This window comes from Medicago truncatula, chromosome 1 (genome assembly GCF_003473485.1).
Source record: "Medicago truncatula cultivar Jemalong A17 chromosome 1, MtrunA17r5.0-ANR, whole genome shotgun sequence".
In the NCBI taxonomy this organism is placed as follows: Eukaryota; Viridiplantae; Streptophyta; class Magnoliopsida; order Fabales; family Fabaceae; genus Medicago; species Medicago truncatula.
In genome coordinates, this window is record NC_053042.1 from 17,412,213 (window position 1) to 17,483,900 (window position 71,688).

At 34.6% G+C, this 71,688-nt stretch overlaps 7 protein-coding genes across 7 annotated transcripts; 5 read left to right on the top strand and 2 right to left on the bottom strand.

Annotated features, from left to right (window-relative positions):
* The first annotated feature begins 1,422 nt into the window (after positions 1 to 1,422).
* On the top strand, positions 1,423 to 4,124 carry LOC11425489 (60S ribosomal protein L4). Its single transcript, XM_003590120.4, has 2 exons — positions 1,423 to 2,571; positions 3,771 to 4,124. Exons 1-2 carry the CDS (start codon positions 1,465 to 1,467, stop codon positions 3,882 to 3,884), a joined length of 1,221 nt encoding a protein of 406 aa, XP_003590168.1. The 5' UTR covers positions 1,423 to 1,464; the 3' UTR covers positions 3,885 to 4,124.
* Positions 4,125 to 31,097: 26,973 nt separating this feature from the next.
* On the bottom strand, positions 31,098 to 32,967 carry LOC11421210 (NAC domain-containing protein 30). The gene is made up of 4 exons (XM_003590124.1): positions 32,530 to 32,967; positions 32,313 to 32,438; positions 31,741 to 31,890; positions 31,098 to 31,361 (listed from the first exon to the last, which is right to left on the bottom strand). The coding sequence occupies exons 1-4, from the start codon at positions 32,965 to 32,967 to the stop codon at positions 31,098 to 31,100; spliced, it is 978 nt and encodes a 325-aa protein (XP_003590172.1).
* A 6,456-nt stretch (positions 32,968 to 39,423) lies between these two features.
* Positions 39,424 to 42,513, top strand: LOC11434980 (uncharacterized TPR repeat-containing protein At1g05150). Its single transcript, XM_003590125.4, has one exon. It carries the CDS (start codon positions 39,918 to 39,920, stop codon positions 42,318 to 42,320), a length of 2,403 nt encoding a protein of 800 aa, XP_003590173.2. The 5' UTR covers positions 39,424 to 39,917; the 3' UTR covers positions 42,321 to 42,513.
* Positions 42,514 to 44,631: 2,118 nt separating this feature from the next.
* LOC25483031 (mitochondrial import receptor subunit TOM9-2) lies at positions 44,632 to 45,163 on the top strand. The gene has a single exon (XM_013611673.3). It carries the CDS (start codon positions 44,736 to 44,738, stop codon positions 44,994 to 44,996), a length of 261 nt encoding a protein of 86 aa, XP_013467127.1. The 5' UTR covers positions 44,632 to 44,735; the 3' UTR covers positions 44,997 to 45,163.
* A 2,192-nt stretch (positions 45,164 to 47,355) lies between these two features.
* On the top strand, positions 47,356 to 50,162 carry LOC11434981 (28 kDa ribonucleoprotein, chloroplastic). The gene is made up of 4 exons (XM_003590126.4): positions 47,356 to 47,853; positions 48,952 to 49,053; positions 49,138 to 49,410; positions 49,828 to 50,162. Exons 1-4 carry the CDS (start codon positions 47,425 to 47,427, stop codon positions 49,879 to 49,881), a joined length of 858 nt encoding a protein of 285 aa, XP_003590174.2. The 5' UTR covers positions 47,356 to 47,424; the 3' UTR covers positions 49,882 to 50,162.
* A 2,724-nt stretch (positions 50,163 to 52,886) lies between these two features.
* On the top strand, positions 52,887 to 56,647 carry LOC11424294 (uncharacterized). Its single transcript, XM_003590127.4, has 2 exons — positions 52,887 to 53,277; positions 55,800 to 56,647. The coding sequence occupies exons 1-2, from the start codon at positions 52,903 to 52,905 to the stop codon at positions 56,313 to 56,315; spliced, it is 891 nt and encodes a 296-aa protein (XP_003590175.2). The 5' UTR covers positions 52,887 to 52,902; the 3' UTR covers positions 56,316 to 56,647.
* Positions 56,648 to 64,242: 7,595 nt separating this feature from the next.
* LOC11425490 (ammonium transporter 1 member 1) lies at positions 64,243 to 66,344 on the bottom strand. Its single transcript, XM_003590129.4, has 2 exons — positions 65,392 to 66,344; positions 64,243 to 65,280 (listed from the first exon to the last, which is right to left on the bottom strand). Exons 1-2 carry the CDS (start codon positions 66,221 to 66,223, stop codon positions 64,601 to 64,603), a joined length of 1,512 nt encoding a protein of 503 aa, XP_003590177.1. The 5' UTR covers positions 66,224 to 66,344; the 3' UTR covers positions 64,243 to 64,600.
* Positions 66,345 to 71,688: the final 5,344 nt, after the last annotated feature.

Sequence of the window (71,688 nt, forward strand, 5' to 3'; positions counted from 1 at the left end):
TTTTCTAAAGTCTTAAAGAGTCTATATCTGATTTGTATTGTGAACACCATTGATTGTATATCAAGTGTTCAACCTCAAACATTTTTCCTTGTAATTCTGTTTGAATAGAAGTCTCTTGCTTGTGTGCTTGAGCATAGGAAGTCTCTTGATTTAGTTCTTGAGCATAGGAAATCTCTTGCAGTTGTGCTTGAGTAGTTTGAAGTCTCTTGCTAAGTTTAGAAGTGAGCAGTTGTAATCAAATATTACATTTTTTAGTAAACTCTCCTTGGAAGTGCAAGGGGGACAGAACTACTTCTAATTTGTCACATGTATTATTGCTTGGTGTCTTTCTTCTCTCTCTCTCTCTCTCTCTCTCTCTCTCTCTCTCTCTCTCTCTCTCTCTATATATATATTTTTATCCGCTGCATTTAGAATATGAACATCACTTTAGAAATTGAACTCTATCTGCTTCTGATCAGTGACTTAAGTAGGAGAAAACAAAGAAAAATCTAACACAATTCAACCCCCCTTCTTGTGTTTTTCTCACTTTCAACCAATTCTCAAATGCATACATAAACAATTTGGTGTTTTTAGTAATAATGTTATCTGGAAATAGTAACGAAATTCTAAAAACGGATCTCTCAAGGAGATGAGTTTTGAAAAATGTTTTCAATGAAAAAGTTTTTGAAAATCAATTGCTCAAACATGGTCCCACTAGGCGTGCCAATTTGTTTACGGGTGTTTTCGACAAACTACGGCCTAGTGAGTCGATACAGTTTAGATAACAATGAATCGATTCACTAGTGCAGAAAATAAATTTTTATAGTGAATGAAGAAAATTTTGACAAAAGGGTATAATGAACATCATGCCGCAGATTACTAAGGTGCTTTAACATATTATAAGTCTAAGCTACAAAGATTAGCCAAAACAAGCTCGCAATTAAAACATCACCAAAATAACGGTTGGCAAACAAGCTTCAAAATTTAAGAAGGAAATGTGCAACAACTTTTTTGACTCCAAAAAGTTGTCTAAGAGACTTAAAAACTTTTATAAATAAGATAAGATAACATACACTATCATTTTCTTAAAAAAAATAGAGAAACGGCAAAAAAGTAGAAAGGAAATATGCAACAACTTATTTGCCTCGAAAAAGTTGTCTAAGAGATTTAAGAACTGTTATAAATAAGATGTTCTATAAAAACCAAGAAACGGAAAAAAATAGGAAGGAAATGTGCAAGAACTCTTTTTACTCCAAAAAGTTGTCTAAAAGACTTAACTTTTGTGAATAAGATAAGTGGATAAAATGAATAGTTTTCATCTAATGTCAGGGTTAAGAAATAAATGTAGGGATGTGGGGTAAAATTTTCTCATCAAAACTTAAGTATCAAAATTTTAGCCCAAAGCCCAATTCAAATAAAACCCTAACATATATAAACCCATTTCTCAGACACAAACATTTCGCACACACCATAGAAACCCTAACAATGGCTTCCGCCGCCGCAAGACCCCTCGTCACCGTCCAAACACTCGATTCCGACATGGCCACCGATTCACAAACTACCCTCCCAATTCCCGATGTAATGCGAGCTTCAATCCGTCCCGATATCGTTAACTTTGTCCACTCCAACATTTCCAAAAACTCCCGGCAACCCTACGCCGTGAGCCGTAAAGCCGGTCACCAAACCTCCGCCGAGTCATGGGGAACTGGCCGTGCCGTTTCTCGTATTCCTCGTGTTGCCGGAGGTGGTACCCACCGTGCTGGTCAAGCTGCTTTCGGTAACATGTGTCGTGGTGGTCGTATGTTTGCTCCGACAAGAATCTGGCGTAAATGGCACCGGAAAATCAATGTGAATCAGAAGCGTTACGCCGTTGTTTCCGCTATCGCTGCTTCCGCGATTCCATCGCTGGTTCTAGCTCGTGGTCATAGGATTGAAACTGTTCCTGAGTTTCCTCTTGTTGTTGGTGATTCAGCTGAAGGAGTTGAGAAAACTAAGGAAGCTATTAGTGTTTTGAAGAAGATTGGAGCTTTTGCTGATGCTGAGAAAGCGAAAGCGAGTCTTGGGATTCGACCGGGGAAAGGTAAGATGCGTAACCGTAGGTACATTTCTCGAAAGGGACCGTTGATTGTTTATGGTACCGAAGGCGCGAAATTGGTGAAAGCTTTTAGGAATATACCTGGTGTTGAGATTACTAATGTTGAGAGATTGAATCTTTTGAAACTTGCACCTGGTGGGCATTTGGGTAGGTTTGTTGTTTGGACTAAATCGGCTTTTGAGAAACTTGATTCGATTTACGGGACTTTTGATAAGGGTAGTGAGAAGAAAAAAGGGTATGTTTTACCTAGGGCTAAGATGGTTAATTCTGATTTGACTAGGATTATTAACAGTGATGAGGTGCAGAGTGTTGTGAGGCCGATTAAGAAGGATGTTAAACGCGCTACACTTAAGAAGAATCCTCTTAAGAATCTTAATGTTATGCTTAGACTTAATCCTTATGCTAAGACTGCTAAGAGGATGGCTTTGCTCGCTGAGGCTGAAAGGGTTAAGGCTAAGAAGGAGAAGCTTGACAAGAAGAGGAAGACTGTTTCTAAGGTGATACTTTTACTTCCATCAATTAAATATTTTGCTCAAATGGTGTTTTTTATATTTATATTTTGTTACTTGTATGCATATTTTTGATTTTGATGTTTCATTTTGTGGGCATGTTCGTTTCATTATTTTGACGAATATTGTTTCGAGTATTATACTGAAATCTGAATGTTGAATTATGTGCTAAGCCTAATTGCACTTTGATTTGAATTGTACTATAGTTTGATTTATTCTCTGCTAGTTTCTATGTACCTTAGAAATTATGTGCTAATTGCACTTTGATTTGAATTGTACATGCTTGCACAGCCAGTTGGACACTCTATTTTGGTACACATACATAATTGAGAAAAGGCATGGAGAAAATATTTAAATAAATGTCTACTTAGAATATAATGTATTTGTTTGCGTGCACCTAACTGATGTGCACAAAAGCTTGTGTCCAAGCAAGACTTCCTCTAGTGTAATGTATCACAGTGGAATTTTGTTATATTGAATTATGTTATATTGAATTATGTTCTAATTGCATTTTGATCTCAATAGCACTTTATTTGTATTGTGCTTTGAACTGAATTTCTATCATTGACATGTGTTCATGTCTGATCATGCAATGTAAAATTTATGATAGTTAGTGTTGTCAAGTAGATGGTGGCTATATAATAGGCTGCTGTTACACTATGATTTAGTTCCAAGTATTGCCAACTAGCGGTGCTACAACGCCGTATCATAGTGGAATTCGAACTAATTTTTATTTTCTGTAATTTGCGATTTACAACATACAGTCTGATTACCCTGGTTTCATTTCAATGCCTATGTGCTTCGTTTTGTTGTGTTTTCTTCAAATGATGTAATTAAGGATCAATCATTGTTTCATATTGTTTCAAATATAACTTTTTCTTTCATATCATATATCATAGTCCATTTTCGAAAGGTCTACGTATTAGTAAGTTAGATAGAAATATGGTATTTGATAGAACATTATAAATTTTCGAAAGGTCTACGTATTAATAATTTGAGAGCCGATCCCACTTAGTGGCATAAGGATTGGTTGTTGGGGTTGAATGATTTTTTGTATGACAATTTTGTGTTCTCTATGATGCCTTTGCTCTATTGCCCACATTATAAATTCATGTTTTATTGTTAGGCATTTGTCTCAATATTGTTCATTGTTTAAAATTGACATTATTTTCCCTTGTTCGTTTCAGGAGGAAGCTTCTGCCATTAAGGCAGCAGGAAAAGCTTGGTACAACACTATGGTCTCGGATTCGGATTATACAGAATTTGACAACTTCTCCAAGTGGTTGGGTGTTTCACAGTGATATCCATCTTGATGTTCATGATGATTGTATTCGCTGGATGTAGCATCACTCTTTTCGTATTAGTGTTTTGTTTTGTATGGTTAACTGAACGGAATATTTTTGCGGTTTTATTGTTTTGCGGGTTGAGGTCATCACACATTTTACAGACAGCAGTGAAATTTTGTTCGTCTTATTTAAGTGAAAACATTTTTGTCCTTTTATTGCAGCTTAATAATCTTATTATATTTGTTTCTTTTTAAATAGAAATTATTTGTATGTTTTTTTGTTGTTGTTATAATCATCTTTGTTTTCTCCAAAATCATAATTTTTTGGACTTTGCATCACCCACTAGGGCAACCTTTTAGTGGCACAATCTTTCACAAATCAAATAATTCATTATCACCCACATCGTCAAATTATTCATTAATAAACATCATCAAATAGTTCATCATTAGACATCGTCAAATAATTCCTCATTACACATCGTCAAATAGTTCTTCATTACACATCATCAAATAATTCATCTTTGATCATCATTTAATATCACATCAATTTAAATCATCGTCTAAAACATGTCAAGTTTCGACACTCATTCTAACTTAACTAACATTGGAAGTTAATCCACTAAACTCATCATCCTATTAACTTTAACCATACTATTATTCAAGTACATCTCATAATTAATCCTCAACTAACATTATATTTGATAACTGAAAATTAAAGTTTTATAACCACATTAGAATTTTCTTAGATGGACACACTTAGAAGAATTTATTTTAACAAGACAAAATGAATATATTACCAAAATAAAAAGGTATACTCCCTAGCACAAGATGTGCAGAGAAGAACGAAACAAAGTCGCAACAATAGCATCCACAAGCAAAAAAGAAAAATTACACTCAACCGATACCCAAAGAGACTAAGGGTTGCTGCCACCACATATGAAAACATAAAGTAACACTAGCATTTTTAGCTTTCTACCACCAAAATAATAATATTTTAACTGTATCCATCAGTTGCGCAATAGATTTGCTGACAATTATTTGTTTGGTCAGAAGAGTCCTCCAAATATTTTAATCTTGTATTGGTAATCATTTTCAAGATTTCAAGATTTTTAGAAATAGAGAAAAGAGGATAGGCTCATGTCGATAATATCTTTATTATTAAAAATCCTATTATTTCTTTCCTTCACAACACCAAGACACAACAGAGTCAAATTAACTGCAAAAAAGATCTTTGGATTTAAAGCCTCCCGAAGAATAATCAAACAGATGAAAATGATCCAAAATATGATGAGGATCCACTAAATAGACTTTGAGCCTTTCCTTGACAAATTGCCAAAGAGTGCTGAAAACAGGACAATGGAGGAGAAGATGATCCGCCGATTCATTATAGCCACATCCAAACACACACAATTGAGAGTCATTAGAAATAATGTCGCGTCTAACAAAGTTATCCTTTGTCAACCACCTATTTCGGAGTAGTCGCCACGCACATATAGAGACCTTCAAAAGAACACTTTTATGCCATGTACTTGCTGACACTGAATCGTAACTGTGCATCTCCTGCCTTGTGAGCATTTGATACATACCACAAACTGTATATCCATTTCCCACATTCAGACATCACTGCCATTCATCTGTGATAGTAACCTGCAAAGAAACATCATAAAGCAAGGTCCTACACTCCCTAACTAACTCCTCCTCGCAAGACAACAATTTGCGCCTCCACAACCACGCCTCCCCTCCTTCGCCCCACCCTAAAGAAAACATTTTCGTCACTGTCAACTCCTTATGAACAGATAAATCAAAAAGTCTCGTAAACATGTCCCATAGAGAAATTGACGCTACCCAAGTATAGGACCAAAAATAAGCATTAACACCATTAGATTATTTTTTTTTGACAAGGACACACTTAGAAGATTAACTTTTGAAATTTTTTACAGATGTAATTTTGATTTTTTGAAGAAAGATGTATAATTTATTATAAGAAGACTACCTTCGTTTTTAGATATAAGACTCTTTTTTGTAAACGATAAAAATTAACAAAGCTGATTATAGTGTTAATCTTGACATGTTGGTGTTTGATTTTTTGCCGACCTGCTAGCTTAAAAATGTGTTTCAACCATGGAGGAACGGAAGAAATATGTGATGCCGTAATTCGACCCTATTAATATACGTAATATTCTTTAAAAAAAAATACAAAATATTGTTTTGACTAAATTAGCATACAAAATATCTGATCGCGTAATTTTGTTGATTCAAGACTGAAAAAGTTATTAAAAATGATTTTTTTTTTTTGAAGAATATTAAAAATGATATTTTGAATTAATTAAGAATGATTTTTTATTTATTTCATTATTAAATTATTTCAACATAAAATTAATATTTTAGACCCTTGAGGAAACTTTTTAAAACGAAATATAAATTTTCTGATTTGACATAATTAATTAAAAATTAAAGTAGATCCAAGGGCCCAAGCTGGCGATTTTACCCTCAAAATTCAAGGTAACAGAAAGGATAAAAAAAAAAATTCCTTAACAAAAAAAAGGGCTCACAAAAAAAATGTTATAGTCATTTTTTTCAGCTTAGTTAGCAACTACTGTAAAAAAAAAAAAATATTTTTTTTTGGTGGTGGTCGGGATTTGAACCCTAAACCTTGCATATTAAGGAGTGACATTGCTCTCTCTAACTCAAATCTTCTGCCTTCTCTCTAAACCACACCACCCCCTTCCTTTCCCCAAATCCAACCAAACTCCCTCTAAATGTAGATCTTAATGGTGGTGGTGCGACGAGGAGCAGCCTCCGCACCACCTCACCTCTGGCTCTTCGGCGTCAGTGGCTTTAGGAGGTTTAATTGTTTTTAGTGGTGTCTCACGGTGGTCCGTGGCAAGTCACGGCGGTTTCGTGGGCTGTTGTTTTTGCGTTTTTGTGGTGGTTTTCAGGTGGTTTTCGTGGGTGTTGGAGAAGGTGGATCTCGTGGCGGTGTTGGTGGTGGTTTGTGGCGGTAGTTTTTGAATCCGAATCTGGATTCGAATCTTCGGCAACTGGTTGTTTCTTGCTTCTGGTGCGGTTTGCGCATTGTTGTAGGCAACAACAGTGGGTTATGAAGGGTGTGTCTTGTCATGTTACATGGTTGCAATGGTTTTGTGGGTTATGAAGGGTGTTTCTTGCATCCGATTGCAATGGTCTTGCGCATTGTTGCATGTCTTGTCGTGAAGGGTGCGTATTTTTGTAGCTTATGAAGCATTGCTTTTGTGGTAATCCGCTACCTCAGTTGGCAATATGGTGTATGTTCCATGTGGCATGCTCCTTTGGTGACGGTTCTAGCCTTGCTTTGCTGTCCCCAAAATCTCTTGTCCACACCTCCCACATCACATTAGGAACCATATGTTGCTACTTTCATAATACAATGGCGCAATACTATTGGGTTAAATGTTCTCCACCTATCTTGATTTATGTAATGTAAGGGCAAGAAAACGGGATATGAGGAACAACCACCTGTCTCTATTGCGTTCGGAACTGGTTTTGGTTGTGTTGTTGCTGAGATTGGCGTCGATTCAGTCAGTTTTGCAGGTTCATGGACTTGGTTTTTGTTTACTCCGACGACGGAAGTCTCCTCCTTGTCACCGGCGGCCACATTTTTTTGATCAGGGTTGTGATTCTGCTTCACACCGGGGTCACTACCTGTGTTTTTGTTGTTGGATTTCGTCTTCCTCTAGATATGTGATATTATGTTGCTGCTTGTTTTCTTGGTGAGACGGTTTGGCAGTGTAGTTTTTGTCTCTATCGCTGATTTGTGGGTTTATTCAACGTGGCTGCTTCTTCGGAATGCTATGGCGATGTGGCTGCTTTCCTTAGAGACCTTCAACTTTGTTGTCTTGTTCTTGCTGGTCGTGATGCGGTGGAGTTGGTGGTGTTGGTGATGATGCGTTGTGGCGCTGTAAGTGGTGGTCGTGGTGGTGATGTGTGGTGGTGGTCGTGGTGATGATGTGTGGTGACGGTGGTGGTGTTAATATGTGGTCGTGGGGGGTGATTCGGTTGTTATGGTTGTTGTGGGTGATTTCTTTTGGAGGCGGCCTATGTTATTTGGGTCCATTTTCGTCGTCGTTGGCTATTGTTTGAGTTTTGGGTTATTGAGGTGTTATATGGTGTTTTGAGGGTGTATGTCCTTCGAGCTGAGCATTTTTTCCTTTTTGATTGATGTTTGCACCACCACAAATCTTGTCGTTTGTCTTACTTATTGTGTGCTGGATTCTGGTGGGCCGGTTACTTTTGTTTCGAGATCGAGAATTGGCGTCTAGTTGCAATCTTGTTTGGCTGACTACGGTGATTCTATGGTGAACCGAGAGTAGGGGGTGCCCTTCTGATTTGGTCCTATAGTCTGGTGGGCCGATCACTTTTGAATCGAGATCGGGAGTCAGTTCTTTGGTTCAAGTTTTGGTTTTGGGCTTTTTTTTGTGTTCTTTCGGCGATCCTGAGGTTATGAGGTGATGCAAGCTGATTGATCTTTAGAATAATGGCTCAACTTTGGTGATGAGGACATGGTGTTTCATTCAGAGGGGTGTTATTTTGGGATTAGTAGTGGTGATGCTGGTTATGTATACCGTTTTTAAGTGGTCGTTTCGTGAAAGAGTATGTTTTAGGTGGTAATGTTTATTTTCGTGGATGTTGTCCCCAGGGGTGTTGAAGGTAGGGTTTGACTAGTTGTTGTGTGTAGGGGTTATTTTCGGGTGTTCCGCTTATATACGACGCCTTTTGTTTGTATTATCTGAATCACCGGTCTATGTTCATCTTGAGCATAGATTTGGTTTTTACTAAAATTTGTTGATTCAACAAAAAAAAAAACTGAACTAAGCTCACAAGGACAAAAAAAAAAACTTAGTTAGACAAGATGATCACTTCATATTTTCCTTGATCAATGTTTGAAAATTGAACTCGAAAATATTTGATTTATTTTATTTTATAATGATCAATGTTCGAAAATTGAACTCGAAAATATTTGATTTATTTTATTTTTATAATGATCAATGTTCGAAAATTGAACTCGAAAATATTTGATTTATTTTATTTTTATAAATGATCATTGTTCGAAAATGGAACTCGAAAATATTTGATTTATTTTATTTTTATAAATCTTGTGTTACTTTTTTATTTAATATGATCTATTAAATTGATTTAGCCTCTAAATATTTTGGGTCGTCTTTGTAAAATACTAAACATAAATTATTACCATATAAAGGGTTTAAATTTAGAGAATTCACAAAAGGGAGAAATGAGAGACTGAGAAAGAAGAAAAAGAGACCGAAAGTTGAAGAAGTTGTTTTGAGCAAGAAAAAGTCGAAGAAGTTGGTACGTAGTTTTTTCTAAAAATTTCTTACTGTTTTGTACAAAATTTTGCTACCTTGGTGTATTTGTGTGCTGCTTTTTTATTCAATTGCTCTTTGTATATATTCATTTTATTATGTGTATCTAAATATGAATAAATCAGTTATTATTGTTCTTATTTTGTCAAAATTCTTAATTGTTTTTTCTTCTTTCAATTAAACTAAGTCAAATCCTTCTGAGCTTAACTCAGTTGATAAAGATAATGTATAATATAAACAACGTTTGGGGTTCGAACTCCAAACACTAACAAAAAACAAATTAAACTAGGCCAAAAATCACACAAAAATAGAAATCACGCACATGAATCATCCTCTAGGTTGTGTGGTCGAATTTGTTAAAAAAACATGAAAATTATTCTATGTGCTCCGTTTATTGTTTTATCTACGAAATAAGCCGATTTAAAGTTACACCGATCTAAAATATAATGATTGGTTTGTAATTATTATAGATTTTGTATGTTAGAAAGTTAAAATCCGATAAATATGAAGGACTTTTGAGCAAACCGGAAGGCTAAGACTAGGAGAACAATTCTCTTACAAACATAAAACCAAAGAAAGAAAAACCATTGAAAAAACAAACTTCAGCCCATTGCAAACAGTAGAACAAGGGTTTACCGGGATAGACCTAAAAGTTTAGGATAAGTCTAATTTTTATATTAAATTAGTCATTCAAGTACAAATAATCAAGTCATAGTCATTCTTAATTAATTCAAATCTTATTAATTATTTATTTTATTTTAGTTTAATTTAATTTTTTGATTAATTTTTTTTAGGTAAGAGTAGTGCAAATCTTATTAATTATTTGTTTTATTTTAATTTAATTTTTTAATTATTTCAATTATTATAATTTTTTATATTAAAGTAATAATTCAATTACAAATAATCAAGTCAAATGTTCATAATTAGTTCAAAATCTCATTAATTATTTTCATTTTGTTTTTTGTAATTCTTCTTGTTATAATTTTTTATTAAATAATAAAAAAGTTTGATATTTTTTTATAAATATGCCTCACATTTTTCAAAGTAAAGAACCTAACCCTAAGTAAAAGAGACGACTCTACCTGTGTTTGAAAATAATAACTTGGGTGTTTCTCTTGCTCTGTCTGAATTCCTCTTGAATTTTTCTTAGGATTTACTTTTTGTTCATTTTTCTTTGCTTGTGTTTTTTTTTTTTTTTTTTTGTCACTTTGAAGTTATGGTGTCCCCCTCTTTCTCCATCGACGCTCCATCATCGCCGCCGCCATTTGCTGAAAACCATCCCACCGGGAATGTGTTTTTTGCTGGTGACTCGTCAAAGAGCTCGTCCTCACTCGGAACACCAGATGATAGCGACATTGAAAATGATGATGTTTCTCTGAAGAGAAAGCGTGATGAAGATGGTGAAGAGGTTGAGAGCAAGTTTAAGGGTTTGAACTCTCTTGATTCCTTAGAAGACTCTCTTCCCATCAAGAAGGGATTGTCGAATCATTATACTGGAAAATCAAGATCATTTTTGGATATGTCTCAAGTGACAACTGTGGAGGAACTAAAGAAGCAAGAGCACCCTTTCAACAAAAGGAGAAGGCTTTTGATTGCATCCAAGTTATCAAGAAAGTCTATTCATTCTTGTTTCAACCCAAAACCAATGCCACCTTTTACGGTGGATGAAGATGATGAAAATCAAGGAGTAGACAAAGAAGTCACAACAAAAGGATCACCCTCGTCTTCATCTTCAATTGAGGAAAAGAAGAATCCACAAGAACCCTAAATATTTGGGAGCTTCAAGTTTAGGAGCTTTACTCTTGCAGACCTACAAGAACATGATGAGATAACAATAAAAAAACGTTTGTGTTTGTGTAGCTTAGTGAACTTTTAATCTCATTTATTGAGTAGATGGAACTTTTAACTTTTTTAGTTTTTGTTATCATTAAAACGAGAATTTTACTTTTTAAGGATATAAAGTAGGTCAGTTCTATGTGATCCTTTTAGCCGAAAAAGAAGATAGCTTTGGTGGAAAATAAGAATAATTCTTGGATAGATACAAAGATTTAGACACTCTATTTGATCATAAAAAAAGTTAGGTACATCATATAATTATTTAAAATATATATTATTTATTGTTTTGGATTCTAAAATCTATTTTGAATAAAAAAAATCGAAGTTATTATTGGGTTGACTCGCAATCATGCCCCTATCTTTAAAACTTTTTGTCACAGTTAGAGGTGTGCAAATCCAGTTAACCAATCCAAAAAGTCAAACCCAATATTTACAAAAATTGACACAGCTTCAAAATTTAAAAACAGTCTGGTTCCCTGTTTTCAAAAACCACTGTACCCGTTGAAAGAAAAAGGGAACATTTTAGAGAGAGAAGCTCTCACTTCTCTCTAACTCTCCTCCCGAGCTCTGATCAGGGTTTCCTATTCATCTAAGTGGTGGTTGTTCCCCAACACTTCCTGGTCCGCCCTCCCTACTTGGGAGTACACTCCTAGGTACTCATAGTTTCCCTTTCCTTTTTCCTTTGATCCTTGATTCTGATGTGTTCTTCCACGGAGGGTTGGAAGAGTGTCCAAACCACACAACAACCCATCAAGCTTCCATCCATTGCTGTTAAAGATCTCTCTCAAGGAGAGAGACCCCCACCAAAGCCTCCCCCTCCAAACCACTTCTCTGTAATTGCTCCAATTTCAACAGATCTGACTTCGATCCGGCCACCGTTAAAACCACTGTGGTTTTATTGTCGGTTGGTGTCTTCTACTGGTTCTGACTTTAGCTTCATTGTTGTTATGTTTGATTGTATCTTTCTTTGTTTTTCTTGTGTTATGTTTTTCTATTTCTGTTCATGTCTCTGTTTTGTTATGGTTGCACAAAAGTTGTTTGTTAAAATGCCTCAATGGTGCTGGACTTTTTGGACTAGAGTTATGTGTGCATATTTGAAAGTGGCTGCCAACAATCTCTATCTCTTCTCAACCAAACAAATGGATTCCAAATTTGTGGTGAGTTTGACTAATTTCGAGACCACATATAGTCGATATGTGCTTGCAAAAGTCAAAGAAATGATCCTTAATTGGATAGATAAAAAGACCGTGGATCTTCTCTTCTCCTTTGTCAATGATCACTTGAGGAAGAAATTGGTTTGGGTGATAGGTTTTAGATATTTTCAATGAGCACGTTTGATTTGTCCCTCTTCTTCTGAAATTCTCCTTTTGATTCTTAAAAGGAAAATAGATCTTTGATAATCAGATCTTTGATTTCAAACTTCTCTTCTTCTGAAAACAAGATTTGATTCTTAAAACGCGATTTTGATTTGTATAGCACCAATTTTGTTTTGACAAAACATGATTTGTAGAGATTAAGAGAAAGAGGGTTCCATGGAAGAAGAAATACAAAATTAATGCCATGGAAGAAAAAGAAGTAGAAAGAGGATTTAATTATGATATTATTGCACAAATCAGTATAGGAGTGAGATTCGATTCTAATATCAGTTTTTTAATAATGTTTTTTGAAATTCTGGCTGGCTAGCAACAGAATGTTCTACGAGATGTTCCAACATGCGGCACAGATTACGGATGTTGAATGAGATGTTTGGAACATCGTGCTAGCAGCAAACATAAATAATACATCAAAATAAAAGACAAGAAAGTAAAAAACACAGGAAGTTTGTTAACCCAGTTCGGTGCAACGTCACCTACTCTGGGGGCTACCAAGCCAGGAGGAAATCCACTAGTGTAGTCCTTATTCTCTAGCTCTCAGCAAACTCCTCGTTTACACTAAAGACATAGGACCTACCCATCTTGACTTCAACCTAGGAACTCCTAGATCTGAGATCCCATCTCTCTCCCTACAACCAATCACAGCCCCAGTGATTATCAGGTTACAAACACAAACAAATCATATGAAGTTACCTTCAAACAAATTACCTAACACCGTGCTTCACAGCTTTGGTGTAGTACACAAACTACCTATCTCCGTGCTTCACAGCTTTGGAGTAGTGAACAAATTACAACTCAGTGTAACGCAGGAAAGGCTCGCACTTAACAATGACTCAAAACCCTAAAAAGGCATTAATCTTCAATGACGGCTTCAGTTCCTCTCTAGGTCTTCCTGTCTTGTTTAAATACTGAAGCAATACAGGTCAAATCATTTTTCGGGCTTCAGGTAAAATCGGTGATCCATTACTCAGTCAATAGGACCAGATAAGGAAACTCCTAAAAATTAGGCACATCTTTAGGAACATTATGATCACCTTCAAAGACTTTCCTAATTCGTTGGCACTTCCTCAGGAAATCACATATGTTATGATCTTCTCATAAAGACACGCAGGTTGACCAACACTAATGAAGGCGTGGATTCCTTAAATAAACGAACGCGTGCGTAAAATAAGGCAAGGTACAGAACACACAAACCATGCCTGGATGTTGGCACATCGTGTTCAACATCTCACATGAATATTTGTTTTAGGCAAAAGTGAAGCCAATATACAAATATCCAACAGTTTTCAATGAAAAAAATGATGTTTTTTTTATAGTGAAAACCGGTTTTGGGCAGTAAACCGGTTCAGGTAACATGAACCAGTTCTGAATTGGTTTCAAACCGAACCAGACCAATTTTATGTGTAAACACGGTTTTTTGTAAAAGCAATTTTCTGAACTGAATCAAACCATAAAATCTAGTTCGGTTCAGTTTGGTTAATGGACTTGCACACCCCTAGTGGCAGTGCCCAAAAATTGTGCAAACAGACTATCATCAACCATGTCGTCCAAAGGATAAAACAACTCAGCTATATTTGTGTCAGGGTCCTACTACATTGTAACATCAGTTCTAGGAATACACCTTCAATATGATGATAAGCCCAATCAAATTTAACACCGAAAACACTCAAATGTAGTACCATGACCAATCTACTATGGTACTATGACCACTCAAATACAATGTTACCACCATTCTTATCCTTAACTTCTCCAAAGGCAGAAAATATTGAATGTGACTATACTTTAGAGATCATTCATAATTTAGAAGGGACATTATACCTCAAAATGAGGGACTATGATGTTAAAAATACTCTTTATTTCGAATGGGCATGAATTATCGAAGGGTCTATGCTCTTAAGAATATTATTAGTTGTCAAAGAGATGTTTTTGCTTCTCGGTATATATTGGTTTGGGAGATGATTGAGATACACAAGCGGAAATATCATTGTTTACCACTTTATTCGTCGTAAGCTAAGTACCAACCATCACCTTGCCTTTCTGGTCACCGATCATCATGAATCCATTCCTAATACATTAGAAATTCCTTGATTCAACTACGCAAACACCCAAAAATGGAAACGAACGCTTTTGACAAACAATTTTTTATATTTCGATGTCGCAACACAAGCCTGCATCAAAGGGAATAGGCTTGCTATAGCAATACCAGACAATGAATATCTAGATGGATTAGAAGAATGCAAGTGTAACGCCCACTTTCGTTTAATTATTTATTTAATCGAGTTTAAGCGATTATATTATATTTTTATAATATATGTGTGAGTTTTGTTGAATTAAGATGATTTAGGTTGATTTGGATGATTTGATGTGTTTTGATGATTTGATGAGATTATGAGACTTATTTTATTGTTAAATAAAATAAGATTTGATAAGAAAATAAAAATATTTAGTTGAGGGCTGTTTTGAGATTTTAGATAGTTTTGGGGGAGAAAGTGAGATAGGATAAGATATTAGGAAGATGTATATAAGAGATAGACCTAGTTTTAGAAGAAAAAAAAACATTGTTGTACGTACATTTTTGGAGAAAAGGGAGAAAAACCAAAGAAGAGCAAGAGAGACCTTGGAGGGCTGCGATTTCTTCATATAAGGTAAGGGTGAGACTAATAATTCAGTAATGTTAATTGTTGTAGTCCTGATGATTAATTGACAAGGTTAGGATTGATTTAGAAGAGTTTTGGAATTAGGTCAAAACCCTAAAAATTGATGATCAAACGGTAAAATTGTGTTAGATTGATGTAGAAACCGTCCTATAACCTTAGAATATGTTTAGGATGAATTCTGGATTTGAAACTAGGCTTAGAACTATGTTAGATGATGATTTTTGTGTAGAAACTGCATTCTGTCCGAGCCAAAATTCATCGCTCGCCATAGCGAGCTATGATCCTCGCCTTGCGAGTGATGATGTTCATCGCTCGCCACGCGAGCCTTAACCCTTCGCCTCGCGAGTTACTTGGTGTAGCTCGCCACGGCGAGCAACCTTACTCGCCATAGCGAGCTTGACCAGAGAGCAAGTTGTTTTCTGAGTTTTTGACTTTTGAGTTGAACCTTTATGACAATTATGTTATTTTTGATGTTGAATAGCTGTTGAAACATTTTAATGGGGCCTACGTGCCAAAAACGATTTATGGTTTATGAAACAATTTTCCGCTGCAACGTTTAAGTTATTTGGTTAAATTGTTATTTAACTATTATTGGATTATGTTAAATGTGATATCCCGTTTGTTTATGTTGTTTACTCTGATAAATGTTTAAGAAATTTTCATATTGGGAAAACGGGGTGTTACAATTGGTATCAGAGCATGTCGGTCCGTCCGGTCAATTAGAAGAGTCTTGTCGAGTCTTAGTAATATTTGTATTACTATCTTATGTTGTTGTTGCTACTTGTTGTAGAATATCAGAAATGGCGGGAAGAAACGATGTTGCGTTAGCTGCTGCTCTACAAGCTGTTACCCAAGCTGTGGGACAACAACCTAATGTAAATGCCGGTGTGACTGATGAGACTAGGATGTTGGAGACCTTCATGAGAAATCACCCTCTAACTTTCAAAGGAAGATATGACCCTGATGGAGCCCAGACGTGGCTTAAGGAGATTGAGAGGATATTCCGTGTTATGCAGTGCACTGAGGTCCAGAAGGTACGATTTGGTACTCATCAGCTAGCTGAGGAAGCTGATGATTGGTGGGTTAGTCTTCAACCTACCCTTGAGCAAGAAGGAGCTGTGGTGACTTGGGCTGTGTTCAGGAGAGAGTTCCTGAGAAGATACTTTCCGGAAGATGTTCGCGGGAAGAAGGAGATCGAATTCCTTGAGCTGAAGCAAGGAAACATGTCTGTGACAGAGTATGCTGCCAAGTTCGTGGAGTTGGCAAAGTTCTACCCACACTATACTGCTGAGAATGCTGAGTTCTCGAAATGCATCAAGTTCGAGAATGGTTTGAGGCCCGACATCAAGAGGGCGATCGGATACCAACAACTCCGAGTTTTCCCTGATTTGGTGAACAGCTGTAGGATCTACGAAGAGGATACCAGAGCTCATTACAAGGTTGTTAATGAGAGGAAGACTAAGGGCCAGCAGAGTCGCCCTAAGCCTTATAGTGCCCCTGCTGATAAGGGCAAGCAGAGAATGGTCGATGATAGGCGGCCTAAGAAGAAGGATGCTCCTTCGGAGATTTTTGTTTCAACTGTGGCGGGAAAGGCCACAAGAGTAATGTTTATCCTGAAGAGATCAAGAAATGTGTCCGGTGTGGCAAGAAGGGTCATATTGTAGCTGATTGCAAGAGAAATGATATTGTGTGCTTCAATTGTAATGAAGAGGGTCATATAAGTTCCCAGTGCAAGCAGCCGAAGAGGACGCCTACTACGGGTCGAGTTTTTGCACTAGCTGGTACTCAGACAGAGACTGAGGATCGTTTGATCAGAGGTACTTGTTATATTAATAATACTCCTTTAGTTGCTATTATTGATACTGGTGCTACACATTGCTTTATTGCTTTCGATTGTGTTTCTGCTTTGGGCCTTGATTTGTCTGATATGAATGGAGAGATGGTTGTCGAAACTCCAGCTAAGGGTTCGGTGACTACTTCTCTCGTATGTTTGCGATGTCCTTTGTCTATGTTTGGTCGTGATTTTGAAATGGATTTAGTTTGTCTACCTTTGAGCGGTATGGATGTGATTCTGGGTATGAATTGGTTAGAGTACAACCATGTTCATATCAATTGTTTTAGCAAGTCAGTGTATTTCTCTTCCGCTGAAGAGGAAAGTGGTGCAGAGTTCTTATCTGCTAAGCAGCTGAAGCAAATGGAACACGATAGTATTTTGATGTTTTCGTTGATGGCTTCTTTATCTATTGAGAATCAAGCAGTGATAGATAAGCTACAAGTGGTATGCGACTTTCCTGAAGTTTTTCCAGATGAAATTCCTGATGTGCCTCCAGAAAGGGAAGTCGAATTTTCTATTGATCTTGTTCCTGGAACGAAGCCGGTGTCGATGGCACCTTATCGTATGTTTGCTTCCGAGTTAGCTGAGTTGAAGAAACAGTTAGAGGATTTGCTTGAAAAGAAATTTGTTAGACCAAGTGTTTCACCTTGGGGAGCGCCAGTTTTGCTAGTAAAGAAGAAAGATGGTAGCATGAGATTGTGTATTGACTATCGTCAGTTGAACAAAGTAACTATCAAGAATAGGTATCCACTACCGAGAATTGATGATTTGATGGATCAGTTAGTGGGTGCAAAAGTTTTCAGCAAGATTGATTTGAGATCAGGGTATCACCAGATTAAAGTGAAAGATGAAGATATGCAGAAGACATCTTTCAGAACGCGTTATGGTCACTATGAATATAAAGTTATGCCTTTCGGTGTGACCAATGCACCTGGAGTGTTTATGGAGTATATGAATCGCATCTTCCATGCCTTTTTGGATCGGTTCGTTGTTGTGTTTATCGATGATATTTTGATTTACTCCAAGACTAAAGAAGAACATGCTGAGCATATGAAGATTGTCTTGCAAGTATTGAAAGAGAAGAAACTTTATGCTAAATTGTCAAAGTGTGAATTCTGGTTGAAAGAAGTAAGTTTTCTTGGCCATGTTATTTCTGGTGATGGTATTGCAGTGGATCCGTCTAAAGTTGAAGCGGTATCACAATGGGAGACTCCTAAGTCAGTTACAAAGATTAGAAGCTTCTTGGGTTTGGCTGGTTACTACAGAAGATTTATCGAAGGATTTTCCAAGTTAGCACTTCCGTTAACGCAGTTGACTTGTAAAGGTAAAACTTTTGTGTGGGGTGTTCATTGTGAGAACAGTTTCAGTGAATTGAAGAAACGTTTGACGACTGCTCCAGTTTTGATTCTGCCGAAGTCCGATGAGCTTTTTGTGGTATATTGTGATGCGTCCAAGTTGGGTCTAGGCGGTGTACTTATGCAAGATGGTAAAGTGGTAGCTTATGCCTCAAGACAGTTGAGAATTCATGAGAAAAACTACCCGATGCATGATTTAGAGTTGGCGGCTGTGGTCTTTGTATTGAAGATATGGAGATATTACTTGTATGGTTCAAGGTTTGAGGTGTTTAGCGATCACAAGAGTTTGAAGTATTTGTTGGATCAGAAGGAATTGAATATGAGGCAGCGTAGATGGCTAGAATTGTTGAAGGATTACGACTTTGGTTTGAATTATCATCCAGGTAAAGCTAACGTTGTTGCAGATGCCTTGAGCAGGAAGACATTGCATATGTCCGCTTTGATGGTTAGAGAGTTCGAGTTACTTGAACAATTCAGAGATTTGAGTTTGGTTTATGAATGGTCACCTCAGAAAGTGAAACTGGGAATGCTGAAGATTGATAGTGAATTTCTAAAAAGTATTAAAGAGGCACAGAAAGTTGATGTCAAGTTTGTAGACTTGTTGGTTGCTAGTAATCAGACTGAAGACGGTGACTTTAAAGTCGATGATCACGACATGTTGAGATTCCGAGGTCGGATTTGTATTCCCGACGATGCAGAGATGAAGAAAATGATTCTTGAAGAGAGTCATAGAAGTAGCTTGAGTATCCACCCGGGAGCTACGAAGATGTATCACGATTTAAAGAAGATTTTCTGGTGGTCTGGTTTGAAACAAGATGTGGCAAAGTTTGTGTATTCCTGCTTAGTTTGTCAGAAGTCAAAGATTGAGCATCAGAAACCTGCTGGTATGATGGTATCTTTAGATGTGCCAGAATGGAAATGGGATAGTATATCCATGGATTTTGTGACGAGTTTGCCGAATACTCAGAGAGGGAACGATGCAATTTGGGTAATCGTTGATAGATTGACGAAGTTGGCTCATTTTCTACCGATTAATATTAGTTTTCCTGTTGCCCAATTGGCAGAGATTTATATCAAGGAGATTGTGAGGTTACATGGTGTTCCTTCGAGCATTGTATCAGACAGAGATCCAAGATTTACTTCTAGGTTTTGGAAAAGTTTGCAAGAGGCTTTGGGTTCGAAGTTGAGATTGAGTTCGGCTTATCATCTGCAGACAGATGGTCAGTCGGAGAGGACAATTCAGTCGCTAGAGGATTTGTTGAGAGTTTGTGTTCTTGAGCAAGGATGAACTTGGGATAGTCATCTTCCGTTGATCGAGTTCACATACAATAATAGTTATCATTCTAGTATTGGAATGGCACCTTTTGAGGCTTTGTATGGTCGGAGATGCAGAACTCCGTTGTGTTGGTTTGAGTCAGGTGAAAGAGTGGTCTTAGGACCAGAGATTGTTCAGCAGACTACTGAGAAAGTTAAGATGATTCAAGAGAAAATGAAAGCGTCGCAGAGTCGACAAAAGAGTTATCATGATAAGCGCAGGAAGGATCTTGAGTTTCAGGAAGGAGACCATGTGTTTTTGAGAGTCACTCCTGTGACCGGTGTTGGACGTGCCTTGAAGTCAAAGAAGTTGACCCCGAGATTTATTGGTCCGTATCAGATATCGGAAAGAGTTGGAACGGTGGCGTATCGAGTGGGATTACCACCGCATCTTTCGAATTTGCACGACGTGTTCCATGTGTCGCAACTTCGGAAGTATGTTCCGGATCCATCTCATGTGATCCAAAGTGATGATGTGCAAGTCAGAGACAACCTTACGGTAGAGACTTTACCGGTGAGGATTGATGATCGTAAAATGAAGACGTTGAGAGGCAAGGGAATAGGCTTGCTATAGCAATACCAGACAATGAATATCCAGATGGATTAGAAGAATGCAAGTGTAACACCCAATTTCGTTTAATTATTTATTTAATCGAGTTTAAGCGATTATATTATATTTTTATAATATATGTGTGAGTTTTGTTGAATTAAGATGATTTAGGTTGATTTGGATGATTTGTTGTGTTTTGATGATTTGATGAGATTATGAGACTTATTTTATTGTTTAAATAAAATAAGATTTGATAAGAAAATAAAAATATTTAGTTAAGGGCTGTTTTGAGATTTTAGATAGTTTTGGGGGAGAAAGTGAGATAAGATAAGATATTAGGAAGATGTATATATGAGATAGACCTAGTTTTAGAAAAAAAAAAAACATTGTTGTATGTACGTTTTTGGAGAAAAGGGAGAAAAACCAAAGAAGAGCAAGAGAGACCTTGGAGGGCTGCGATTTCTTCATATAAGGTAAGGGTGAGACTAATAATTCAGTAATGTTAATTGTTGTAGTCCTGATGATTAATTGACAAGGTTAGGATTGATTTAGAAGAGTTTTGGAATTAGGTCAAAACCCTAAAAATTGATGATCAAACGGTAAAATTGTGTTAGATTGATGTAGAAACCGTCCTATAACCTTAGAATATGTTTAGGATGAATTCTAGATTTGAAACTAGGCTTAGAACTATGTTAGATGATGATTTTCGTGTAGAAACTGCATTCTGTCCGAGCCAAAATTCATCGCTCGCCATAGCAAGCTATGATCCTCGCCTCGCGAGGGATGATGTTCATCGCTCGCCATGCGAGCCTTAACCCTTCGCCTTGCGAGTTACTTGGTGTAGCTCGCCACGGCGAGCAACCTTACTCGCCATAGCGAGCTTGACCAGAGAGCAAGTTGTTTTCTGAGTTTTTGACTTTTCAATTGAACCTTTATGACAATTATGTTATTTTTTATGTTGAATAACTGTTGAAACATTTTAATGGGGCCTACGTGCCAAAAACGATTTATGGTTTATGAAACAATTTTCCGCTGCAACGTTTAAGTTATTTGGTTAAATTGTTATTTAACTATTATTGGATTATGTTAAATGTGATATCCCGTTTGTTTATGTTGTTTACTCTGATAAATGTTTAAGAAATTTTCATATTGGGAAAACGGGGTGTTACAGCAAGCATAATCTTCATGGAAGGATTATGGGTCTGTTTGGTTAACCCCAAAAAAGAGCTTTTAGCTTTTAGCTTATAGCTTATAAGCTCGTTTGACAAAAAAAGCTTTGTTTGGTAACACTTTTTCACCATGAGCTTATAGCTTATTTCACGAGCTTATAAGCTATTTTTCAGAAGCTATTCCAAGTAGCGTTTGAGCTTATAGCTTCTCACTTTTTCTTCCAATTTTACCCTTATTATTTCATTTAAATTGTATTTTTATCCATTATAATTTTTATAATAAGCTACGTAATAAAGACTACTATCCCTTTATTCCAATTTTTGTATATATATCAGCTGACCTTTTTTTTTTTTTTTTTGAAAAAATATATACCTTCGTTTTTTTTTTTTTACGAAACAAAATACTATTATTCTATTAGTGTTACTTTTTTTTTTTTTTTTTTTTGGAGGTAAGTGTTATTTTCTTTATTCTCTGTTATTAGTATTACTCTATTAGTGCTACCTTTTTTTTGTTTTTGAGGTAAATGTTATTTTTTTTATAAAGTGGAAACACTTAAATGATAATAAATATAAGATAAAATTTTAGTGAATAAAATTTAATTTAATTTATAATACATAGGATATATTAAATTAATAAATTTAAAGTATTTTTTTAAAGAAAAATTAGTTTACAAAATTACAAATACTTAAATTAATGATATAATTTTTATGATGAATTAAGAATACCCTTTATGTCATTTTACATTTATCAGCTAGTTGAACCGCTATTTTTACCAAACACTTCAATTAGCTTATCAGCTAACTTATCAGCTATCCGCTATTTTTATCAAACAGCAAGCTTGACTTTGATTAACTTAAAGAGCAAGCTTGCGCTTATATGGATGGATCTGGGGAAGTGGAGAGTTCCATCCCTTGGTAAAGGATTCTATGAGTTCACTTTCTCCTCTTTTGAGGCTGTTAGAAGAGTAAGATCAATCACATCATTGAATTTAATCCAAGAATTCTTAAAATTATTTTCCTGGACAAAAGATTTCAATCCTAAATTGCAACAAAATACTTCATTTTATGTATGGGTCAAACTCTATGGCTTAGCACAAGACTATTAACACCCAAATATACTTTTCACCATTAAGGATAGTATTGGTCTTGGAACCCCTATTTGTAATGATTTTGCAACATCTAAACCTATGGTGGATTGAACTTTTGCTCAACATGTTTGGGTTTGGTGGATATGGATATCACACATATCCTAAGATATAAGTTACTTGTGGAGAGGAAATTATTTTCCTTCTTTTTAGAATTAGACTATGAGAATCTCCTTGATTGTTGTATTCTTGCAAAATTATTGGCCATTATTTAAATATATGCAAGAATGTTAACTTTGTTGAACCAAAGTGAGTTTTAGAACAATATATCTAAGGTTTTGTTGATAAAAATGTATGAAATAACAATTGGATATTTTAATGTGTGTTCAAGTGTGCAGGAATGGGTGACTCTAACCAAATTTGTCTTCTTCTAAATGAACTTCGCTTTCAACCTCTGATAGTATTGTTTGTCTTTTTCTGACCACGTGTAGAAACAAACATAGATATTCAATGGCAAAGAGAATGTAACAGATCATTCCCTAAGAAACAAAGGACTCCTCAAGTACTATTTAACGACATTATCAATTAAGGTAAAGTTTTCAAATATGAATCAAATATTCTCAAGGATAATTTTGATGTGTTGGTCCTTCAAACAATGACTATCTCATTTCTCTCATATATAAGGACCTAAGCAATTTAAAGAAAAAAGACACACAAACACTTAAAAAATTCTTACAAACTTAGTATCTTCGAATTTCAAAAGCACACAAACACTTAAACAATTCTTACAAACTTAGTATCTTCGAATTTCTTAAGCGTCAAAAGTTTCTTGTACCTAAAGCTAGTTTACCACTCTATGAGTTCTAAAGTGTAAACACATTCAAACTTTTTTGTTAAACTCTGACTGTATGAGTCCTCTTCTGTGAGGCAGGGAAGTCTCTGACTTGTGTTTTGAAAAAATTGTAATCTTGTGTGATTACAATGAATAACCTTTGAAGTTCAATGAGACTGGACTAAGAAATGGAAGGAGACTAACAATATAAATAAAGCAACAAAAAAGGCTAAGAAAGTTTTTGTGCAAAAGAGTGATAGAAGAAATTAACAAGGGAAATCTAAAGATCCTATGTTGGTGGATGATTATGGGGACAAACTTGTTGATAGCACAAAGACAAAGATAATAAGGATACTATTAGGGTTGCAGAGATTGCACTCAATAATAATGGAAAATAGCCTTTGCATCAATCTTATCTAGTCAAAGTAGGCCCTAAATGAAGAAAAGAATTGAATAACAATATGACATAAATTAAACATGTTGTTGAGAATGCGGAGCAGTCAAATAGATTAACTACTCTTGGTGAGAATGAGGAAAGTGAAGAAGTGGATGATGATGAAAGTTCCCAAAATTCATAGTTTTTGTATCCTAACAATTGAATATTTATGAGGTAAGAATCAATAGTGATGATGATTTGAATCATGTAACATGTCAAATCAAAATCAAAACAACGCTGAATTTTTTGAACAAGCTTGGGCTAACATGGATGAAGATGAAAAGGATATTATCGCATGAATTAGAGGATGAAGAGGTTCAGAAGACTCATGATCATGAAAAGAAAGTGTGGGCCGATATGACGGTAATAAGAGGAAGCTAGAGGGGGTGAATATCTTGTTCCAATTAAAAGGTTTACGAAAATGTGATTTTGAAATTCTCTTTTGAATGAGATATTCAAATATGAATTGTACCATAATTAGGTGTCGTTTAGCCTGGGAAAGAAAACTTTGTTTCCACTATGGAAAAGATCCTTTATCCAGGACAGCTGTAAGTTGCAACAGGTAAAAAAAAATCTGAGTTTAGTTTTTCAACGGTTGTAACATTACTACTGCACCCCCTCCCATTTTCTCACAACAACACAATCAACATTTTGAGCCTTTTCTTTTATTAGTAGTTTATGTCTCTCTCATTAATTATGGATTTTTCCCTTCATCAGCAAACACAATCTGGAAAAAAAATGTGGATATAATAATGTTTTCAAATAATTACAAAATCAAAGATGAAAACAAAAAATTAAAGTAAAATAACTAGATTTAAATTACCATCAACATCTAATCCGGTTCTCTAATTCCAAATCCTTCTCTTACCTCTGTCTCTCACTTTCCCAAATTGAGTAAAGTTGTTGAAGAATAAGTGCTTCTTGAATTTTTTTTTCTTGAAATGAAACATTAAACATTTAGGATTATGTTATTTTAGGTTTAGATTATAAGTTCTCAATTCCATTGAACATGATTGTAGTCAGGGGATGACAAGTGATTTTACTGAGTTTGATTAAAGTTTGAAAGGTAGACGAAGGAAAGGTTACTGGGTTTCCAATTTTGTTAAAGAGGAATGATGTATACCAAGTTTTTCACACGGTGAAGATGATGATGGAGAGAGAAGATAATGTACAAAAGCCAAACACTAATTGGAATAAACCCATGATTTATTGCAAAAATCTGAATAGTTAATCAAATGAGATATTGTTATTTAATTATGAGGTGGGGTCAACTTTTTTGTTCCATAGATGCCATCAAAAAGTTAATTCAATTAGCAGGTAACTAATCGCAGCCATCAAAATAAAAAAGTAATATATCTATGGTCCTGCTTCAACTTTCCCATCATGGGAAACAACTTTCATTTCCCAAGCTAAACTCCACCGCATAATCAGGTGGCATTTAGCATAGGTCAGTGGAGTTTTTTTCACCATGGGAAAGTTGATAATGTTCATTAGATTAAATATGGTACACATTCTTATACTACTCTCTCAATATTAGATTATTTTTTACACTATCTTCCACCCTCTCTCTTTCATGTCCCCACACCACCACCAAATCACATATTCAGCAACCACTTTGACCACCATCGCACCACCATACACCATCCATTTCTTACGATTGTAACAGGTTCCAAAATGAAAACCAATTTTCAATAATTAGACATGAAAAAACTAAAATCTACCATTAATGTTGAAAAAGGTTGTTTCAGTATCAATAACCATGATATCACGGTGAATATGGACAAACGATTTAATAAGTTCTTCTTTGGTGAATATGTTCTCAAAACTAAAATCCACCATTCAAGAAATTTCTGATCCAAATTTTTTTATGTTCTTCTTTGGTGTGATTTAGTTATTGTATGGGTTGATTATCTTGTCATTATGCAATTAGTCTGTTTGAACTGATTGAATATGGACAAGTGATTATGGCAACTGAAGCTCCTAAGCAATGGATGCCCATTAGAGTTTTTTTGGAGGTGTAATAAGGTGGGTCTGTTGGAGTGTTGGTGGCAACAAAGACTTGAGTTTACTGGTAGTGGTGAAAGGAGGAAGATAGGTTGAAGACAAAGTGGGAGAAGATACAGTGTAGGCAGACTATGATAACAACTATGCTCCTTTTTAATCTAATGATCCAAAATAAACTTTTTCATGGTGGGAAAAAAACTCCACTTACCCATACTAAACCCCACCACATAATCAATCAAAAGTTAATACACTTTACATTGCACAAAATCTATGACTATTTCAAACCAAACCTAATGATAAACAGAAAATCACTACACAAAAGATTAACAACTTTGATATATTAAAAGGATTATTAACAAGTTATATTCCAAGATGTAATATGATTAAATTGAATGTGTATTAATCTCAATCAATGATCAAGTGAGATAGGTTTATACAAATTAGTCAATCACAATTATATGGTAATTAATCTAATCAATAAACATCGTATATCATAAGTAAATTGCTGAAATTAAAAGGATAAGGGAAAGAAGAACATCAGATTTATATATGTTCCCCATTTTCCTCCTCGTTAAAGGTATGTTATCTCTTCGTAGAAGAAAACGCCTCTTCTATGGGCTTCCACTATGTTGAAAATGTTTACAAGGGTATGATTATAAAGATTCCTTCGATTCCTAATCTTATATCCTAAGCACACACAAAGATAAAATCACAATTTCAAACCAAACCTAATGTTAAACAGAAAATCACTACACAAGATATTGATAACTTTGATATATGAAAAGGATTATTGAAAAGTTAATTTACAAGATGTAATGTGATTGAATTGAATGTGTATTGATCTTAATCAATGATCAATTGAGATTAAGTTTATGCCAAATAATCAGTTATAATCATATGGTAACTAATTTAATCAATAAACATCATATATTAAAGTAAATTGACGAAATTAAATAGATAATGGAAAGAAGAACACCGAATTTATAAATGTTTCATCATTTCGTCCTCGCTAGGGGTACATGTTCTATTCGTAGAAAACAACTCCTCTTCTACGAGCTTCCACTATGTTGTTGAGAATGTTTACAAGATTATGATTACAAAGGTTCCTTCTATTCCTAATCTTCTATGCTAAGCAATCAGACAAAGAATGCAATCTTCAAGCTCTCTTGAAATTAAACAATCCACAAGGTCTTCAAATCTCAAACTTGCATGAAATCCTTCGATTTTCTACTCCAAGAAACCTTCTTTGCCATGTGTTTGCTTTGATCCCCTGAACCTTGAATGTTTGAGAAACAACCCCCATAATTACCTTTGTAGGTGAAAAGTATCCACTTTTTCTTTAGATCCTTAATGCCCTACCAAGATCCTTGAAACAAACCAAACTTATAATTGTCCTACAACACCCTAGCAATCTAGATCTCAAAGCCTACAAGAAGAGAGGTTGGTATATATAGGTGTGAGAGTAAAGAACAAGTTTTACAGTGTTTTTGGAAATTGATTCTATAAGTGAGAAAATGAGTGGGTGATGGTATATATAGGTGTGAGAGAAAAGAACAAGTTTGCCTCAAAATAACACTAGAAAAACAAACTTGAATTGTATCATGATATATGTGAATCGATCCAATAGTGTAAAAATAAAAATATGAATGATATGAAGATTGACACGAATGTCAAGAATTTTGAATCGATTCAAATCAATTCCATATGAAGAATGAAACGATTGAAAGTTACATAGACATATATTTAAACCAATTCAAATTTCATAGAAATAGATTTGAATCGATTCAAGGTTTTCAGAAGATGAATATATGATACCATCTAAAGAACATTGATACAATTCAATAACCAAGATGCAGATAACCCAAAGACTGAATGAATTGATTCAAAAGCATATTGAATCGATTTAAAACATTTTAACCAAACAAACGAGGCAAACAATGAATTGATTCAAATGTTGCAAGGAAATTTTTTTGAATCGAATCAATATCTTTAAAATGTAAAATCTGGAGAAAACTTGGATAGTAAGGATCACCTAAACTTAATATCAATGCAAGGACACATAAGACATTATTGTAGACGATTTCGAGATTGAGATTAACTAGGGTGCTTTAACATAACTAAGAAATTACTTATGAACAAACAACACAAAACATCAACCAAACAAAAGTCATCAAAACATAAACTAAGAAATTAAAAGAGCAAATACATAAAGCAACTTTGGCAAGTTTTATTAGGTAATCTTCAAACTCAGTATTCTTTCCCTTGGAACTTTATTGGTGGCTTCAATACTATCTTGGTGGCTTAAGAGCATCAAGGTAGACAATCTCTAGCTAGGCCACCTATGATTAACTTTCAGACATGGATAGACAACTTTGATTTGCTTCACTTGAAAACAAGAGGTGCAAAATTCACTTGGACAAATGTGGGAAATTGGAGCAGACACAATGAAAGAAGACTAGACAGATCTATTTTCAATCAAAATTGGTTGGATATGTGCAGTTCAACATCTTGTTCAACTATGATCAAAACTAGATATGATCATTATCCTTTACTATTATATTTTAAAACTTGTGATTCAAGTTTCTCATCAAACATCAAATTCATTAAAATGTGGTGAATGTATAAGGACCGTAAATATTTCATATGATCTTGTTGGAATGTTAGAGTTATTCGTTGTCCAATGTTTGTTTTAAATAAGATGCTTTAGATACTGAAGGACAAATGAAAGTTTGGAACAAGGAAGTTTTTGAAAATGTTCACAATTATGTCAGAGAAGTTTAACACAACATTCAAGCTATTCAAACTCAAATTCTTGGCTCAAGTTTCACTAAAAGTTGCTCACAAACACCTTGAATTTCTGAAATTACCTCAAACGACAATTAACTATTGTTCATTGCTAAAGGGTAGTTAACTGCCGTTCAACAACAAACAATAGTTAACTATCGTTAGGGATATTTTTGGATGTTCAAGGTGTTTGTGAGTAATCCTAGGTGCCTAAAGGGTAATTTGCCAACAAATTTTATAGTTGGGCCTTTTAAAATAAAATAAGTTTGAACTTGGTCGTGGAAGACACAAATGTTACATATTAAAATAAAAGTGATTTTGACTAAAATAATTTAGAGATTATATTTTAGAGATTAAATGAAAAATCAGAATCTATTTTGCGTTTGTTTACCGTAATAAAAATCACTATTTTTAAACAAATAATCTAGTTTGTTTCGATACAACTATATAAAATGAATTTTTTGTTACAAAATTAGTTCAATCTTTTAAACAATATTTTCTCTCTCCTCTAAAAAAAATATATTTTTTGAGAAGCTGCTCTTAACAGCTTCTCATTTTAAGCTGTTTTTAGATTATTTTTAGATTCTGATTTGTTTAAAAAAATGTAACAAACAGATGCAAAACTCTTAAAAATGATTATTTTTTTAAAATAAGTGATTTTTTTCTTAAAAAAGCTATAACAAACGCTCAAAGTCTCTTTTTAACCAATGAAGCTAAGCAACATCAATTACTAAATGTTATATATTTATAACTAAATTGAATTGTTTTCCAAGCATTTTGTTTCATCTACAATTTTGAGGCCTAAAACTTTGGCGTAGACAGCTTGATCCTTGGACTGGCTTGTTAAAAAATTAAGGGCGGTAAATCAAAATTAATCCTCCAAAGATGCACGACACATTAATCTAGTTTTCAATGATTTGAATATCAGTTTTATCTAAGTCAAATTGATTGATTTATCTCCAAAGATATCTGATATAACCAGGGACAAAACTGATGTTTGTTTTCGACAATGTTCATCAAAGTGAGCCAATGTATCTTTGGAAGACTAAATTTGAGTTTTTATTCAGAACATCATGCGCCTGGTTGTTAGATTCATCAAAATGTTAAGCATTTTAAATTTTAAATGTAACAATTTCTATCACTTGCATCATTTTCAAATCTTCTATCACTTGCATAATTTTCGGAACAATTTTGATCTGTTTATTTGAAACAATTTTCACCCTAGGCTCCTCCCCATCATGAACCCGGAATTTTATTTTATTTTTATTACAAATTCAATATATGTTCTTTGATTTATTTATGTGCTTCCACGTAATTCTTCTTTTTGGTTATATTGGATAATGGCATTCATAATGCACAACAACTCTAGAGCATCTCAGTCAATGTTTTAAAAACCAAACCGGATCTCGAATCAATGAGACCTCCGAGGCATGGTTCTACAATTTTAAAATGATCTAACTAAGATGAAACAATAGTTGAACCTCGTGCGAGTTCATAATTAATTCGGTTGAATCGTCTGCTTTGGTTAGGTTTTTAAAACACTGCGCAATTCATTTATGGTTACCCACTAGGTTATGCCATTGGCAAGCAGGGAACGGGCAGGGCTAAAGCAGTTGGTATTGAAAATTTGACGATCATGAGCAGGTATAGGCTTAAAGGATCCCCACAAGCAGGAAAAGGAGGAATGATTAGGCTCTGATGGAAGAATTCGGGTCAAAGTCAAAGTGAGTAAACACGTTATTTATCTCTATCGCTTAAACATGTTTTAGTCAAGCAAGTACTGTTAGATTTAAATGCATATAGATGAAGATGGATAAGCTCTCACATATGGTGGATGATTGAGCCTCAAAACATCTCAACTATTACGCAACAATGTGTCAATCAAGGTTGTCAAAATCGGGTCTTTACTTAGGTCGAAAGGGGATTGTAAAATCGGGACTCGTAAAATCGCAATCAAAATCGAAGGATTTTACTCAACTACTTTTGTAGAATCGATACAAGAAATTGTAAAATTGCAATCAAAATGGATGGATTTTACCAAAACAAAAATAATGCTAAATATGCTATAAATTATATATAGTCATATATGACTCAATTTAAAGTCCACAAAATACTTATACATAAATGACTAACAAAAATCGACAAAATTCTTCAAAACCCTTTAAAATCTTGCGATTTTGTATGAAATCGTAAAATCGCAATCAAAATCGATGGATTTTACTTATTTTAAAATTCTACTATGGATCTGAGTCGTTGAAGGTGGAGAAAATTGCAAAATCCTGGATTTTAGGATTTAAATCAGGATTTTGACTACAATGATGTCAATACAAGCGATTTATTTGTGCTTGAGACCGGAGTCATCTCTAATTATAAATTCGCTTAGTGATAGCCTAATTTTTAAGCAAAGGTAAAAAATGCTCTACCCTATTGCAGGATATGGATTAATTGGTTGATATGCAGTTTGTGAAACTCTCAATTTGTATATATAGGAATTTTTCACAGAAAGAATAGTTGCCTTTTTTAGCAATTTAGACTATTGTTCACAACCAGAGGAAAATAAATGAACATAACAAATACAAATAACTTGTCCTCCTATCTACCATAAACTACTAGAGGCTAATTAGCAATATTTGCTACTATTTAATTTATATTAATATTTTCCGACAATAAGTCCTTATAAAACTGATTGGAAATCATTGGAACATCTTCCTCTTCGATCAAGCATCCTTCATTCATCTCTCTCAGCTGCAACGAAAACAACTCAGGCCAAGACATAATAGCATCACCATCTTCTTCTTTGCTTGTATTGACATCACCATCATCTTCAATCTTGTTTTTCCCATTGTTTAGTTGATTATTTGGATTTTGGTCAATATTTTCCTTCAACCAAACGTTATTGTTCTCCTACAATATGAAAATGAAAGAGCACAATAATAAGGGATTGAATTATTAACACAATTAAAATATGAAGTGATTTGCATAGAAGTGACCTAAGGAGCAGTAATTTATATAAATCATTGCATTATAGTCAGATAGAGTTTTTTTTGTCAGGTAGCCTAGTTGTTAGAATTCATCTAGTAAGGTGAATAAGTGGGGCGTCTGGGGTTCGAACCCCGGCCCCTGCATATAATAATGCATTGTCCTACCAACCAACTGAGCTATGCTCGCAGAACATCAATTGTTAATAAATAATAATAATAATAATAATAATACTTAAAAAAAAACAATAAAATAAGATATGTGTAAACAATAATTAACAAATGTAAATATATGTAGCACTTACAGATTTGGTGGGTGCTTCGAGTGCAAGAACAAAGTTCTCTTTTGTCCATTCCACATATTTTTCTTTTTCCTTACGATGAGACTTTGTATTAACCACAGTACCATTTGATTCTTTTGTTGGTTCTTCATAAATTATATATTTTCTCTTACCCTACAAATCCAGAATGACAAAGAATGTTAAGTGGTTAGATAATTCCCTTAAAAAAAGTACTTGAATTCAAATCATTTAAACAGGAAATTGATTTCGTTTACGATCAAATCAATCAAAGCTTATGTGACAATTTTCCAAAGAAACCCTAGCACTGTTTTATTTTTGAAGGAAACCCTAGCACTGTTTTATTTTTGAAGGAAACCCTAGCACTGTTTTTCTTTTTAAGGAAACCCTAGCACTGTTTTTAGTTACACCAAAAAGTATATCCTTTGGGATGGACAGAAGTTAGAAAGAAGATAAAATCTAATTTTTTACCGGAAAGACAACAATATCAATATCATAAAGAATCAACTAAAACCAAACGAGAAAAACAATAATAATACAGTATAGGAATAAAACCATCAAATCTTTTGGTAACTTACAGGTATGGTGATTGCCGCAGGTTCAGGAACGACTATCTTTCTTGGTTTATCTTGTGCAACGATATTTTTGCTTACAGGTAAGTGAGTGCAATTCTTTCTAAATCTGCATAGAACATAATTATTGTCCTGCAAAAAACAAGATAAAAAAAATCAAATAATGCACCAAATAACTAGGGCTAAGAATCAAACGCTATAGATATTGGAACCTAGGGCTTACCAAAGGATTGCTTATCAAAGAATTGTGGAGGCTATATTCATGCAAAATCCATCCACCATCTTGAGAAGTGTCACTCTTCTCAAAACGAAAACGTTTTTTCATGCCAAGGATTTGGTTCTTGTCTTTGGCGAATATATTTTTTCCAGAATCTTCACCTTCCCATCTACCAAGTCCAATAGTGCGAACTACGCGCGAGCTAGTTGCAGATTTCTTCTTTAAGGTTGTAAAGAAGTATAAGTCTTTTCCACGATTTGAGTTGGAAGTTCCGAACTCTTCCCAAATCTCCCATGGATTCTTTGCAGTGCCGAACAAATCGTGTTCAAGAATGGTGATATGATTGGGCAAAGGTTTGTTATGAATTTTGTTGTAGAGGAATTGTTGTAGAAGTTCATCATCTGTGGGTGTGATAACCTTATCGGAAGAAGAGTTGAGAGCCATTGTTACAAAATAAGAAATTTTGGAATCGTAAAGTCGATAAGCTTGAAGAAGATTATATTCATGGAAAATCTATACTGTGATCTTTAGAAGTAACAGTATGTAATATATATAGAGATAGAGATATCTCAATTTACACTGACCCAAAAGATTTCCTTAAAGATACGAAAATTAAATATTTTTTGTTCTGATACTAAAAAAAAATCAAATCTTTATTTCAAGTTTGTATAATATATATTTTTCTGAATAGTATAATTTATATTTTAAAATCAAATATATTTTGGTTCTGAAGTTTAAATCAAATTAGCATATTTTTCCGGCGTTGTTCGGTTATACATATAATATTACTATTTGAGTTATTTTTTTAAGAAGAAATACTACCAGTCCTCGTGAACTTAACTCAGTTGATAGGGACATTGCATAATTTAAGAGGGGTCTGAGTTTGAATCCCGGACACCCCACTTCTCCACAATTAATTGTGTGAGCTCTAACCACTAGGCTACTAAACAAAAAAAAATACTACTATTTGAGTTATCGTACAATAGTCATTAAAAATTTATATATCAAGAGTTCTGAAATAAAAAATAAAAAATACTCATGTTATAATCCACAATTTATTAAATGAATTATTAACATCTATCTAAAATATAAAATAAATCAATTCTAGTTGTGTAAGCTGAAATAATAATCAAGCGTGTGTATTTAGAATGAATAGAATGGGAAAATATAAGGAAAAAAAAATTTCTTTATATATAAAAATGATTAAAATAAATAACTTAATTTTAATCAAATAATTATCAAAAAAATTATCTGTCAATTTATGATTTAAAAATGAATTATCTACTAAAAAATTGGTTACAAAAAGTTTAGGTGAGCTTCGGGTGGTCACCAGGGTCATGAAAGACTTCAAGCAAAAGAGCGTTTACATAGCTACTGCCGAAACTGCCTTCACATCAACAACGACAATTGAACACACGATCTTGCAGGTGACTCAACTCCTTACAACCTTCATTAAGAATTATCTATTAAATTTGATAAAACCTATGTTGACTTTAATATAATTTAAATTGAAATTTAATGATGGATAAAACTGAAAAACAAATAAATAATTAGAATTAATATGTAGGATTATATTTAAAAAGAACAAAAAAAAATTATGTGTGTGTACGAAAACACAAAGATTTACAAGTCCAAGGTTAAGAAGTGGCATGATGCCATAATTCAGAAAAGAGAGCTCGAGGTGGGAGAGAAAGTTTTACTTTTTAATTCCAGATTAAAACTTTTTTCAAGAAAGCTTCAATCTAAATGGTATGGACCTATTGTAATTACAAAAGTATCTCCAACTGCAGTTGTCTTTTTGAAAAATGATTATGGAGAAGAATTTAAGGTTAGTTCCTAGAGAGTTAAGCACTATTGTGGTGATTCCCCAATGGTTTCTCTTGATTCCTCAGTCAGATGAACAGTTCATGAAATTATTGAATCATGCTTAGGTTGAACAAGGAGAATGTGTCATGCAGGCTTTGCCATGCGTGGATCACATGGACCAAGATATTTCCTTGTTTTCTTGATATGAGTTTGGAACTTAAGGAAGAGTTCCCCCAAGTTGTTTTGTCTTTAAACCTTCGTTGTTCTTAATTATTTAGCTTCCATAACTTTTATGAGGTGTTTTTCTTCCATCTCTCACTCTCCCAGAATCACTATCCTCTCTCTCTCTCTCACACTCTCTCTCTCTCTATCTCTCTCTAAAAAGAAAAATTAAGAGTCACACACACACAGGATCAATGAGAGAATAAAAGAGGGGTTTGGGATTTTTTTTTTTAAGTTTAAGCCATTTATTTTTAAAAGATGTTAGTTCAAAATTATTTCTAAAGAAAAAATTGTTTTTTATATATTTAATGGATCGACTCGAAGTTTGATGGTCAACCAACCTAATCCAAAAAGGTGGGATCATTTTTTCACAATTTTTTACAACCCAATTCGTGATAAAATATAAGTATGGTGGATTGTCCTAATGGGTTAAACCTTTTTTTACAGCTCTAATTAAGACAATCACAAGATACAAGGTTAAAAAGAATTATAACTCGTTGTACCATTGATAACTGGTATAAACTTATAATAAAAAGTATAATATAAAAAATAAAATAATACTTTATAAAAAAAGTAATCAAAAAACCCTCGTCGAGTATATCCATATTTCTATATTATATATTTATATTTATTTCGTCTTCTTTTTTGTCAAGCAGCATTGTTACTAGAAGTTCACATCTTAAAGTGAATAAATGAGGAATATGGGATTTCAACTCTGGTTATTAAGTTGATGTTTTGTTCTTGTTTGATTGCTTAGTTGAAATTAAGAAAGCACCCTAGTTCGTCGCTATCTCAAATCGTCTATGATTATGTCTCATTTGCAGAAGTTGAATTGACTCACACATTCCTTCTGATTTCTAACTTGTGTTTGTTGATTCGTATTAAGGTTCCTTGAATCGTATCATTTCACTCCTAGAATCCTTGAATCGATTCAAACCTTTGCTTATAAGGTTATGATCTGATTCAATCTTAATTCTAAAATTCCTTGAATCGATTCACTGTTCCTGCCCTTCGACTCAATCTTCATGTCAACCCAAGTTGTACTTTTTGCACTATTGAATCGACTCAAGTATTACTTGATTCGATTGGAACACAGTTTTTTAGTTATTTCTTGAGCCCAACTGACTCCTTTCTCACTTGCATGTATATACTTCTAACCACTCGTTCTCTCATTCATAGAATCAATTTTCAAAAATACTTTAAAGTCTCCAACCTCTCTCTTTCTACAAACTTCTTCAGATTAAACACTTTTTTCAAGAACTCTTGTAGGGTTTTTGAGATCTAGATTGTTGGGATGGTGTAGGAAAACTGTAAGTTTGGTTTCTTTTAAGGATCTTGGTGGAGCATCAAGGATCTAAAGGAAAAGTAGGTACTTTTCACCTCCAAAGAAACGAAAGCATAGAAAAGAAGGTTTCTCATAGTAGAAGATCAAAGGATTGCATGCAAGCTTGAGATTCGAAGACCTTATGGATTGTCTGATTTCAAGAGAACTTGAAGATCGGATTCTTAGTGTGATTGATTAGCGTATAAGATTAGGAATCGTAGGATTATTTGTAATCTTACTCTTGTAAACATTCTAAACAATATAGTGGAAGTACGTGAAGAGGTGTTTTCTTCTGTGAAGAGAGGATGTACCCCTATTGAGGACGAAAAGGGGAAACATCTATAAATTTGATGTTCTTCTTTCCCTTATCCTTTTAATTTCAACAATTTACTTTGATATATGATGTTTATTGATTAGATTGGTTACCACGTGATTGTGATTGATCATTTTGCATAAACCTAATCTGAATAGATCATTGATTTAGATCAATACACATTCAATTCAATCACATTACATCTTAAATATTAACTTGTCAATAATCATTTTCATATATCAAAGTTATTAATCTCTTGTGTAGTGATTTTGGGTTTAACATTAGGTTTGGTTTGAAATAGTCATAGGTTTTGTGCATTGTAAAGTGTATTAACTTTTGATTGATTGCATTACAATTCATAGTTGAATATCTCATTCAAACATGAATTGTTGTTTCCACTTTGCATAACTCTTATCATTAGTTCTTTGTGCATGAATTAAAATAGTTGTACGTTTTTAAAAGAGAATTTTCAAAATTATTAACCAAAAATATTTGATCATAGGATATGTCAAAATTGATATCTCTTTATGTATTCAATTAAATGCGGTAGAAAAGAAAATAGACAGACACATTAATGTCCGTCTATTCGCTAGTTTCTATATAGAGAGAATACATGATTTTGGGGTGGTTTTTCACTTCTGATTATATCTTAAACAAATTTTTCTATAGGTTTTTTGTTATTATTGATGTCGTTCAAAAAGATAATAATTTATATTATATCTCCCCAACTAAAAAAATAATTTATATTATATTTGTTGTTGGTGTTATTGAAAAATATATAAGTATGGTCTGTTACAATATGAAAGTCCAATTTATATATATATATATATATATATATATATATATATATATATATATGATTTTGGGTGACTTTTTTACATTCAATTACATCGTTAAACCAATTTGTCTATAAGAATGTTATGTTTTTTGCTTCATTCAAAACTATAAAATTTATATATATTATATTTATTATAATGTTGGTGTCATTAAAAAAATGAATACATAAGCACGAAATACCCGTTTAAATGCTAGTTTCAATATATAAAAAAAAAACATTAATAAAAAATATTTATAAAAAAACCACATGTTACCAAAAAAGATATTAGGAAAATGTTAGCAAATGAAGTTATAAAAGAATCACACATGACAAAGGTTTTGTCTTTTTTTTTTTTTTGTCAAATAATCCAGTGGCTAGAGTTCACATATTTTAAAGTGAAGAAATAGGGTGTTTGGGGTTCGAACCCCGACCCCTACATATATGACATTGTCTCTATCAAACGAGCTAAACTTATGAGGCAATATTTTGCCATTTTATCGTAATATAATAATAGATTTTAAATATGCATTATTTTATTGCCTAAAACAAGCTATAATTAATATATGCAATATATTTAAATTCAATAGTATTAATTAAACCAGATTCCGATCAAAGATCTATCAATCAATAGTTTCGAGATTAAATATCAATCAATGTAGCCGGAGATAGTTTGTTTGGTTCTACAAGGAAATGAATGCTGTGAGTTCAATTTAACGTGAAGATTTTTAATGCTATTTGTTTTTATCTGGATTTAAGCTTCGAACCTATATTACGAATCGTTCCTATCAATTGAATTAAATTTTTAAGGGTCATGCTAACCGGTGCTCCGAGACACTGGTTAAGAAATTAAATATAGTAATATTTGCATTAAATACTTAAATAATGACCTAATAAGAGTAATATTTACATTCGAAGTTGTAGAATCAATGCATTAAATGCTTCATCTTTTGACTTAAAATTTCCTCTTTTGACTTACTTAACCAGTGCCCCAGGCACTAGGGAGCACCGGTTAACATTACCCAATTTTTTTATGCTATTTGCTCTAACCTTTTCGTAGTCCAACATTATTTTTTTTTTACAAAATAAATGAAATTTATTCGTTTAAATTGATAGAATATATCTTACAACATAAATTTAAATTGTTAAAAAAGTTAATATGTGAATAAAGTCATAACATCAATATTAATCTTAAGGGTCATGTTAACTTGTGCTCCGGACACTTGTTAAGAATACTAAAAAAGGAAATTATTACTAAAAAATGAAACTTTTTGATTTTTTACAGATTCATTATACAATTTTTAATGCAATAACGACTATATAATTTTTTTTTAATATTTTTAATGATCAGTATTCGAGGCATCGATTAGCATTTCCCTGATGTTAATAGGATAAACATCAAAGTATATAAACTCTAAAATATGACTATATTCAAATGGTCGAAATACTAATAAACTAAGGGAAATGTTAACCGGTGTTCCTGAGGCACTGATTAAGGAATCAAATGTAGAAAGTATTGCATTGAAATGTGTGTTGTTAACTCCTAAAAAACATAAAAATTGTTATTTTTACTTTAAAATTTCTTTTTTTAGTTTCCTTAATCACTGCTCATAAACTAAAACTAATCTTTCAACTTGAATGAAATGAAGGGTAATGTTAACGAGTGCGCATCCGGGGCACCGGTTAAGAAAGCCAAAAGAAGAAATTTTAAGCCAAAAGAAAAAATATTTAATGCATTGATTACTAAACTTTAAATGCAAATATTATCCTTTTTGATCATTATTTAAGCATTTAATTCAAATATTACTATAGTTAACTTCTTAATTAGTTCATCGGGCACCGGCTAACATGACCCTTAAATAAATAGCAAATTAAGATCTTTTTTTTAGTCAGGTAGCCTAATGGATAGAATTCACCTTATAACGTGAATAAGTGGGGTGTCAGTGGTTCGAACCTCAACTTCTACATATAATAATGCATTGTACAACCAACTGAGCTACGTCCATGAGACAAAAATTAAGTTAAGATCTTAAAATTACAAAAATATACAAAAAAAAAGACTACACACATGTGAAAATCGTTTATTTAATTAAAAGAGGAAGGAAAATCAATTTGAAGTTTGGACAAAAGATTTAAAAGATCAATTAAACTTTTTTTAATTAAGTAGTTTAATGTCTAAAAATTCATCCAATAAATAAGTGAAAAATTCATAACTAAACTTTATTTTGCAAAAACAATAACTAATTGATATAATTACATAACATTAAATTAAGAGAGAGAGAGAGAGAGAGAGAGAGAATGACAATGGAATGTTTTCTTCTTTAGTTACTTTACCTTTTGCTTTCCAGCTTAGCTGTGATTGACAATCACATGGTTGTAAACGATAATAACGACTACCAGCTAATAATACTTAACTAACCTGCAAATCCCAAATCAACTCCTAATAATAATTTCTTATATCAATTTAGGGTTCTAATCTCAAATCTTAGTATTAAAAATAAAATAAAATAACCTTATGCAAAATTGAACTGGTCCCCATTATTGAATCCTATCATCTTCACCACATGCACCCATCATCATCATCATCATCAACAACTAACAATTAACAAATTTTCATTTCAACCTCATTCCCTACCTTAACCCCAAATCATTTCAAAGATTCTAATCACAAATTATGCTTACAATTTCAATTTCATTTTCAAATCTTTGAGAATTTTTTTTTTTAATTTGTCTCTTTTGATAATTCCCAAGCCCAAATCCTAATTATGAATTTATAATGATCCCTAAATTATTTGTTAGGGTTTCAATTTCAAATCTTTCTATTTTATCAAATTAGGGTTTTTTTTTTCTTCTTCCAAAAACACAAACCGACCCATCATAGTTACCATCATCAAGTTTCGATTTTGAAGTTGAAAATGGCGACAAGAGGCACTAGATCGGAGAAGGTGCGACGAATTTTCACCCAATTCGACGCGAATCATGATGGGGGTTTGAATAGGGAAGAAATGGCGTCGCTTGTTGGTGCTGTAAACCCTAGGGTGAAATTCAGCGACGAACAAATCAACGCAATTCTCGATGAGGTTTTTCGAACCTATGCTGAATTCATCGATGGTGAGAGGGGTTTGACCTATGAGGGTCTTTTGAGAACTTATGATGATGGCGCTGGTGATGTTGATAGGGATTTTGATGCACTTGCTCTTGATCTTAATGTTGATGAGGCTGGTAAGGCTCCGGCGCCGGATTCGGAGGCTTCTTCGTCGATTGTTGATGAGAGGATGGCGGTTGAGTCGCAGAAGAAGCAGCGGACGGCTGCGTGGGCAGTGTCGCCGAATCATGGGATTGTGTTCGATGAGACGTGGAAGATTGTTGATGATTTAGAGATTTTGATAAAGAGGTTGAAATTGAAGCAAGCTAAAGATGGGAAAGTGAAAGGTGAGAATTTTGATGCTTATTCTGATGCGGGTTGGTCTCGCGAATTGGGGCCTTCAACTGAGATTTCGGATAAGAGAGTGGTTTGGGATGAATCAGGGCATGATTATGCTGTTTTTGTGAAGGAAGTGGGTGGTTTGAGAACTAGAGCTGATAATGCTAGATCAAGAGAAGAAGCTTTTGATGGACATATGGCAATTGGTAGAGTTTTGTATGAACATCAATTGTTTAAGGAAGCTTTGATTAGTTTCAAGAGGGCTTGTGAATTGCAACCTGTTGATGTTAGGCCACATTTTAGAGCTGGTAATTGTTATTATGTTCTTGGAAGGTATAAGGAAGCGAAGGAAGAGTTTTTGTTGGCACTTGAAGCTGCTGAGGCTGGTGGAAATCAATGGGCTTATTTGTTGCCACAGATTTATGTTAACCTTGGTATTTCATTGGAAGGTGAAGGTATGGTTTTGAGTGCTTGTGAGTATTATAGGGAGGCTGCAATTCTTTGTCCTACGCATTTTAGAGCTTTGAAACTGTTGGGTAGTGCTCTTTTCGGCGTAGGGGAATATAAGGCTGCTGTTAAGGCGCTTGAAGAGGCTATTTTCATGAAACCGGATTATGCTGATGCACATTGTGATCTGGCTTCGGCATTGCATGCTATGCGTGAGGATGAGAGGGCGATTGAGGTGTTTCAGAAGGCTATTGATTTGAAACCGGGTCATATTGACGCTCTTTATAATTTAGGTGGATTGTATATGGACTTGGGTAGGTTCCAAAGGGCTTCTGAGATGTATACGAGAGTTTTGGCTGTTTGGCCAAATCATTGGCGGGCGCAGTTGAACAAGGCTGTGTCGTTGTTGGGAGCTGGTGAGAACGAAGAAGCCAAAAAAGCTTTGAAGGAAGCACTGAAAATGACAAATAGGGTCGAGTTGCACGACGCAATATCGCATTTGAAGCAGCTGCAGAAAAAGAAGAACAAACCCAATGGTGATACTCCAGAAGAATCGCCATTTGTCATAGTTGAACCGTCCAAGTTTAAGACAGTTGGTGATAAGACTACTGTGAGACAGGAACTAGCCAGTGCTCTGCAAATTAGAGCACTTCAGAAGGTTGCTAGGTTGAGCCGTTGTAATGTGGAGCTTTTGAAGAAGGAAATGAGCGAACATGATGTGCCGGTGTCGTATTCTGGTACCGGAGTGCCTGAAAAATCCATCCGGAAACCAAACTTGGAAGAAATTCTTCGCAAATTGCTTAGTTTTCTGAAGCCAGACACTTTTCAAGGAGCTGTGAAAGCCATAAATGAGAGGATTCTTTCTGTTTTGGATGAAAATGGTTCAGGCAGATTAGATCTTGGAATGTTCTTTGCTATTCTTGCTCCCATTTGTGGTGGTCCTCCAGAGAGACGTAAAAGGATCGCCTTTGATGCACTGTTGTGGCGTCCCATGAACGAAGACGGTGCTAATTTAAAGAAAGTTGATGCTACCAGATACATCAAGTTGTTAAGGGCTGTTTATGTTCCTTCCCAAGGTGTTAGCGAATTGATGGAGGTTCGCGGAGATGTAGACACTTCAATGGTGTCTTTCTCTGAGTTTCTAGTTATGTTTGATGATCCAGATTGGGGTTTTGGTATTATGCCTACCTTAGTGAAGCTTGAAACAGGAGATAGAAACCGACATGGCAAAACCATGTGCGCAGTCTGTCGCTACCCTATTATCGGTTCACGCTTTAAGGAGATAAAATCTCATTTTAATTTGTGTAACCAATGCTACAGTGAAGGAAAAGTGCCTTCTACATTTAAGCAGGAAGAGTACAGATTTAAGGAGTATGGAAATGAGGGTGAAGCTATGAAAGATAAGTGTACTTGCTTTAACTTGCAACCACGAAATGAAAGTAGATAGAAGAATTCAATCTTTTTTTTTTCTCTCTTTTGATTTTTTGTTTGTATTATCTTGGATCATCCTCTCACCTTGTAATTTAGCTTTTCAGTGTGAAATATTTAGCTTGCGAGTTCATCAGTTATTGTCATTTTTTTAATAATTGAATACGTAGATGATTTAACTGTTTTAGTAATTGTGTATAGTTATTGTGAAACCTTTAGACCTCTTTTTCCGTAAATATTTATGTTCATAATGCTTCTTTATCAATTCTTACAAATGATGGAGCTTGTATATTAAGTCCAGAAAAACTTGCAATTGTATAATGGAGATTGTTTGATGTTGAACAAATTTAACAAGGAACTTTTGTTAACAATTGAAAGTTAGATTGAAGGGATTACTTATAGTGAAAATGGGATTATTTGTGGAGTCTGTTTGATGATCTATATCACAGGCATTAGTAGAATTGAGAAATGTTCAAGTAAAGAAGAAGCTGCATTATCCAGAAGTCCTAGCTCAACTGGTAAAATGCCGAAATTGTTAGGCCGGATGCCATGAGCGGGGTTCGAACCCCGGTACCTCCACTTGTGTGTGTGAGTTTATAATGGTTTTGTCATTTCGTCTATCTGCTAAAAAAAAAAAAGAAGAAGAAGCTGCATTCATGCATTATAGAAGTTTTTGGCTTCATCTTATGCTGCAATTTGTATTTATAATAACTTGTCAAGCCCCTGACTCATCTCAAAATGCTGGCTTCATCTCTTTGCTTCCACTATGCCACTACTCAATTTATAATATCTCAATTTTCACATGCCCCATTCACCATATTCACCTGCTAAATTGAACTGTATCACCCTTCCTTTAGATTCCTCATTCTCTTCATGCCTTCTAGATATATTTTGACATTTAGACACTTGCAAAGCGCTAATAGGACTTTGGTTCCTATGATACACTATAATGCTAGGAGGTCCAATGACCAAACTCCTGTATAAGATTTTTATTTTGGAAATAATTGATGTTAATATGCTAGTATTTGCGGGAATCGAACATGAGACCAAATTTATTACTCTACTCCGGACTCCCCACTTTTTTAAATCAATTTCAATACTGTCAATTAGAATCAAACACTTGTAAACAAAATGCCACATCAGTGTTCTTCAATCAAATGTCAATGAAGACTATGGGTGTTGGTAGCGCGGATTAGTTAGGTTTTGAGGCTAAAAGTCATCCTAATCGTAAGGTAAAAAACATGTGGTTTGGAGAAGGATGCCATATAATAGAAGCCCAATCAAGCTTGGCCGGAGAAGGATGAAAGAATTGGAAAGCCAACTTAGCAGAGAGGTTGCCGTCCGGAGCATGTAACCAAACACGCCTATCCGTCAAAGGAGTGGTAGGAAGCGTAATTTTAAGAATGATGTCCGCCACCAAAGGATACTCAAGAATAGACGGAAGAAGCTGCCATCTACCATTAATAATAACAGTTTGAAGCTTGGCGGTAAGATGGGGAAACAAATGAGGCGGTGAATTGAGAACAGATACAAGAGGAACTCCCATCCAATTATCCAACCAAAGGTTTATTTTTTCACCGTTACCAATAATCCAGATTGAATTCTCAGAAACCGTCGACACAAACTCCCTCACACCCGGCTACACAGAAGATTTGAAATAACGGCTTCGCAGGAGACCAAAAGAAAGAAATCGGTGCTGAAAAAGGCTAGAGCACTGAGATTCTTGAGTAAAGAGGTTCCAACTCAAATGCAAAAGCAGCGAGGCATTGATAGACCGTGTCGACTTAAGATCAAAACCACCTGAATCCCACAGAAGGCAAACTTGGTTCCAAGAAACCGTACAAATTTTGCGAGTATTAATATCACCACTCCAAACAAAATTTTTAATCCACCTATCCAGCATATGCAACAAACGAGCAAGCCAACGGTAAATATGGAAAGAGTAAACCAACTTACCGTGCACTATGGATTTCACCAATTGAACCCGACCCATAATAGACAGAAGGACACCTTTTCATGTAGAAAGCTTCACCTTGATGCGATCAACAATCAGTTGGAAATGTATACACTTTGGCTTACCTTGAAAGATGGGACAACCTAGGTACTGGAAAGGCAAAATACCATCCGAAAATCCTGACATTTGCGCCAACATATTCCTTTAACCCCTATATAATATTGTTCTTGCAGCTACTACCAGCTTACATAAGTTTTTTTAGAGGATTAAACATAAGTTAAATCATCAATATTAAATATTTAAGCAAAAAATAAAACAAAATAAATATTCGCCCTAAAGTTCTTTAAAAAAAAAAATATATATTCGCCCTAAAGTTGGTCCTTTAAATCATTTTTTCTGGTCTCGAGGAAAGAGCAACCTGTGTTTCTCTCTATTTTTCTTCCTTCTATCTCACAGTTACAACTCATCTCCTACTCTCAAATGGCGAAGAAGCAATCATCAGCAATCGCTAGGGTTTGCAACCACCCTGTCGTCCGCAACACGAAAGAAGCCGCCTCCGATGCCACCGTCATCGCCAAAAAGCTTCTCCGTAGCACCGGCAAAGCAGCATGGATCGCCGGAACCAGTTTTCTTGTACTTGTTGTTCCTCTCATCGTTGCCATGGACCGTGAACAACAGATCAATGAACTTGAATCTCAACAGGCCAATATTCTTGGAACTCCTTCGCCTCTTGCTGGCTAAAACCCTAGTGGTTGTTTTTAGGGTTTTTGTTTGTTTTTTTGGAATATTCAAATTGTGTTGAGATTTGGAATTTGTGATACTTATATATGGATTTATGATTTTGTTTGAATTTTAATTGTTTGTTTGATTATGTCATATTGTGTTATGTGGAGAAAAATTGATTTTTTTTTTTGTTGATTCTGTTAAATTTATGAGATTTTTGGAGTTGTTTTTGTTTTTGTTTCAAAGTATGATGAGGATTGGGGATTTTATTGTGTCTGATAGGGTTTAGGGTTTTAGTTAAAGGTTCAATTTTATTGTGTCTGATAGGGTTGAAGGTTCACGACGACGATTTAGGAGTTGTAATAGTTTTTTATGTTGCTGACACCTCGACCCTACACTGATTGAACCAGCATTGGCCACATTTGGCTTTAATTCTAAGTGATTTTAAGGATTCTGGCGCGACTGCAATTGTTATGAGCTTTGTTTAAAACCCTGTGTCAGCTGTTGTGATGTGTTTGTTGTTTTGATATTATTTGGTTGAATGGATGGTTTCTCTGTTTTTTGGATTATTGTTTTTGATATAGAGGGATTTGGTCTAGTGAACCCTGCTAGTTTTTGAGGCTAAAAGTTTGATAGCAAAGTTTTCAAAGACTTGATTAGATATCTGTTGAATACAAAGGGGCTTTGGTATATATTGTTTTGAATTTTTTGGCTGAATGAATGGTTTTTGCCTTCTGGATTTGATTGCCCATTGTAGTGTTAGGCTTGTGTTAACCGAAAGACTAGTGGTTTGCAATGTCGACTCCTCAGCATTGCTAATTTTTTTAATCAAAGGGCATGCCAGAAAGGTCCTGAAGTGATTTAATTAGATCCATGCTCCATAGTTGTAACTGTATGAAACTTGGAAACCAATATATCTGTTTGCATTGTCCAATTTCACATCTTGTTTTGGTATACCAACAGCTAGTTTCATCCTTAGAGTGTTTATGGTGTATGTAGTTCTTGTTATTCTGAGATGTGGTTACTATGATTGTCAAGTAGTAATAGTTTTTTATGTACAGTGTTTTCTGTACATAAAAATATATTTGTTCCTTTATCAAGTGAATGGTGTATGATTTTCTGTACAGTGTTTTCTCACATTATTCTTGATGATGAATTAATACATTATCACATCGTTGGCTGTAATGTACAGAGTATTAATCGTCATTCTTGCGCTTAACTGGTTTAGAATCTTTCTGGTGTCTTAGGGATTCCAGGGAAATGGGTATATTACTTTACCCTTTCACTTCTGGCAGATTTAAATCATTTTGGCTTGGCATTGACATGTTGCTATTTAGCTTATGATACTTCACGGAAAATAAATTGGTTGGTTTTATTGCTGTGTAATGCCTTTTGTTTTTGTGTATAAAATGTCCGTGCAATACCTTCATTTATTCTAAAGTTCTATACATTACCTCTTATTTCTGTTCCTTTGGCGCTAATGTTTATGGCTAAACCTCGTACTCCTAAGGCAAATGACCTGAAATGTAACAGCTCAATTTATAGTGAATTTAGTTTTGATAAAAATAACGGCTGGTAGCCAAGCTCAAACGCCGTGTAGAGTAGAATTTACATTGCGTTTCTTGACCATCGAAGTGCTGCTTTGAGAGGGGAACGAAATTCCAAAAAAGAATGGAATACCTGAGTTTTGTTTTAACTTTTCCTTCTAGCATTCCTTCATCCAGACTCGTTTAACCCGAGTTTTATTCGAATTTATCCATCCGGGCGCGGGGATGGATATATATGTTTTCCTTCCGGATTGGTAAATTCCAAGGCATGCTGTTTTCAAGTAATAAGTGTGGCTTAAAATAGTTCTCTTATTTTAACTGTAAGTAAAAAAAAAAAAAAGTGGACTTGTTTTTTCTTTGGACTTGTGTGTGTTTGTGACAAGATTGGAATTGGATTATACAACTCAAACAATCTAATATTTTCCAAGAGATTCATTCTTGTGTTTTTAAAAGGTTGATAACAAAGTATAAGAAAAGTAGGAATCTAATACTATAGAATATCTACCACCAAGAGAGTCTGCAACATAGCGAGCCAATGTGTATATTTAATGTCCGACGATACCTCGAATATGATTATCGCAAGTAGAGTGCACAAATGATAGATTCTTTAATGACAAGAAGAGTAGAACCTCAGTAAAAAAAAAAATTATCAGTACATTACATTTTATGTAATGTTACATATTAGTGACATAACAATCTACCTAATTTTGAACAAATTGGAAACGTAACTCATCTTATCTTGATAGTATCTATTCTACCTATATCATAGGACAGTGGACACAATCTAGCCACCTCAGCAATAAAATCTTCTTCTCATCACATCTTTCTTACTTATTAAACAAAACTCTCCAACTTATGCACCTTAGTTTTACACCATTCACCACTACCATCACAACAACATGGCCACTGCAGCAGGCATGGCCTCATTGTTTTCATCTTCCATCAACACTGTCAAATGTCTACGTTCCAAAAACTCCTCATTAGATACATCTTCAAACCGCATGTTTGTATCTTTGATCTCACAATCCTCAGTGGAACCTTTGTCCATTGGTACAACTGTTTCACACAAGCTATGGTTTCCTAGAATTTCTGTTGCTGTTGCACAGGAAGAGGCTGTTGTGGCTGTTGAGGATGAAGAGAAAGTTGTAGTGGAAGAGGAAGAAAAAGAAGAAGAAGAAGTAGTAGAAGAGAAGGAGAATATTGGAGGGGAAACTGTAGCTGAAGTAGACACTAGGACTAAGCTTTATTTTGGTAATTTGCCTTATAGTGTTGATAGTGCACTACTTGCAGGGCTAATTGAGGAGTATGGTAGTGCAGAATTGATTGAGGTACTTCATATCTAACTATTTTCAATACTCACATTAAGAACTAGGTCAACTAGCTATGCAGCAACACTTCTGATTAAATGCGCGTCTAGGGTTCGACATGTGTTGGTGTCGCAATATTTAACCGATTTCATTTTCAAAAATTATCATCAGTGTCTACGTGTTAGTTTTAGTCTTAGTGTGTCATGTTTGTTGGTGCTTTATAGATAACTAGAAGATTGTTTGCTGTAGCTAGGATAGGAGTGAATTTGTAAATTTCGTTGATTAAAGTAATTCCATTAGTTTTGGATCAAATAACAGAAAAAGTCATGTAGCTTTGTAGTTACTATCTATATGATGATTTAGGCACTTCTAGCTGCAGCTTTCATATTTGTGCTAATTGAAATGAATTTTTTTCTGAAAATCTATGCAAGTAGGGCGTTTAGACGAGTTTATGTAAAACTTATTTTGACTTATCCATAGTATAAACTCACCTGTAATTTGTTTGAAAACACTCACTAGTTTATGATATGCTTATAAGCTGCTTTTAATTTATTTTAATATTCTTCAAGATAAGTAAGTGAAATAGAGTTTGTCTCGTCTCTAGTTTGATTTCGGTCGATCAGAGTCTGAAATAATTTTTGAAGCAGATCTTAACATTAAGACCTGTTAATTTTCGTCATCATCATTATCAGTTGCATGTTTATCAGTTTTTGTCCCAAATAACTCATTATTGTAACTTAAACTGTGAAAGGGGCTTCAGATTCCTGAATTTACAATTCATTAAATTAACTTATCGTAAGTGATAAATGCAATAATCCAACTAAATTTATAATCTATTGAGAGATTCTTGTACTGAAGATTACATCTTATGTTTACAGAAAAGAAATGTGCGAGAAAAAGAGAAATTAAATTGTTACACATATTAAACTATAAAACTTAGTTATGGATAGACTTTGCAAATTAATATATTAAAAAGAAAGAAAAAAAGATAAAAACCAAATTTTCTGCCATTATTTTTCAGATACATCCCTCAAACTTGTATTGTCTGATATGGTTTATCCATGTTTATGTTTCATTCCTTGAATTACAGTAATGTTAATGATTTGTATATGTCTTTAGGTTCTTTATGACAGAGACACCGGAAAAAGTAGAGGCTTTGCATTTGTGACAATGAGTTGTGTTGAAGATTGTAACGCAGTAATTCAAAATCTTGACGGGAAAGTAAGAATCACTCTCTATGATCAATTTCTATGTAATGCTTCAATATTTTTGCATGCTAACATTTGTAAATGAACAACTTCTCAGGAGTTCATGGGGCGAACCTTGCGGGTGAATTTCTCTGACAAACCTAAACCAAAAGAACCATTGTATCCTGAAACTGAGTACAAGCTTTTTGTTGGGAACTTGGCTTGGACAGTAACTTCTGAGAGTCTTACACAAGCCTTTCAAGAACATGGAACTGTTGTTGGAGCTAGGGTGTTATTTGATGGCGAAACCGGAAAGTCTCGTGGCTATGGCTTTGTTTCCTATGCCACTAAATCAGAAATGGATACCGCCCTTGCAATCATGGATAATGTGGTATGTTATTTGTCATCTATTCAATCTTTTATGCACAATGTTTTTCAAGTAAAAGGTCCGCAGCTGCTATTTAAGCAGACAACAATTTTTTTATGTCTTCGTGACCATGATGTGACAGCGAATTAAGGTTGCATCTGTAGTATTTGACTATAATTCTCTGTAATATCAAAGATAGTGACGCTACTGCGATTGTGATTTAAAACTTTGGTTATACATTTGTGAATAAAAATAATTTTTTGTCGTTGTGACAACAATGTGACAGCGATTTAGGCTGTATTAGCAACATTTTACCGCAATTCTATGTCATCAAGAATAGTAGTGCGATTGTGATATTAATCTTTGATTATATATTTGTGTTTGCAAAGAAGGAGTTGTGATTTTGCTTATTGTTTCTTTGTGATTTGTGAACTTGATCAGGAACTAGAAGGACGAACATTGCGCGTAAGCTTGGCTCAAGGAAAACGTTCATAAGGCCGATAGAAACTCGAAAAAAGCTCATAGATGTTCAACAATGGTGCCAAAGAAATGAGAAGGGGATGGCCATGTACCCCATGATGCACTTGCTTCACCTTGTGGTGTATTAATTATTTCCTCCCATTTTCATAAGATACACTGACCCAAATGATATTTTGTTGCATTAAAATTTTAGCTAGTGCTAACATTGGCTATGTTATATTGCTTCTTTCATTCTTGTCTCAATGAAAATCATACATTGAATTGCATATTCTACTCTATGCAACATTTGCTATGAAGTATTAAGCACCTCAAGGTGTAAAGTTTCATATCCTAGTGAAATGACAAATATCAACATGATAGGAATATCTCATACTTTCAAGCCTTAACCCAACTTTTTACTTTCACATATATCAAATTCTCCATCTATAATTAGTTTTTTGTGCATTTGGATGATTAACGGGTTATGCTTAGATTATCTTATTAGAAACTGTGATGAGCATGCAGAACAATAGTTATAATTAACCAGAATCTTTATACAATCATAGGCAGAGTTCACATAAAATGACCTTACTAATAAGGACCTTAAGCATTTTACTAATATTGTGTTTGCTTTGTTTTACCCTACTTTAAACGTTCATCTAATCTATTGTTTAGATTTAATAACACTTCTTTTTAAAGTTAATCGAGACAAAGGCGAAACAAAACTACAACGAAATCAACTTGAGAATAGAAGAAACTCTTGTGTTACTTTAGGAAGAAAAAAAAAGCTCCAAACGATCTGCAACTTTATTAGTCTCACGAAAAATATGCTGGATACGGACCCACCAATCAGCAAGAAGAATGTGTCTAATCCTCTTCACCATTTAATAAAATTGCTGTTAAATGATAGCAGCAGTGGGAGTGTGTTGCTTGTCGCTGGCGCGCGTCTAACCCTCTTCACAAGCACTCCCACTTATGCTACCATTTAATAACACTTTTAGCCCGATCATGATTACATTATTTTTATCTCACAAATTTCAATTGGGCGAATTAAGTTTATCGGAGTTTTTCCAATTTTTAAATGGTTTAACTTTTGATATTTGAACAATGAAAGTGTGTGTTGTATAGACAAGAAGATTCCTAGATAAATGTAAATAGACTATGCATGGTTACCATTAAATTGAGAATTTTCTTAAAACATTGATATCCTAGTAAACTGGTGCATGGCCGAGCATCACACTCTCACCCATAAGACTCAATCAACACCCTCGTCTGGATAACTCTTATCCACGTCACGCCTGATTTGACAAGAGTCGTCAAGGCACAGGGTTTGCAAACTTAGCGGCGTGAGAGGTTAATCAAACAAGCAGATCCAACTCATTAAGCTAAGTCCGATATGGAGTTGATGAGCCCTATGCATAGACTATGTAGGAGGCAACTCCAATACAACCCAAATTCTCATCTGCCTCTCGTCATTGGAGAAGCAACTAAAGTGCTAAACCTACATACACCCCTTGCTCGATACTCTAAAATTTACAACACTCACACCATGTATCGACTAATGCACTGTAAGAACCATTGAATTTTAGCGCAAGTGGTCGAGTTCATACTTATAAAAGAAAGAGTCAAATTCATAATTCAAGTAATTTACTTAGGATATAATGTAATTTCTAAGTCATTTGCAGCAAACTTATTGTTTATTTTATTTCTCTTTCCATTTTATTTTTTTTTGAAAGAGTTTAAATGAAGCAATTAGTGTTGCATCAAAAGTCCCCAAAAAAAAAAAGAAGGATAAAAGAGAAAAGAAAAACCAGCTCACTAGAAAGCAACTCCAAAATACATAATGAGATTAAACCACCATCTATGATAGTTGAAAGCAAAATTAACGTGATTCACTTTCATATACCGAAAGGATTGAAGCTAAATATATTTTTTTCAAGAAAATGATGAATAACCCTTTTGCTCAAAAATGCTTTCTCACCAAATGACACAAACAAATGACAACCAAATCAGATAAAGAACCGAGCAAATAATTTTAGAAAAACCATTCAAAGATCCGAATTGAATTAAATGATCAAAAACATGTTTTGGATGAATCTTGATAAAGTTTAATCAATTATAAATAGGTTTAAATGTGTCATTGGTCCTTGCACTTTCATCATATTTTGGCATTGGTCCCTGCACTTTTTTTTGTTTGGCATTGGTCCCTGCACTTTGTAAAAATATTGGTATTAATCTCTCTGTTAACTTTCTGTTAAAAAAAAAAAACATAAAACCAACGGAGTGCCACGTAGCCAATCATTTCACGCCACATGGCACCAATATCAATATTTTTACAAAGTGCAGGGACCAATACCAATATTTTTACAAAGTGCATGGACCAATACTAATAGTTTTGTGTTTTTTTTTTAACAGAAAGTTAATAGAGGGACCAATACCAATATTTTTACAAAGTGCAGAGACCAATTCCAAACAAAAAAAAAGTGTAGGGACCAATGTCAAAATCTGATGAAAGTGCAAGGACTAAAGGCATATTTAAAACTTGTAAATATGAAACCAAATTGTGCCAAAAAAATTCACAATTTAGAAACAAGCAGTCCACATCATCTAAAATCTTTTAAGTCACTTACTTCTTCTAATTTATTTATTGATGAAATTTTTTTGTCCTGAAAGTGATAACCCAAAATCTTTTGAGTAACTTACTTCTTCTAATTTTTTTTAAAAATTATTTAAAGTAGGTAAATATGTTTTGTTGAACTAAGTAAACATAAATGTTGTGTTCATGATGATTGGTTTTGCCATCTAAAAAAGTCTAACGGCGCAGATTGTTGCCCGTTTGTCTGCTATGTAAGTATAAATAATGGTTTATATATATATATATATATATATATATATATATATATATATATATAAATCAAATACAACTTCTTTTTATTTTATTTTTGCTAATAGTAATCCATAAAATTTTCTCTCTTAGAAAGATATTTTTTATATTACATTTTATAAAATTAATTAATTGGATAGAATAGAGATAATGAAGATGAGTATGTGTGATAGATGGAAACTCATCATCATCACCACTACTGCCAAGGCACCACATTCCTTGGTCACCTTCCTCGACCACCTCAACCTCTCTATTCTCCTCATCCATGGCGACCCTTTTCCACAAAACCCATTTCTCATTCTCGCATATCTTTCTCCTCCAACAACTTCCCACGTTGGAATTCCAACGATGAAACTTTTCGACCTCCAAACTTCAACTTCAACAATGCCAGAACAACGTCTCAAGAAGAAGATGAAGAAGAGGAATACGATGATGATGAATTTGGGAAGAAGAGAAGGTGGTGGTCTGATGAGTATACAGAAGAAACTGAAGAAGAAGGAAATAGTGGAATTTTGGAAGATGCTTTAGATAGTTTGTGGATTCTCAAGGTAAACCATTTTTAGTTTTTTTTTTTAAGAAATATATTTATTTAATAGTTTTAGAGCTTTTGTTTTTAGGTGGAAGATGTGAAAAAGTTCTTGAGGGAATTGGATTTTTTTTTGTTTTAGTTTCCTCTGAAATGATAGTGCTAAAGTGGGAGGAAAAGTAGAGATGCTAGTTAGTGTTTGGATATACAACTTAATTAAGTGTTTATTCTATTAGTTTTTAGTGTGTAAGAGTTTGTGTCTGTGTTGCATCCCTCCATTTTCTCTTTGATTATATCTATAATCGAAAGAGAAAATGAGGATAAACTGCATAGGTTGAAAACAACTTATAACAATAAGCTATTTGGAAGAGTTTGTGAATTAGTTTAAAACAACTTACTCAATTGCTTATGAAAGAAACATTAACATGGAACACCATATAACTAAAATTTGGATTGGAATGGCTGAAGAGGAGGGGGGAATGACAGACATATAAATATATATAGTTTTAATGTCTTAACCTAAATGTCTTATTGAACCATAGCGTTTGTTAAAGATTTATATAAGATATCTTTTGTTAGGAACCCAAAAATTGGATTCGAAAGAAAAAACACTTAAGAGATAGGAAAGAATAGGAGAGAAATCTCTCCGGCTCCAAGGGTTTCCCCTTCACAATAATCAACTCTAACATTGTAATCTCCTATTTTTACGAAAAGCCCTATTACAACCTCGACCAACTAATTAACTAGCTTCTATAACAACTCTTAACTACTTTTTTTTTTTTTTTGAACAAGAACTCTTAACTACTTTAACTACACTAATTAGCTATTATCCTATATCCTAACATTATTTTTCTACTAATGCAAGTGAATAATAAGGGAGGTATTGCATGATGAAAATTAAGTGTTAATATTCTAAGGATCATAAATCAAAGCTTTCTTTATATTAGTGAATATAGCGATGATATTCTTTGGTTTCTGTAAACTTCCAAACCTGAAACCAATGGAATGGGGAATGCTTAGTGTGCTACAGGAAGAATCTATTCCCCACATCTATTCATGTAATATTTTCAAATATCCTTCTACAGCTTAATAGACAAGTTTGTTATGATAAGTATATTTATCTGTCTAATTATGAGCAAAATGGTGCGCAAAAAATTGGAAGACAACTGATTTTAACTCGGTTCTTTGTTATATCTAGAAAGGTCAAGCAAAAGCCATGCATCCTAGTCAGCATCATCTTAGATTTATGGCTCTTTTAGCTAGTATCAGATTTAGCTATTTACTTACAGAATTCAGTTTGGTGACCGTTCTCAAATTTCAAGGTGGCCATATAAGTGCTTTGAGATTTAGTATATATGGTAAATTCTGGCCAACTTATTCTGTTCTGGAAGTTAATACATCCTGATCAATTGGTTTCTAGTGCAGTCATAGTACATAAATGAAACCTTGAAGTTAAGTTTTGTTTGGGAATTAGGAGGGGATGAAACGGAAGAGCTTTGGGGAGAGGAGAGGGAAATGGAAAGGGAGGGTATTTTCTCACCTTGTTTGGAGAGAATTTTTAAAGGGGATGGGGAGAGAGAAGATTGCTTGTGATTGATGCTTTTTTTTGTTTGTTTTGAGAGTATTATGAAAAGAGAAAAATGGTTTGGAGAATTTGGCGAAGCCCTCCAAAACTCCCTTTCGATACCTTTTAACAAACAAGTGGGTACAAATAACAAATGTTTCTTCAGATGTAAATCAGTGATGATTTGTTAATGGATCCAACCATTTTCCATTAGAATCTTGGAAAATGGAACTCAATATGAGGGGACCAGGGGACTGTAATCTGCTCTGTTATTGTTATTTTACAGGCATATCACAGTTCATATTGTGAGCCATATAATACTAATAATCATTGTTTCCTTTGAATCTTGAATCCTTCATAGAGTATGTAGAGATAGAGAGGGCACTGTTTTATAAGAGTTTCTAAATCTCTCAAAGATGGTTTTGGCAATTGGAAATTTGGCATTATCTCAAAATATGCATATAAGTTATTTTGTTTTCATCCTCATTTTCCTTTATTTGTATTCTCTTATTAAAGTATAAGGAACTGCATAGTTGCTGCTGCTTTTAGTTTCAACATCCTTAACAATGCTGGTTGTAAAGTTTGTGTGTGTGTGTGTGTGTTTGTGTGTGTGTGTGTGTCATCAGAAGAATTGAATGCTCAAAATATTTCCAAATAACTTTCTACTTCGGTAGTTCATATATTCTAGCACCGACATTGATGCAACAGAGCGATACAAGTGATTACATTCAATTATGTTATTTTCTCAAATTATTATTGGTGTCGGTGTTAGTGTCAGTGTTGTGGCTTGTGCCCAATGTTTGTGTCAGTACTACATAGGTTCATGTCACTTGCATAACTTATCATGCTTTATGTCATCATTGATGTATTGCATTGAGGCAGAATACTCTACAAAACATTTAATTTATGTATTAAGCTGCTACATGTGCATTGAACATTTTTTGTTGGTGTGAGGTGTTGAATTCATTTTCGCAGTGCAGGTTTTTAAATCCTATGGTTGGACGCTGCCCATCATCCTTGCGTCATGGTTGCTTTCTACCGGCCCAAAAGCTTTCCTCATGGCATTAGCAATACCTCTCGGTCAGTCAGCACTTGCACTGGCATTTGAGAAATTATGGGGACGGACCGAGAGCAAACCAAAGCGCAAGTATAGGATGAAGAGGAAACGCCGAAATGTAAATGACAGCCGAGTTGAGGAAGAGCCGGAAGAAAACCAGAAAACTAATACGAGGAAGGCAGGGATGCAGTCATGGGTAGTTGAGAACAACGGTTCGGTTGATAGTGGCAGCCGAGATGCACCAAGTTTTGGTGGATGGGATGACTTGGAGCGAGCTAGGCCAACAACAAGGAGATCACAAGCAAGGAAAGGGTCACAAAGGATGAATGTGGAAGGTGGTAGGTTGAGTAGGAGAGAAAGAAAAAGTGATACGCCCCTCTTGGTTCGATTGCTTATCGCTATTTTTCCATTTTTGGGCACATGGACAAAGATGCTGTAAAAGTTTCCTCCATAGTGAATTTGAGCTTTGATGAGTTGGATTATGATTCTTTTTATGGAATTTGAATAGATTTGTAATGTGAAATCAACAACAGATACGATGTATAGCATATAATCACATGTGTAGTAGGAATAAACTAGGGATGTGTACCTGTTATGGTTGTAGGATCCATACTCCATAAAATTATAAGCAAATTCCAATTTTTTTACATCTTCCTCACATGAAAAGAACTCAAGTAGTAACTTCAATGATTGTATTAAGGTGCCCAACATGTGATTGAACAAGATGATGAACTTTAAATTTATGTTCATCAGATAAATGGTTTTTAGACAGCTTTTTGTGATCATAACTTGTGGATTTAAATCATTTAATGCTAGGTGCATATACAAGTCTAACTGCAAATTTCAAGTGTTTTTGACAACTTTGTTTCAGCTAAAAATGACTGCAAGTGTGCATAACTGGTAACGTAACCAAGTGCAATAAGTATAATTCATTTGCATATGTATAGTTAAAGTATAATTCAATATTAGTGAATTGTTTGCAGCTGAATTGGTTGCTAATATCTGGTGCAATTGGTGCATTCGAGTGCTAGAGAAACAAAAACATATATACAAGTATGGGAGTACATTGTTGTTAAGATGACAATTTGGAAGAAAGAGGCGATTTGGATATGACAATTGAACTACTTTGACAAAACAGACAAAAATGTAGTCCCTAGTTGGTTTTTAATTTTATGTCCCTATAGTTGGTTTTTATGTCAAGTCAAGTCAACTCATTGGATTCCACTAGTTTATGGACAATGAAAGCAACATGGCCGCCAACATTGACGGCCTCATGAGAGAGTCATGATCATGAGTCATGAATATTCCTTTCGTCATAATATTCATGAATTTTTACAAAACTTAGTTTTATTGATGACATCCTTACAAAAAAAAAAAAGTTTTAATGATGACATGAACTTTTTTTTTCTTTTTAGAAAAAGAGCAATGTTAACTTGTTGGACAACCATATTATACAAAGAAATTTAGGTAGTGGCACAAATATCAAAGTAATAGAGAGAGAAAATAGAAGAATAATGTGTGTATGAGAGAGAAAGTTGTCACAAAAGTTGTCAAAAAGTAGTTGTTCAAATATTATTTCTCTATAGGAAAAATAAATGAGTAATAGATTGTTCCCTAAAAAGAATATATAGTTAAGTTAGCCTTACAATATGAAAAATAGAATTAACATTTTGTTCATATTATAAAATAACATATAGAACAAAACAATTTCTTTTTAATAAAAACAACTTAAATTGTGTGACGGTGGGAGTACTTATTTTATTGTTTTAAATATCTTTATAAATATTTTAATTTTTCGTTTCAATCTCCCTAAAATTTTCCTTCACATTTAATCTTCCAAAAGTTTTAATTTTACCCTTTCGATCCTACTTTTAGTATTTTAAAATTAGGCTTTTATGACTACATATGAATTTTTAAACGCAAAAAACATATTTACAAAAGGAGGCGATTAAATTACGTTTTGTTATATGTGTTTGACAAATAAAAACTCTTTCAATCCTTGACTTTCTTTTATGAAAAATACCTTAAAATTGCTATTAGATTAAATAAAATATGTATTAAGGTAAAAGAGAAATGGGAGAGATAGTTTGGTAGTAAGAGCATAATATTATAGCCTTAAGATATAAAGATCAAATATCTTCTATGACGGTTGTAAAATCGTAATTAGTATCCCTTTAATTAATCAAACTCCCTTCCCCCCAATTTTTCTTTTAAAAAAGTGTAGTTTAGTTAAAAGATGTTATAAACCATGTATTATTATTTTTTATTATGAATTAATTTTTATTATAAAATTAATATAGCATGTATCCCAGGTACGGGGTATGGATGGTTCGGCGTGGTGGATGGAAATTGCCAATATGCGGGATGGGGTTGGTTCGGTGGTGGGTACTTGGTTTCCTGACAATGTTAGATTGAAGGTTGGAAACGGTGCAGACACTTTATTTTGGTTTGATAGGTGGGTTGGGGATATTCCTTTTCATGTCCGCTTTCGCCGGTTATTTGATTTGTCTGATAATAAATTTCTAACCGTAGCTCAAATGTTTCATTTGGGGTGGGGTGAGGGCGGTGAGGCATGGAAGTGGAGGAGTAGACTGTGGGCTTGGGAGGAGGAGCAGTTAGTGGAGTGTAGGCTGCTTTTACTATCTGTTGTGCTGCAGGTTAACAAAAATGATGTCTGGTCTTGGGTGCCGGACCTAGTAGCATGTTATAAAGTCAAAAGAGCATATCATTCTCTTTTGGCCCACTCTAGAGTCATGCCTTCTACATCTATACAGGACGTGCCTAGTATCTAGCGGAAAGATATTCCGCTTAAGGTGTCTTTGTTTGTCTGGCATCTGTTTCGGGATAGGTTGCCCACAAAGGACAATTTATTCTAAAAGAATATCATTCATGAAGATGCTCGGCGGTGTGTAGCTGGTTGTGGTTTGTTTGAATCAGCTGATCATCTATTTTTACATTGTGATGTGTTTGGGCAAGTTTGGTAGTTTCGCACTTCTTCAGGTTATGCTATATCCAGATGCTCTTTTATGCATTTACTATGGTTTGCAAGCATTTGGGTAATTTGGAAGGAAATGAATGCAAGACTTTTTCATGCTAAAGAAAGTACTATGCATCAGCTAGTAGAAAATATTAAACTACTTTCCTTCTCTTGGTTTAAAGCTAATTATGTTTCCTTTTATTATAAATTTCATGATTGGAGCCAGAACCCTTTTCATTGTTTGGGTAATGGTTAGCAGTCATGTTGTTTATCTTTAGTCCGTAAAACTTTGTTGTAATTATTTTTTATTTATCTGGCACACCTTGTGCTGGTGGGATACACTTTTGGTTTTATTATATTCCATTTTGATTTCTTCAAAAAAAAAAAAAAAAAAAAAAGATAGCATGTATCACTTCTAAATCAATATACCACATTTATATATTTATGACAATGACTAACACATGTGGTTAAAAATAATAGTGTGGTCGCATAAATGCAACTCAAATGATAAAAGACTGCATAATGGACTAGATGTGGGTTCCCAATATCTCCTTTCTGCTTGTAGTGAGTGGGTGGGGGGTGTGGTGGGATGTGTGTTTGATACTAGAACCTTTGAAACAAGAGTTTTATAAAATGTTTCTCATTTGTTCACATTTTCATCTTCTTTGTGAACAACTAAAAAAATTCTTATTAGAGCCTTTCTAATGGGTGATGCTTTGCTTAGCAACATGTAGTGTTTTTTAGTTACCTCCATTTGTGAAGAAGTAAAAGAGACCGCTATTGAGATGATAAGTTTGTACAAGGGCACTCCCTCTCTCTCCCTCCCTCCTTCCTGCATGAATATGGCACTATAACTTAGTTTTTAATAGCCAAAACGAGCAGAAACTTGAGGGCTGCAAGAATGGTAATGAGAATAATAGAGGAAAAACTACCACTTGTTGTACCTCTATTTTCCCCAAAGATTTGCTTCCTTCCAACAATTGATTGCAAAAGTGAAATGGATAAACATGTGCATTTCATCTTCGATATCAGTATTACATACAACACACGCAGATTGTCGATGAACTCCATGGTCTTGCAAGTTAAAACATATGGAAAGACAATAGTGAAGCAACGTCCATAAAAAATGCTTGAGTTTTTGGTGTATACGCATATTCCATATTAGCCTCCAGTCATCGATTGCTTGGTAATGCGTCCCTTGGTCGGAAAGGCTCAAGCACATCTTATAGTCCGATTTTATAGTGTAGGCACTATTAGGGGATGGCTCCCATATGATGGCATCATGATCAACACGAGAATGTAAATGTACTTTGCATATATCAAATGTTTCTTGGGCATTCATGAAAGATGCAATCAACTCTTGGTTCCAAGGGTTGATTATTGGATAAAAAATTTGTGAAACCTTCATGTTGAGTAGATTATTCAGAAGAAGTGAAGTAGGCCACAAATTACTATGGATCATTCCTGTTCTGGATCGAGCAAATGCATGAGACTCATTTTCACAGGCTCAATCCAAAAATAACCCAAATCTCGCATTTGAGCCATTACTCGCGACACACCCCCTCTTTGCAAGGGAGGTGCTCGTAGCACTACGGGAGTTTGGTTCAAACGACGGCAATGTCTCTTAAAACGTGCCTCGCGAATCTCGCTCGATGGTTACGATTTCCACGAATTTGTAGCCGTCGAACCCCATATGTGCCCTAACTACATGACCTGCACCTCCACACTATAAATAGGGGACTCCTAGCAGTCCCCAAATGTACATTTTCTCTTAGTATCTTAACCCCCCCTTCTGACTCAATACTGACTTGAGCGTTGGAGTGGCTGCAAGTTTACACCCCCGTCGTTCCAGTCAACACAAACAACTCGAAACCACCATGAAGCACCACATTGATAGTCACCTTCCGATCAGGTGCGATCAATTCCAAACATTGATATTGTTACCGTCACAAATTTTCCATCTATAACCAAGGGATAAGAGATGAATAGTGCTCCAAATGTTCCTCCATGTGAAGCTTGGACTATGGCTAATATTGGCATCCAAAACACCGTTTTTGAAAAAATATTTAGCTTTGAGAACTCTAGTGAAGAGGGAGGAAGAGTTCTTGAGAAGCTTTCATCTATGCTTACCTAGCATTGTAAGATTAAAACCTTTCAAGAACATGGAAATTAACATCTCCATGATCCTTACAAGTTGTCATCTTATCCAACCAATTGACAATATGACCACCATTTTTCGAGGTCCCGTAAAAAAAAAGTCATCATACAATCTATTTCCTCTCCAAAAAAAAGGTTGGAAATGGAAATGCACCCATGCAATAAGAGGGAATAGATTCAGCCACTGATTTTATGAGCACTTCTCGATCAAGAGCTCCAATTTTGAATATTTTTCCATATTCGTTCTAGAAAGGAGTTACCTACTTCTTGAGAAATCTACTACATTCAAAATTCGTTTGACTTTTAATAGGTATTTATTATCGACTTTAATTTTAACGAAAAATCACCGTTAACAAATGAGGCCTAAACGAGTATCATGCCTACGTAGTAATTGGTGATGGAAATTTGGTAATTTAAGCAACCTCACCAATTGGGTCCTTTAATTTCCAAATTAATTTCTTGCCATATACTAGTATACTAGTAGTACCCTATCTTCAACTTGCATTGTCTGGCAAATTACTCGAGAAAACTGCACACTCTTTGGCCTTTTCTCATAGAAAAAAAGAGAAAGACACTATATTTGGAAACAATCATGACCATACAATTTTCTATTATCCCTAAAGTACAAAATAATTTTTACATCCAAACAAAAGACTTTAATGATTACAGCCAACAAAAGCTTAACCCCTTTGTTAAATCCTAATCACCTTTCCATCTTGCAGTGATTGTACGTAACTCATTTTTCATATGACTACAGATCCTAACATTTAAAACCTAAGATACTGCAAAAATTAGTATAGGTTTAGGTTACCTTTTCTAAATAAAACAAAAATGATTATAGAAATATAAAACTTTTAAATATTTTAAAGTTGTCAAGTACAAATAACCTTTTCTTTTCAAATAAGTTGAAAAATATTTTTGATTTTAGAATAATTTTAGATTAGATTCGAAGTAATTTGAAGCTTTTTCCTTCAATAATTGAATTTTAGATAAACTTACTTTTACTATTAAAAAACATAAAATATAAGAATTTTCATTTTATTCATTTGAATCAAAATAAATTTAGTCAAAATTATTTTTTTTACAAATTGTTTAATGGCTAGAATTTTACTATGAATAAATGTAAAATCTAAGATTTAATCCATGTCGACGCTTACATGATACAATGTTTCTATCAATTAGATTATGTTCATCAAGAATCATGATTAATCAAAATCAGTGTTATCACAATAGAATTTAACATATACATAATTGATTAGAGTATATTTGTTTTGACAAACCATAATTGAATTTAATGAAAAGACCCGATAACCACAAAGTGATGAATCTTGTCTAACATAGGTTTTCATGTCTAATGTTTGTTTGATTGTGCTACGAGAAAAATTATCTCTGTTGAAACAAAATAGGTTTGTACAGTGCCTTTAAAGTTTTGATGAAAACAAAGGATTGAAGAACAATGAGATATGCTAATATATGTTTAACTGTGCAAGACCATTATATATAAGAGCATTTGAAACACAAGAGAAGCTAAATACTTTGTAGAAGATCTGAAGAAAGGTCAACCAGAAGTCAACGATGTGATCAGAAGCGAAGAATTCATCCAAAAGCTACTGAAGGCCAAACTCTGGACCATCAGACTCTTAGTCACCCAGACTCTGAGTTATCTAGACGACGAGTTATCCATACTCTGAAGACTTAGAAGCCACGCCATTTTTGCTTCTTCTGAATCACGTGCTAAGTTAAATTCAAGGACAAAAGGAATGAAGTAGATAATTCTAAGGCTTAATTACACTGTTGGTCATCGCATTTTGACCAGCTCACGAAAATGGTTTTGCCTCTTTCAAATCGAACAAAACCGTCCTAAACTATCATGTTTTTTTTTTTGCAATTTTAGTCCTACCTCCTATTTTCAACTTCAGAAATGCAGAGAAATGGCAGTTTTAGACCTACCTCCTATGCTCAACCATGAAATAAACAAGGAATAAAACATGTAGGTACAAGGAATCTACTCTATTCAGCACACTAACCAAAAAAACCTTAATTTGAAACATATCTTAGAAATTAGGGTTTTTTTGGTTAGCGTGTTTAATAAAGTGGATTCCTTGTACCCACATGTTTTATTCCTTGTTTATTTCATGGTTGAGCATAGGGGGGTAGGTCTAAAACTGTCATTTCTCTGCGTTTCTAGATTTGAAAATAGGAGGTAGAACTAAAACTGCAAAAAATATATAGTTTAGGGACGGTTTTGTTTGATTTGAAAGAGGCATGACCATTTTCGTGAGCTGTTCAAAATGAGAGGACCAAAAGTGTAATTAAGCCTAATTCTAATGGCAACAATGATTTTTAAATGTCTGTTCAAACGACATTAACTACATCAAGTAATATTTCAACGTCTTGATTTGAAAGTTTCTCAAAGATTATTAATGCGTTGACACCTCTTCAACCTCTTTCATTTCCTTCCCTATATAAGGAGATGAAGACTTGAAGAAGTAAACATGAGTTTGTAGTTTTTACAAGTGCCCTTACTCTGTCAAATTCAAAAGTGCATAAACACTTAAGAATTTATTACCAAGTTCATATCTTAAAAATTCTAAAGTCTTAATAGTCTTACTCTATTTTGTAATTGCTTACACATCTGATTGTATATCAAGTTTAAAACCAAAAAATATTTTATTTGATTAAGTTAGATTGTAATAAGTCTCTTTCATGTTTCTTCGGATGAAAAAAAAAGTCTCTTTCATTTGTGATTGAGCCTTAGAAGTCTCTTGCTTGTATACTTGAACATTTGGAAGTCTCTTGCTTGTGTGCTTGAACATTAAGTTAGTCTGAACTACTCTAGGATTGTGGGAGGAACCAGTAAAATTACTTTGTGTCTCTTTCTCTTTCTCTATTTGTGTTTGAACTTACCTGCTGCATTCAAAATCTGAGTCAGACTCTAAACACATTCAGACTCTAAACACATTTAGACTCTAACCAAATAAACACTTGAAAATTTTTTGAAAAAACCAACACAATTTAACTCTATTTCTTATATTTTTCTCACCTTCAATCTCTTGTTACACGTTCAAACTAGCACTTGTCTCTTATCATATAACTATCTTTAAGAGATGTATGGATTGAAATATTATTTTGATGTTTCAATAATATAATTTATTTTAGAAAGACTAAACTCTTTTTTCTACCAAGAAAAAAGACTACTCAAAGTACATAAAAAGTTTTTTCAAAACTTAGATTAGATTGAGAATGAGGAAGACTTCCTTACAATTTACATCATCATAATCATAAAAAATGACAAACATCATAATCCATAAAACCAAAAACTCATAACCAAGACATTTTCCAAGAACCAATTTTTTACTACCACTTGTCATTTCCAAGGCCAACATGATTAGTCAACAAACAACAACCCACCCAAACTTTCCACATTATCTCCAACGGTTGGATCCTTCCTTACCACAAAGTAATGTACGACCAATCAAATTTAAATTACAATGTCCGTACAAATAAAAATACCTTTCTAGATCTAGAAAATAAAAATATAAAAACTATAACTAGTAAGAAAAATCCAAAACAAATTTAAATTATTATAATCACAAATCTGTAGTTGGAGTAGGAGTGGAAGAAGAATTATGATCAATTTTCCTCAATTGAGTCCCATTTCTATGTGATCCTTCATCTTCATAAGCATAAGCAAACCCACCATGTCGGGTCAAATCCATACCCGCAAGTTCATCTTCAGTTGAAATCCTCAACAACTTCAATTTATTTAAAACAAAGAATAGTGGACCCATAGTTGCACTTACCCACCCAATAATAACCAAAATTTGTATCACATGTGCCCCTAATAATTTCCCTCCACCACCCATAAATAACCCATAGGGTCGACCCAGTTTACCCGGATAAACCTGGTTCACATACTCTTCCTTAGCAAACAAAGCGGTGAATATTATACCCCACGCGCCACACCCTCCGTGTAATTGAGCTGCTTCTAATGGATCATCGTAACGCATCTTTTCCGCGAGTTTGTTGCACGCGATTAAAACTACGGCGGCTATGAAGCCACATACTATTGCTGCCCATGGTTCTACAACGGAACATCCGGCGGTTATTGCAGCAAAACCGCCGAGTAGTCCGTTGCAGACATCTGTCACGTTCCAGTGACCGGAGAGGATCCTTTTCCCAAAAAGTGTTGTTAAAGCTGCTGTGCAACCAGCTAATGTCGTTGTCACCGCCGTCCTCCCCACCGCACTCCATTGCCCATAATAAGTACCTAAAATTGCATAAAAAATTAAAAGAAATTATGATTTTTTTCAAGCTTTCCATTTTGAGGCATTCAAACAATGAAAGTTAGTTAATACAAAAAATTAAGAATGTTAACTACCTGAATTATAAGGACTGAGAATCTTGGTGAATGAACCAGGGTTGAAACCATACCAACCAAACCAAAGCATGAAGGTACCAAGAACAACAAGAGAAGCACTGTGTCCGCGAAGAGCTACGGCTCGACCAGAGTGATCGAACCGTCCAATTCGTGGACCTTCAATGAGTGCTCCCCAAAGACCAGCAATACCACCAACCATATGAACAACACCGGAGCCAGCAAAATCAATGACTCCTGTACCAAAGAGTAGGTTGCCGGTGTTGGTTGCGCTAGCCCAACCATCACCGGACCAGAACCAATGAGAAACCACAGGGTAAACAAACCCTGTGAGAAAAGATGAGTATATAAGATAAGCAACGAACTGAGTTCGTTCCGCTATAGAGCCGCTGGTGATACCAGCGGCTGCTATAGCAAAAGCCCATTGATAAAGAAAATAACTGTAATCAAAATTTGCTGTCGGAACATCCTTCAGACCGAAGAAATGTTTTCCTATGAAACCATTTGAAGGTGTTCCGAAGGCAAAGGCAAAACCGAAGAGATAGTAGAAAACACCGCCAGCAGCGGCGTCGAGAACATTTGTGAGCATGATGTTCATGGTGTTCTTAGCACGAACTGAACCAGCACAGAGCATGGCAAAACCAAGTTGCATAGAGAAGACAAGGTAAGCTGAGAATAAAAGATAGGTGTTGTCAACAGCGAATTGTGTGTCAACGAATCTGTTTGACACTGCTGTCAACTGGTCGCAGATGAAATTTGCGGCGGCTTCGGCGTTGGTGGCGTTGGGGCCGATGAACTGTGCTAGCTGCGAAACTGAACATTCCGGCAGCGACATGTTTGGTGGGTAGGTGGGTGACGAAGCTGCTTAGAAAGAAAAGCGCGTTTTGTTTAATGATGGACTAGTAATAAGTGTGAATTTATAGAAAGAGAAGTAGCAAGTGTTGATTTTTCTTAGTCTTTTGATTTTTGAGTAGGAGAAGACTTTTCAAAGATTGTCAAGTTTGTTATTATTGAATGTCAAATAGCAATAAAAAAAATCTTTGCATTAGATTTTTGGTTTAAAAATTCTATATTTAGGATGTACACCGTATATGTTTATATTTTTGTTTTTGAAATTTGAGTTTTTTTATGCATTACTCCTAGGCATGGCAACAAAACTCATACCCACGGTTACCTGTTCGAACCAAATCCAATGTTTTGACTGAGTTTGGATATGAGTATGAGTTTTCCCCGATTTTATAACACAGGTATGGGACGCGTAACGGGTATATAGGCACTCACCCCGAACCCATGCCCATACCCGTCCCAAATGTAAAAAATTACTTTATGTTGATATGTCATGTTATTTTGTTTGATAATTGTCATGTTAATAAAAACTATCATTGATATTTAAAGGATCAACTAAATCATTCCATCTAATAAATGTTAAAGTGAACATATTGTTGGATAATGTATTACAAAGTTGCTCTTGGGGATGCAAAAAAACTTCTATTTTTTATTAAAAAAAATTATTCGATACGGGGATGGGGATGGAGTGGGGATACCCGAACCCGTCGGGGACGGGGATGAGATTCAATTTCTCATCCCTGTTGGATATGTGTAGGGTAACGGGTAAGCATATGAGAATCGGATATGAGGACGAGGAAGGTAAAACCCGTCCCCACCCCGCCCCATTGCCATGCCTATTTACTCCCTCCGTTTAGATTTATTTATTTATTTATTTATTGACTTTCGATCGCACCGGTTTCTGATCTACCAAAGGTGGACGACTAATCCGGCTCGTGCGTAGAGGCATACACACTGGCCAATCGTTGTTTCCCCTGAAAATCGAACTCGATATTTCCCGAATACGTCCATGAAAGGAGCTTCTTGCCACTAGAGTTCAAGCAACTTGGTTTAGATTTATCTCTTTAATGAAAACAAATAGTACTACTAGTAGCGGTTAGATTGAATGAAAAAATTATCCCTACGTTAAAAACAAATAATGAAATGGATAAGTATTTTCTAATATATTTTTTCTCTTGTGGTAAATCTTCACATTTAATTCTTTTTTCTCCCTTTAAAGTATGGTTAAGATTGTCCACACTTCCTTTTTAGAGAAAAAATCGCTTATAGTATTTTATTAATCAAAATGTGTTCAATATAAATCATTTCCGAGGATTTAGAAATTAGTTGACAATGAGGCTAATTTATCAACAACCTCATTTGCATGTTTTCGCACAAACTCAACATTTGAGTTTTCATAATATTGTCTAAAAGAGTTTTACAATTTTGTATTATAGTCCCAAATTATGTAGCATCATGTTTGGGGATAAAAATCTATCAACAACTCTTTTAGAATCGAGCTCAAAATTGACGGGTCCCAACTCTAGCTCATGAACCCATCCTAAAGATGATAATAGACCACGAGCTTCACCAATATGAACATCACACATTGGACTAAACCATTCACTTTTGGCTACCATAAAAGTACATGTCTCATTTCTTATACACATATGTATCTCAACTTTATTATACTACTTAGAAAAGGATGCTCAATATTGCACTTGAATATTCATGCCTCCGGATTTTTCCGTTGTGTATTTCCCACGTTCATAGTTGTAGGAGCTGGTGATGGATGATGAGATAAAATCGCAAGTGCACGGTCTTACCGAAGTAGTATAAAAGAGTATCGTTCCGACAGGGAGTAGTTCAATTTAATTAACCTTTAGAGATGATTAGAAGAGAGAAGAGAATTGTAAGTTGGGGGTTTTTAAACGGTTAAAAAGCAATATAATAAAAGAGCCTTGGGATCGTTGGTTTCATCTAAATAACAAGTCCTTCTCAAACCAAAACCATAAGCTTATAATGTTATGTTAGACCTAATTTCTCAAGACAGTTTCTCTTAAGTTCCTCTAGCAACCAAGCCTATTTCGCTGACTTGATTACTATTGGATTTTGGTTCCTCTAACAACCAAGCCTATTTCGCTGACTTGATTGTTATTAGTTCCCTTGAAGATCGAAACTATATGTCTCAAAGATTGCAAAGCCTATTTCGCTAACTTTGCAATCCTTGTCTGAATTTACTTGTTCGAATATCAAAGCTCCACTTTCGTTTTATGAATTGATATTTGGAATAATGGACGAACAATTATCAAACCCTCCACTTTCGTTTCCACAGTTTGATAATGGTTAATCCATGTTAAGACGGTGAATTCAGATAAGAAATTAGGGTTACATAAGATTACGGCTTAGGGCTTGGTTTGATTAGGATTATGTCATTTAGACTTATCCAACAATCCCAAGACAAGAAGAAGTCTACTCACTCATGTTCATCGTAGACATGGGGGAGAAGAGAGAAAGCATGAAAGTAAAAGACAGGAAAATAAAGGAAAGGAAAAGAACTTTATTTAGAAAAGCAATTGTCACTTATTGTATTCCAAGTAAAGATGAATATTTGTGATGGCTAGCTACTCTATTTATAGTACACAATTGACTTAAAATCTAAGCAAGTATATTCCAAGAATATTCCACGGTAGATTGTGCGCCAAAATAGAATAGCTTAGAATCCAAGCAAAAGCAGCAAAAGGTGCTCTGGAGGGTGGCACGGCCGTGCCAAGGCTAGCACGGGCCGTGCCAGGCTTCTGACTTATGGGAGACATAATTTGTCTCTCAATCTTTATATTTTTGTGTCCAATTTGCTCCAAACCCCTTTCTTTTGCTCCAAGATTCAATCCATCCAATATTCTTCCCTGAAATATAATAAATTGCAATTTAAAGTAAACTATCCTAAAAAGGAAATAATACTAATATAAAAATATATAAAATCTAAATAAAACTAAACTAAAAAGCATATTAAAATAAACAATAAATGACTCATCAAACTCCCCCACACTTGAATCTTTGCTTGTCCTCAAGCAAAAGGCATAAACATAGTAGCATCAATAGTTAATTCAAATGACAATTCAATTAAAGCACATGTCTCCTCAAGGGCTTAAATCCCAAATGTACACTAATCACAAACTTAAGCATTTCTTGAAATCTTTATTCAACCCAACGATCAAGTTTCAAGTGAGTGTGTGTGTGAAGTCCAACCCTTTTCTTGCTCCTGTATAAGATAGGTATTATGAGGAAACATGGTTTAATCCTAGCACTAAACTAACCAAGAAAGATTCCTTCTATAATTCATATAAGAGAGATGGGAGTATTTGAGAATCTTTGTTCTTTGCCATTTGCACATTTTAAGTTCTTTATTTAAGGAACAACATCTTCACGTAGGAGGTCGGAGGGCCTACCTCCTTCCCCAATCTAGATTCAATGGTACCCCTTAAAACATCATCTTCACGTAGGAAGTCGGAGGGCCTATGTAACACCCCGTTTTCCCAATATACAAATTTCTTAAACAATTATCAGAGTAAAAACCATAAACGGGATATCACATAGAAACGTAATCCAAAACAGTTAAATAATGATTTAACCTTCACAAATATCTTTAACATAGCAGCGGAAAATCATAAACATAAATCATAAACGTTTTCGGCACGCAGGCCCAATAAGTATCTCAAAAGAGTTTATCAAAACATAAGCAGTTCACGTAAAAGAATGAAGCATGTTATAGCATAAAACCCCATCCCGTTACGTATCAGAGCGACCTAGACGACACAGTGAAGGCAAGGCCAACTCACGAAGCAACTGCACACTAAGCACGATCACCTGCAAGTTACCCATACGAAGGGCAACATTTTCAAGCAGAAGGGGTGAGATTTCATAATAAAATAACATTAATCAATGTAATTGCGAATCATAATTAACATCATAAACATTCCATTATTAACTTTGCATAAATGCTAAACAGTTATCACGTAATCATATATCCAATTCATTATGAACAACGAAACATAATCAATAACACTTATCACATAATCACATATTCATTCATTATCAACAAGGCATCTTAATCATGACAATGTGACAATGCTCCTAGACTCCTTATATGCATGTGGTACCAATCGTCATCATAAGTATTAATATACTTTAATCGTGCGGAGGACAAAGCTCCTATAAAACGTGCGGAGGACAAAGCTCCTAATTTTCGTGGTGAGGACTAAGCTCAATGATATGCTATGCATGGACACATATGAACAAAACATCATAATCATCGTAATCATGTGCATTCAATAACTTGATGCAAAACGTCATCATTTTCATTATATTCATATATAAACATTGCATACTCAGTTAAATAACAGCAGCAGCATAGTCAAGTCGCATAACAGCAAGGAGATATCAATATATCAACAACAATTTACTAGAATCATAATCATTTCAATTATATCTTACATATTGCATAATACCTTAATCATGCTCAAATAATATCAACTTAACTCAATAGCTTTACAGACTGCATTAAACGTTATCATAAGGTTTCATTACCAATTAGGGGTTCACTCTGGACCAAAAAGTGCGACACAGATCGCACAAACACATAATCAAGTTCATCCTGGTTGTACTCGCGAGGCGAGAGTACTTACTCGCCATGGCGAGCACCACTCAACTCACAAACTAAGCTTGTTCTGGGTTCCCTCTGATCCTACATTCATTCCTAACCAATACTAGGTAAGTTCAGGTACTCAAAGGCATACAAGATTCAACTAAAAAGGTCGAAACATGAAATATGACATGCACTCTGCCTAAGCTCGCGAGGCGAGGAAGGTTGCTCGCCATGGCGAGTTGAACCAAACAACTCGCGAGGCGAAGGAAAGGGGCTCGCGTGGCGAGCGATGAAGTTCATCACTCGCGAGGCGAGGATCATCACTCGCCGTGGCGAGCGATGAACAGAAGCACGGGCAGACTAGGGTTTTTCTCAAAAATCCCTCACACAACATGGTTCAAAGCCTAATTTTGATTCCAGAATTCATCCTAAACATGTTCTAAGGTTATAGGACGGTTCTTACATCAATCTAAACAAGTTTTACCGTTTGATCATCAATTTTTAGGGTTTTAACCTAATTCCAAAACTTTTCTAAATCAATCCTAACTTTGTCAATTAATCATCAGAATTACAACAATCAATGCTATTGAATTACTCGTCTCACCCTTACCTGGTTATGAAGAAAATCGCAGCACTCTACCTTGGTTCCTCTAGACTTGGCTTTTTCTCCCTTTTCCAAAAGTTTTCACGTACAATGAGTTTCTAAAATATTAGGTCTTCTCCTATTTATACCTCTTTCTAATAACTTATCTTATCTCACTTTCTCCCCCAAAACTATCTAAAATATCAAAACAGCCCTCAACTAAATATTTTTCAAATCTTTATTTTAT

What these genes read in the sequence shown, in the direction of transcription:
- LOC11425489 (XM_003590120.4), top strand. Translation starts at nt 1,465, where the DNA reads ATGGCTTCCGCCGCCGCAAGACCCCTCGTCACCGTCCAAACACTCGAT. An exon ending in AGAGGAAGACTGTTTCTAAG is followed by an intron (nt 2,572 to 3,770) that starts GTGATACTTTTA and finishes TGTTCGTTTCAG; the next exon opens with GAGGAAGCTTCTGCCATTAA.
- LOC11421210 (XM_003590124.1), bottom strand. Translation starts at nt 32,967, where the DNA reads ATGGCTCTCAACTCTTCTTCCGATAAGGTTATCACACCCACAGATGAT. An exon ending in CTGCGGCAATCACCATACCT is followed by an intron (nt 31,891 to 32,312) that starts GTAAGTTACCAA and finishes CTGGATTTGTAG; the next exon opens with GGTAAGAGAAAATATATAAT. An exon ending in TCGAAGCACCCACCAAATCT is followed by an intron (nt 31,362 to 31,740) that starts GTAAGTGCTACA and finishes TTCATATTGTAG; the next exon opens with GAGAACAATAACGTTTGGTT.
- LOC11434980 (XM_003590125.4), top strand. Translation starts at nt 39,918, where the DNA reads ATGGCGACAAGAGGCACTAGATCGGAGAAGGTGCGACGAATTTTCACC.
- LOC25483031 (XM_013611673.3), top strand. Translation starts at nt 44,736, where the DNA reads ATGGCGAAGAAGCAATCATCAGCAATCGCTAGGGTTTGCAACCACCCT.
- LOC11434981 (XM_003590126.4), top strand. Translation starts at nt 47,425, where the DNA reads ATGGCCACTGCAGCAGGCATGGCCTCATTGTTTTCATCTTCCATCAAC. An exon ending in GTAGTGCAGAATTGATTGAG is followed by an intron (nt 47,854 to 48,951) that starts GTACTTCATATC and finishes ATATGTCTTTAG; the next exon opens with GTTCTTTATGACAGAGACAC. An exon ending in TTGCAATCATGGATAATGTG is followed by an intron (nt 49,411 to 49,827) that starts GTATGTTATTTG and finishes GAACTTGATCAG; the next exon opens with GAACTAGAAGGACGAACATT.
- LOC11424294 (XM_003590127.4), top strand. Translation starts at nt 52,903, where the DNA reads ATGGAAACTCATCATCATCACCACTACTGCCAAGGCACCACATTCCTT. An exon ending in ATAGTTTGTGGATTCTCAAG is followed by an intron (nt 53,278 to 55,799) that starts GTAAACCATTTT and finishes TTCGCAGTGCAG; the next exon opens with GTTTTTAAATCCTATGGTTG.
- LOC11425490 (XM_003590129.4), bottom strand. Translation starts at nt 66,223, where the DNA reads ATGTCGCTGCCGGAATGTTCAGTTTCGCAGCTAGCACAGTTCATCGGC. An exon ending in TCTCAGTCCTTATAATTCAG is followed by an intron (nt 65,281 to 65,391) that starts GTAGTTAACATT and finishes ATGCAATTTTAG; the next exon opens with GTACTTATTATGGGCAATGG.